General features: G+C 40.2%; 2 protein-coding genes across 6 annotated transcripts in view; one reads left to right on the forward strand and one right to left on the reverse strand.

Annotated features, from left to right (window-relative positions):
* Nucleotides 1-10714: 10714 nt before the first annotated feature.
* On the reverse strand, nucleotides 10715-50329 carry LOC135090820 (rRNA methyltransferase 2, mitochondrial-like). Its single transcript, XM_063987897.1, has 4 exons — nucleotides 50308-50329; nucleotides 41888-42030; nucleotides 41473-41613; nucleotides 10715-11767 (listed from the first exon to the last, which is right to left on the reverse strand). The coding sequence occupies exons 2-4, from the start codon at nucleotides 42008-42010 to the stop codon at nucleotides 11618-11620; spliced, it is 414 nt and encodes a 137-aa protein (XP_063843967.1). The 5' UTR covers nucleotides 42011-42030; nucleotides 50308-50329; the 3' UTR covers nucleotides 10715-11617.
* Nucleotides 50330-65019: 14690 nt separating this feature from the next.
* The window catches only part of LOC135090819 (uncharacterized), a 7473-nt gene continuing 403 nt past the window's right edge, over nucleotides 65020-72089 (forward strand). For 2 of the 5 annotated variants that reach the window (XR_010262129.1, XR_010262131.1), the window contains exons 1-2: nucleotides 65020-71836; nucleotides 72031-72089. The exon at nucleotides 72031-72089 is cut by the window's right edge. Coding sequence is in view for 2 of the 5 variants with exons in the window: in XM_063987895.1 (XP_063843965.1) it covers nucleotides 66104-71425 (5322 nt within the window). In the remaining 3 variants the exon portion in view is untranslated. The other 3 variants (XM_063987895.1, XM_063987894.1, XR_010262130.1) reach the window with 3 other exon arrangements.

Here is a 72089-nt window from a genome sequence, read left to right on the forward strand (position 1 = left end):
TGTAGCCTGGATGTGAAATAAAACTAATCATTATTATTATTATTATTTTTACTATTATTATTATTTTTATTATTATTTTGATATAGTTATGATTGCTACGCAGTGTTCTTCTTTATCATTAATATCATAGTTTTTTTTTTATTATTATTGTTATTAGTAGAAGCAGTATTACCTTATTTACTTTTATTATTATTATATTTATTATTATTATTATTATTATTATTATTATTATTATTATTATTATCATTATGATTATTATTGTTGTTGTTGTTGTTATTAATATTATTACTACTACTATTATTATTATTATTATTATTATTATTATTATTATTATTATTATTATTATTATTATTATTATTATTTTTATAGTCGTAGCTGACGTTTTTGCTACTATCAATATTCTTTCTTTTTTTTTTTTAGTAATATTAATGTATTTATTAACGGCAATACTATAACTACTTATTCTTCAGCTAATAGTATTTTTTATATAATTATTAGTAATATTATTAGTACTGATATTATCATTATTATTATTATTATTATTATTAGTAGTAGTAGTAGTAGTAGTAGTAGCAGTAATAGTAGTATTAGTTGTAGTAGTAGTGATAGTAGTATTATTAATATATAAATAATAATAATAATGATAATAATAATAATAATAATAATAATAATAATAATAATAATAATAATAATAATAATAATAATAATAATAATAAAAATAATAATATAAATACTACTACTAGTAGTAGTAGTAGTAGTAGTACACAAAGAGATTACCTGAGGAGGGTGTGGAAGCTGAAGTCAACACTTACTGTATCCCAAGGATGTTAAGATACAGAGCATTCTGCACCACCACATCATGCTAAATGTGAGGACAAAATACACACACTCACACACACAGTTCTAGATGAGATGATGCTGCACTACCACTTTGTTACATGATGTCAGATGTGAGGACAAAACTCACACACACACAGTTTTAGATGTGATGGTATCACACTGCCATATCACACTGGATATGAGGGCAAAACACATATTCACACAGTTTTAGATGTAATGGAGCTGCACTGCTGTGCTGCTACGTCATGCTGAATGTGAGGACAAAACACACTCATACAGCCCTAGATGCTGTGATAATACATCATGCCAGAGGTGAGAACAAAACACACACACACACACACATTCTCACACAGGTCTAGCCCATGCATCTGGAATAAATAAGCATTTTTCCAGTGTTTTCAATACCCCAATTTTTGTTATCCTCAAGTTTAGCATTATGCCTTTGAAAGAAAGCAAGTGCAAAACTTGATAGGGTATTGTAATTTATTTGGCATAAGAATTACATATACAGTGGCACAATACAAATATTGAACAGAATAATTCCCAAGTACTTTCATAACAAACAACCTGTCTATTGTGCTTCCTGCAGAAGTGAGGCAAGTGATGCTAACAAGAAAACGATATTTGAAGTTCGAAATATCTCAGAATTTGGGGTCACTTGCCTCACTACTGCCTCAGATTCCTTTCACAAACACACCCATGAGACTGAGATGAGTGTGAGGCAGGGATGGTATATGGCATTGATTGGCTAATTATCAAAGATGGCCATTGGTATACTGTTTGTACTATCAAACAACACCCCTATAATTATCAGTCATCACCATTAATATTATCAATCTATACCAGTGACACTACCAAAATTCACCCCTGATACAGAGTTGTCATTGCTGCTTGAGCAGTCCGTGCCATCAGTCATCACTTGTAAACAGATTTGGTAGAACAAGCTGTGACATCAACAGAACTTACAACAGCACTCAGCTGCTGTGGACAGCTTATTATGTACTGAATAAATATATTTGTAATTTATTATAATAATTACATGTGTATAAGTATATTTGTTATTTATGATTTTTAATTGCTTCTCATTCTAAAGAAATTTGCAAAATATGTCTGTAAGATGTATGAAGTTCATATACAGTACAAATTCTTCTACTATAACACTGAAACTACCACTTGTCAGTAGCCCAAGCCTACCCAAAGCTTGACCTTCAGCATAGAAAGTGTAGAGTGATTTTCTGAGCAGAGGAAAAAAGTGAACCTGATACATCAGAGAATGTGGTAGTTAATCTTAGAATAAGCTAACAAGTCTCTTGGTTCACCTGCTTATACTAGCAAACACAAAATGCACAATGAATATTAATCACCCAACTCCCTTCTTGACCAGAGGAGAGGAGCAAGGAGATAAATAAATATATATTAATAATAAGCAAGTCACAACTTATGTGCCCTAACAGTTATGTCCTTGTTTGAGGCAATATCATTGGGAATGCCCTAGCTTGAGGTGATACATGTGAGCCAAGGAAACAGAGAGGAACTTATTTCTATTGTGGAGTAGAATTGTTTTTACCTTACTTTTGATGGGCCAGCAAGTAAGAGCCACCTATAAGTGTTATATTCATGGCCATGTGCCTCTATTATCAAACAAACATTATTGCAAAATAATAGACCATCCTTAAATAAGGAAAAAAATTCTTGGAAAACAATTGGAATCACAATAAAAATTTAAGAATCACTGCATTGCTTACTCAAACTTTCAACTGCAAGGGCCAGTATCTTCATGACTCTTTTATATACTCTAGCTATGGAAATACATTTATAACAGTGTTTGTTTCTGTTTTCAGGCACTTTTACCAATCCTGAAGATTGCAGCCACACAGGCAGAAGGTAGTGGGCTGTCTGTAAAGCGAGCAGCCATCATCAACATCTCCTCAGTGCTTGGCTCCATAGAGAAGAATGACAAAGGGGGTATCTATCCTTATAGAGCCAGCAAGGTATGTCTTTTAAAATACTTGTTACCTATTCTTTCATTATCCTATGCTCCTGTAACTGAGACTGTAATCCCATCTGGTAGTCAGCTGAGAATGCTATGAGTGATGAATATTATTGTCTTTACCAAACAGATTTAGACATAAATTCAAAACTTTTAGCTGAGCTACATAACAGAGATCACTCAGATCCTTACACTCTTAAGTAAATTTTTAACCAACTCAAACCTCCATCCTCATAGCTTTAACTTCCTCTTTACTTCAGTCCAGAGTGACATCCATTCAGTACTGGGGGCTTGCTTGAACAAGCCACCCACTCTTTCCACCATCAACCCTTGGATGAAAGTGAAAGGGAGTGTTGTAGGGGGAAAAGAGAGAAAGAGGAGTCCCAGGGTTAGTGGGGGAAAGAGTGGGTGGCCCAGTACTGACTGATTGTGGCTCCAGCTACAAGGAGCAGGAGGGGGAGGGAAGGGAAAGAAGTAGTAGGTGCAAATGTACAAGTAGCATTAATTACCAGTTCTTTTGATATGTGAAACTTATTTATAATTTATATATCATATTTATATATGTATAGTGAAACCTCATTTTCAAACTTAATTCATTCCTGAATGCCATCTAAAATCAAAAATATTCAGCAATTGAAACTTTTCCTCCCCATAGGAATCAATACAAAATAGATGAATCCTTTTTAAACTTTTACAACAGTAATTTGTGCATAAAATCATACAGGGAAGTCCCATTATTTTGTCATATTCACAAGATTGAAGTCTTAATTTTGGCAAGGCTGAGGAGAATCTCTACCTATCTCTTTCCCTTCTGTTGCCTACTAGGAGGTGGGGCTACCTGCCTCACTACCCTAAGGAACTCAGAGATCCTGTTCATGCTTATCTGATCAGTAACAATGGGGATGGATGAGCATGTCGCTTGCAAAGATGCAGCTGACAGCATTCCTCTAAGGCAGGTATAGGGTCTAGGGTGGGTGGCTGGTGTGTGGCCACCTGGCCTCATCAGAGATGTTGAGGGTGAAGGGGTAACCAATGCCACAAGTTTCCACTGGAGTCTGGGCATCCCTTGGGGTCCCTTGGCATCCCTTCAAGTCCCTACGCATCCCTTGGCAATACACTTACATGACACAGTTTCCTTCCAGAAAACATCTTTTCCTATTGTGCACTCTTGTACATACACACTGGCCATATTATGTACATGGTACATGAAACACAATTTTCTTTCTAAAACATCACACACTGTTCCATGTACCCCATTATTTATGAGTACCCTTTGAAGAATTCATGCACCCTTGGTTGAACCATGCACCCAGGTTGACTATCATTGCCATAACATTTACTCTCCATCCTTCCTCACTCCCTCACACCCTCTTGAATAATTCTATTCCTATTCTGTGTCATTCTGTTTATCAATCCACAAGATTGTTCTTATTCACCATTACATTTCCTTCATTTCCTTCACTCATGCTTTTTTCTCACTTACTTCTTCCTATCCACAGCTATTCTTACCCTAGCTATCCCTCAACTCACTCATGCTTACTTTCTGTTCAACTCATTCATGCTTACTCTCACTCTCACTTATTCAACTAATTAAAGTCACATGTTCATGACTCCCCCCCCCCCTCTCTCTCTCTCTCTCTTTTACATTTTTAGTGTTCTTCACACTCTCAATCAGTCTTTCACCTCATACTTACACACACACACACACACACAGGTCCACAATCTCCACATTTCTACATTACAGAGGTGGAGGTGGAGGCAGAGCTTTTTTTTTATCAGAAAATGTAGTTGGAGATATTGATGCAGATCTTTTGTTGTACTAAAATTCTGATGCAGATAGTAAAGCTAATAGTATCCTCACTGCAGATGCAGATATCTGATACATCAATATAACACAGATCAGAGTATTTATGTGAATTGTTGTTCAAAGTACCAATATCAGCAAACAAGTTGCTGCCAAGCTGCACCACTGAGCTGAGTGAATAGATTTTGCTGCTGCTTGATACAGTAAACTTATTATGAATGTAAGAGCTGCTTGAATTATCTTTGGTGTTGGATATAGATTGGCCGCATAGCTACATATGACCGAAATGACCACATTCTGGTTCACAGCTTCATTGTTTGCTGGCAACAAGGTGCAAGGTTCAACTTGCACTCAACATCCCCCTCTCACTATGATAACTTGGAAGTAAGTTTGAGCCTCAGCCTTTGCTGTGATAGACTTTAGCAACACACAGCAAAGGGTTTGGAGGCACATGATGGCAGGCATAAATATTTAGATATATTTCATTTTAATGAGGATCCAGTTTAACCCTTTCCTTCCGGCAATCGTATATATACGATTGCAAAAATGCGTCCGTAGCGACGGCGATCATACCGGTAATCAAGAATTTTCGCGCCTCAATTTTGAGGTCCAAGCGCGGTTTCTCGAGTCAGATGGTGTGAGTGGAAGTGTCTGGCATGTTTCCACATGTAGTGTTGTCACTAGCTCTGGAAATTTAGCGGTAACTAAGGTATTTTCCTTTTCTCCGGGCGACACTTGGCAACCCCAGCGACCCGCCGGGTGGAAAGCACTCGCCGGGTGGAAAGCACCATGATAAGTGTGAAGAGACATCCTGATAAGAGCCAAGGATCTCAGATCATAACTCACCATGGAGCAGGACACAACATATGTATTTAGCAATGCTTCTGAGTTTGAAGACAGTGACAGTGAATATTTAGAAGATGAAGAAAGCGAAGACATTAGTGAGGACTCGGAAAATGATTTACAGGATCCACCTGTTTTATCCGAACAGAGAGATGATACCTATCATTCTTTCATGGTAATTTTTTCATTATCTTCGATTTTATAATAAAATGGTAGAAGGTAACTTGTCAGAGAGAGAGAGAGAGAGAGAGAGAGAGAGAGAGAGAGAGAGAGAGAGAGAGAGATAGATAATGTTATTTGCCTGAAACTTGATATGAAAAGGGATGAAATCTCTCTCTCTCTCTCTCTCTCTCTCTCTCTCTCTCATTGGAAGTGTACAATTTCCCCTCCAAGATGAGAGAGAGAGAGAGAGAGAGAGAGAGAGAGAGAGAGAGAGAGAGAGAGAGAGAGAGAGAGAGAGAGAGAGAGAGAGAGAGAGAGAGAGAGAGAGAGAGTGTGTGTGCGTGCAGCGTCATCGCTCTCCGGGCTGTTTCTGGATGACGGATCACACAGCGGGAGGAGGAGGAATCTTTTATAAGGCATAAACTCAACTTTGAGAGGTCACATCGAGCTACAAAGTATATCATTGTATTCAGAATAACAAAGAGAAAATAATTATTAGTATTCAAACAATTTTCTGACAATTTCTAGGTTTACCATTTTTAGCCGTCATACAAAACGGTAAAATAATTTAAGCGCCAGAAGGAAAGGGTTAAAGAACCAATTTTGGAAACTTGGTACCACTGTATGTGTTACCAAGCCCAGGTTATATATGGTGTTTACCTTATAAACATGCAGACCTTTGATAATACTAAGCATTTAACAGTACAGAGGCCTGAGTAAGGATACTTAGCTGTAGTTGTCTGTGTGATAGTAGAGAGTTGGCTGATGTGTGGAGTGGTTGGTTGCTGTGCTGGTGCATAACTGATTTTGGGAAGTGCTGAAAGTGGGCTTATGAGCACTGGGATAAGGGTTTGGATTCTTGCCATTTAACCCATTCTTTGAGGTGGATTTTTAATTTTAATTTAATATTTAACATTAACAACATTAACATTAATATTTTGTCAGGAATTAATATCTTTCCAACAATGCTGACAGCACTAAATGTCCAATTGCTCATGCTTCAAAGACTTTCATACACGGCATCATTACAATCAAATACAAAATCAAATACAGAAGGAGGTATTATCAATAATCTACAGCCTAGACAAGTTTCACTTGTTCATATACAGCCAAAAGTTATCTCTGATCACATACTGATGGTGTCACTTTTTTTAGTCCCACTAGTGTGTCATCTGCTTTAGCTACCAAGTAACTTGCTTGATGGGCTCTCACACCAAGCCAGTATGACTACAGCAATGAATACAGGCAAACAGTGGATCTCAGTAATGTAGATATCCTCAGCTGACTACCAGCAGGAAAGGATGCTAAGTTCGATGAGAAGCAGGCAGCAGATGTGTCAGTGGTCTGCACTATACAAGTTATTAGCAGGCAGCCGAATTCTACAGACAGGAGTGTTGGCTAAGGAATCCAGCAGAGATCTACTCATTCCTACAATTATGTGGTACATTAAGGAAGAATGGCTACATAATATGAATTCCTAAGAGGTGCTTCAGTGAAAGCTGGTGGATTCTCTGATTACTGAGAATGGTTGTCTTCTTTTCAGACCAAAGGTCATCATTCCAGACAGACTGAGGAGTAGAGTAATATAACTAATACACCTGGGCCATTTTGGGATACAGAGAATGAAGCAACAAGCATGCATGGTGGTGTACATTGAGCCTATGCTAGACTGGAACAGCTTGTGCTACCCAAGTCAGCTAACCATCCATGGATGCTACTAGAGAAATCTTAGAGCAGACTACATGTGGATCATGTCATCAACTTCCTGGGTACAAACTAATTGATTCTCATAGAGACTCACTCTAAATATCCTGCATACAGCCAACACTTTCTGCATGGAACAGAGCCATAATGGATTTGTAAGAGGAGGATTTTGGCCACTGTGGATATCCTCACACAATAGTTACAGACAATGCTGCTACCTTCATGTCTGAGGAAATCTATGCTCGATACAGGGAATGAGGTAAGTATCGTGCACCTCACAGGAGCACTGTATCATTCAACTGCAGATAGCGCTGTTGAACATCTAATACAGCCATTCAAACAGTCTTTGTGTAAATTGTTACTCCTGCCCATGATTACACTAGAGGAATTGTTGTTACAATACAGATGTATGCCACTGGATTCTGTGCACTCATTCAGCAGTCTGCTCAACAGATACCAGATTTGATGCAAACTGGATGCTATTTTCCTTTTTCTCACACTTCTTAAGGAAAACAAGCAATGAGTGGGACACAGTCAACTAGTTTCCAAGAGGATTCATCTCTTCAAGATGGGATCACAGTGGTAGAAATTGTACTTTGGCCTGAAGCATAACACGCAACCACATGGATTCCAGTGCACATAGTGTTGACATTCTTGCTAAGAGACCAAATGAGGTATGGTGTCAACACATCAGTCAGTTATGCTCTCATCATGGCATAGAAGAGGATGCAAATCCAGGAGAGGTGCCAAAGTTCCTGTCTCAGCTGAAGAACAAAAAAAAAAAAAAAAAAGATAAAGATAAAAAGGGGAAAAAAAACAGAGAACCACTCTGATACTTGATGATGTGAGAAGAAATAGAACAGATGATTGCTATTAACTACAGATAATAAGAGATTCTGAATAGCTTCAGGCAAGTCTCAGCTGGCAGGGAGGTGTTATGATTATTATAGAAATGCCAGCTACCACTAGTAAAGTTCAACTAAGAGATTTCACCAACAATGGTTTGATAACCCCCTTGATTTAGGGCTCTGTGGTGTTGCAGGATTAGGAACGTGAAGCCAACTTGAGGTAATATCTAGGCAGCAGGGAGAGCAGGAGGCAGTCCACCTTCACATCCCAGGCTGTGTTGATGTCACATACAGACCACAAGAGTAGGGAAGCAGGCCAAGGGTTGTTTATCGAAGATCATAGGAATAGTCATAGATACAATGCTGATAACACTGGATGTAAATAATGTTGTGAAAACAAGTTACAATAAAGAAGACAGAAAAAAAAAAAGACTTCACATGACTAATATTGATCTATTTACTGCCTTCCACATGGGCCACAATATTTGCCTAGCTTGCTCTTTTTCCCTCCTTGTTCCATTGAACACTTGCTAGCTTCTGTACATAAGTGATATTGTTAAAATGATTAAATAATGTACCCACTAAGTGCTGTTTCAGCCTTTTATTTATTTATTCATTTATTTATTTTATTTTATTTATTTTTTTTATCAATGTAATTCCCATAACTCTCACCGAGTTAAACACAACTGGACCTTAAAATCATGTAGGTCTACAACTTCATTTACTATCTTTATGATGCTGTTAACTTCTGCAGAGCAATTTTTTGAAATATTATTATTGCATATCAAGTAGACAAAATTTGTAAGTCCAATTTAGGTCATCTGACAACCTATCTTAAAAAAATAAATATCTTCTTTCAAGGCGCTATAGATATCCTCACTTCAGCTCTAGGAACATTTAATTCTGAAGGGATTTCACTGTGCCTTAGTAATGACACCATATTATAAGTATCCTTCATTGATATTATTTTGATCAGTGGCAATTTAACTACACTACTACTAAGCCACTGGTGTGATTTTGCGATTGTATAAATGTGTTTTTGATTATATGGGCAGGAATTTTCTCAAGTACTGTGGTGATCATAAGATGGGGATAAAAATGATGAATATTTGGCCAGCAATTGTTGCTCATTATAGTAATCTGGCCATTATTTTTTTACCATTATAATAAGGTTAGGATGACAAGAAATATTATTGATTACCTGGTTAATTATTTTCTGCTGCTATAATGAGTTTAGGACTAAGGTAAGCTCTGTTTGGTTATCCATCAGAAGAGTTTCAGTGACAATTTTAGAACCATGATAAACATGATTTAGTAATTTCCAGTCACTTCGATAGTGGCATAACACAGTAGCATAACACACTTGTGATAACACAGAATTGAATATACTGAAACTCACACTGGAAAATTGTAATCTTCAGATTTTTCAAACAACCTCCCCTCTTTTTTAGTCCGAAGAATTTAAGAGTTTATTGTGTCATTAAATCTGACTGTTTTAGTTTAAATTAAGTTAACTTTTTCAATTAAGTTAAAGCCAAGATTTGAGTGTTACTGGAAAAAAAAAAAAAAAAAAAAAAAATATATATATATATATATATATATATATATATATATATATATATATATATATATATATATATATATATATATATATATATATATATATATATATATATATGGAAAGGCATGAGGTATAATTTTGAATGTACTCCACATTCATGTTTATTATGTTGATGTTTATTTATTTATTTATTTATTTTTATTTTATTATTTTTTTTCCAGGCTGCATTGAATGCCATCACCAAATCGTTAAGCACTGATCTCAGGAACTCAAACATCTTGGTGAGCAGCATATGTCCTGGATGGGCACAAACAGATATGGGTGGCAAGAATGCTTCTCTTACTCCAGAGCAAAGCATATCTAATGTTCTGCATCTTCTTAACACCATGAATGACACCCACCATGGGCAATTTTATCAACATGATGGTGTCAAACTGCCTTGGTGATAATATCACCATTACCATCATCATTATTAATTTAGTTTTCTTGGCAAGTTTCAGTTAAATAGCAAGTGTTAATTGCCATTAACTAGAATGTATTAATTGTATAAAGAACGGTGTATTGCATGTCATCTTAACACATCTTAATTTTAACAATGCAAATAACATCAGAATGTCAATTCTGTAAGTGCCAACCAACCAATGTATTGTGTACACCATTGGTTGACAGTCATTTAAAGCATGATGTCTATTAAAATACATGAACTTAAGAAGAATCATTATTACCTTACCAAGCAACTAGACTACGTAAATTTCAGCCATGTTTTTAAATATTTTAATCATGTAATCCAGGGAAACAATTAGCAGTAATGAAAACAGAAGTCACTTTTAGTGTAGCAATGGTATCTCATAATACTGAAATAAATATATATAATAGAAATTGTAACATTTAATTTAGTAACATCCATACACACAAAATATACTGTTAGATTCAGGAGATAAATTAGGTCAGATAAGTGAGTAAGAGAAAAGCATACTTTATTCAAATTGAATGACCTCTTGTTCCCATAGAATGAGAGCTGCCAATTTACATTTTCTTCAGTCAGTTTCTAGCATATAAGAAAACAAGGCATGTTTCATAAAATTAAAGGTATTCATCAGTGCAATACAAGTTGGCCATCAAAACTTAGTATCTTTGGCTCTAAGAGCCAAAGATACTTGTGAGCCATGATTATCACTAAAGCATGCTGCCTAATTTTCCTTGATAGGTATGTATTCTTAAGTTTGAGCCTTTTAGTAGACCCACACTACACTAACTACAGGGATGTCAAAATCCAAAATGTACCTTTAGTGCATCACTAAGTAAAAAAAGAAAAAAAGGAAAAAAAAAGTTTGAGGCTCTGTTCTAGAGCTGTCCCAAATTAGCTATTTTCCCAGACTAACCAAGGTTTACCCTTTACTTCTCTGCTACACCTCCCAATATAGGTATAAAAAAGGCAAATAGTGTGTCTGGTGTGCCAAACAATGTTTTTAAATTGAATGAAACAGCTGCTGTCCTAGATGTAAATTAAACACAAATATCATTAAATGGGAAACAAGCATGACTTTACCACGACCTTTGCAGACATGTTACCATACTCCATGGCTAACTAATATTAAGCAAAACACCAGTGACTTGCATCAAGCATTTTCATAGTGCATCATGTTTCTCTCATTAGTCATATTGTTTATATTAGTCATCAGTATTCAACAGGGTATCAAAACAAAAATTGTGGTCCTCTGGTGAAATCTACTATAGCATTAGAAGACTATGGATACCCTGTCAATTGTCAATAATGAGGACCATACCAGCGGTAATCCTGGGTCTGACTGAAGAATGGAAATTTTGCTGTGTGATAGGCCCTTTATGCACTGTCACATACTGTATCATGTGTCTGGCTCATAGAATAATTCTTTCCCAACCAAGAATTTTTCAGATGAATCTCCCCTACTTGCTGGTGGCTTCACAACCTTCACTGTCCTAAATGATTTCTTCATGTCACTGATCAGCTGCTGTATCAGGAACCCTTCCCACACCTGAGGAGTTAAGAAGATATGTTACTCGTATTTTCAAAGCTATGCAAAATCATTACATTGTATCTTATGTTTGCCTAATTCTTAAAATTAGTGATTACACTTTGAATTTTTGCTCTTCCAAAGATTCTCAAGTACAGTCAGTGACATTCATGATTACAACTCCTGCTGACATGAGTATCACATTGCTGAAACTGGCAACTTGCCAATTCTCAGTCTGAAAAAAAATCTGCCAGAAGAAAATAATTACATAGAAACTTAGGTTAGCCGCTCATATGTTTTTGAAATTAAGTGTTTGACATATTGACATAAGGGAAAGTTATCTTTTGTGACTGCTCCTTGCTTTGACTAACAAAATGGTTGTGTTTGTTTTTAACAAAGTGACAAACTGATCTGATGTGTGATGCCTGGAAAATATACATACCATGATTACATAGTATAAGTGTTAGTTTCACTAGAATGGTGAAACAAACTGAAAAATACACTGCATAACTATTGCCAATAAAAAGACTATGAGTGCATTGGTGAAGAAATGGAGTGATTAGAGATGTAAGGATGTGCCTCACCACAAACATGGTGGTGAGCTGCCCCAAAATGTTTGATCACTTTACACAAGACAGTTAAAAGTATATCCTCAGCTTACAGCAAAACAAGTAAAAAAACAAAGATTTTGGGATGGCCCACCACCATGCTTGTGGTGAAGCACATCCTCACATCACTCATCACCCCCTTTCTTTATCACTGCACTCAAAGTCATTTCACTGACAAAAGTTATGCGGAGTAATTTCACCATTCTAGTGAAACTCTAACATTTGTACTATGTAATTGTGGCCTGTATATTTTCCAGGCATCACACATCACCTCAGTATAACACTGTTTAAAAAAAAAACATGGCTGTTTTGTTAGCTGAAGCAAGGAGCAGTCACAAAAGATAACTTTCCCTTATGTCAATATGTCAAACACTGAATCTGTTATTCCATGTTTTCAAAAAGATATGAGTAGCTAAGCTAAGTTGCCATGTAGTTATTTTCTCCCAGCAGATTTTTTCAGACCAAGAAGTGAGTTGCCAGTTTGTGCAATGTGATGCTCACATTAGCAGGAGTTCTGTATGCATAAGTTGCTGAATGTAGAGTAGTTATGAATTCACAATCTTCAATGATACAATAATCACCAACTGCCTTAGATAATAAGTGCAGGAAAATATACTGGGATGATTGTCACCACATCAAGACAAGATAATGGATATTTACAATATGGTTATATTAGCAAAAAAGTGAAGTTCAGTGGCTGGATTGAGCTAAGACAATTTAGAGTTCCAGTCAAAGGCAAACATTTTTTCACAAAAGATGTTATCCCACATCACTGCTATCCACAGGCAGGTCCATAATGAGCCATAGTGAGGATTCCTTCATTGGCCACAACAGGCCTCACAGGTGCCCAGGCAACTTGTTGATTTATGTCAAGTGAGCACATCATGGGGACACAACATCCTTATGTGTCAATCATGACAGCCAGTGGCATACTCGTACCAAGGGGGGGCCATGCAGCCATGCCCACCCTCCCCCTTTTACAAGCTCAGTCACTGAGTGATTGTGACTGATTTATATATATATATATATATATATATATATATATATATATATATATATATATATATATATATATATATATATATATATATATATATATATATATATATATATATATATATATATATATATATATATATATATATATATATATATATATATATATATTTATATATATATATATATAAATGGCCCCTGCTCCCCCTTTTCAAATTTATGGGTACGCCACTGATGACAGGATTGTTATAGTCCCTATTTATTCATATTAAGCACTAAGTGACAGGTGATGCAGTGATGTGCATCTCAGGGCCACAACAGGTGATCCATTTATGTGCCAGACATAGAGAAATGCTTTAAACATTATTTGGCAACACTTTTAAAAGCTGCTCCCTACCACTTTTTCTTGACTTTCCATCTGGTAGTCCACACAAGGCAAGAATCATGAAGGGAGGTGATTTGCCCTTCTGTTGATGCATGGCTAAGTGCAAATGCAAGCCAATTTCATCCACTCCCAATAAGCACTGTTGTGAGTTTTATTATTGCTTTTTCTGTGGATTTATTTTTACAGAAGTGGAACTGATCTTTTGATAATAATCTAAAATTAAAAAATTCACTATTTTTTTTACAATATTTTTTTCAAGCACTTTTCTTAATGATGGTAAAATTGGTACTGGCTGATAATTGTTTTTATCTCCTGATTTATTGATGGAAATTACTTGGTAATTTTTAATTTATCTGGAAAACATCCTTCCCTAAAACTTTAACTGATTACATAGCTGAGTTGGACGTGGATGGGCAGTGTGTCACAGGAAGCTTGGGGGAATATCATGTTGGCCTGGTGCTGTGTTTTTCAGGGACTTGAGGTACTGTTGAACTTCTTGTGTGGTAATTGGATACAGGAATAATAATATTTCTGTAGAAATATTAGAATATTGCTTATGGGAATCTAACTGCAAGTCCCTGGAAGATATTTACAGCAGGACAATTATCCTTTAGTAATCTGATTTCATCACTTTGTCAACTGTTATTTCTGCCATTCAAATTGTTTATAACAGTCCAAGCTGACTTAATTACCTTATCTAGATTTAAGTTGATCTTTAAGATGATTATTTTTGGCAAAACAAAGAAGGGGGAAACAAGCTTGTTTCTGTACTTTCTATACTGATTTCCATATGTTAAAGGCCATTTGGCCACCAGCCTACTCAGTCTGTGCTTTTCAGTAATTTCATTTCTTAGGCCTGTTGCAATGTGAGGGCTTTTATGAAAATTTTCAATGTAAAGACTATAGAATTTTTATCAAATACCTCATTTGGGGCTTGAATATTAAAATTAGTATTTCTTATCATTATGAATTTGTTGATGTTTGTGCCAACCAGACACCTCTGGTTGGCACTTCAATGACTTTTTTTTCTTTTTTTTACAAATTGAGAAAACTGGAAAATGATCCATTAAATCAATGTAAAGGATCATTTTTACATTACTTTCTAGAATGGAGGCCCAAATGTGATCTCTCAAGGAAGGACTATTGTAAGTCACTCTTGTAGGTTTAGTTGTATGGGGATAACATCCATGTGAATTCATTAAATTAAAGAGATCTACAACTACTGGATCATCTAATCTAAGCAGATCTGGATTCCAGTCCCCAACAAAATAAACATAAGGATATATTTTTTTTTCATTTGAATGAAATCAAACAAAAGCTCAACTGCATAGTATAGTAGTAGTAGTAGTAGGGGCAAGTCTAGTGTAACTGATTGCCTCACATGTCTGAAAGGCTGAATGAGGCAAGTGGTTGTTAATTGTTATATGTTGTGTTTGCTGTATGGTGCAGAGTTACCAATTGTGTTGTGGAATAAGGAAGGCATTATTAGGGTGAAGTTTGGGGCACCAGGAATTAACAGACCTCATCATTCTCACCACCTTCCCTCAAGCTGCTATGGGTAGCCAGGAAACTTCTCTTACAAACTGAAAGGGCTGTCCTGGCATTGCACCTTTCTCATGCCTAAATATACTCTTACAAACTAGAAGGGCCACAATCTTCTCTGCTCCTCACCATGCTGCCGTTGCCTCCTTGAATCCACCACATACAAGTGAGCCAACCAGATCAGAAATGAGAGGGGTGATGTTAGAGATGTGTGTAGGAAGCAGTGCATGTTCACCACCTATGAGTGAAACAGCAGGATTTGGTAATAAGTGTTGTCTCCATAATGATGTAATTGTAATTTTGAAGTAAAGAGTACAAGAAAAATTATCAAATGATTTGTTTACAGGTATAATTCATTGCTTGATGCTGAGATCACAAATTTATTCTCTGAAAGTGAATACACTTTCATAATTCTACTTACTCACAAGTTCAAAATTTTACTTCGGCAAAATCACCTATCTGCTGGGCGGACATTTCCCATGAGAGAGAGAGTGCGTCACGCGCTGCCGGCAGTTGTTTGCTGATCGCCGCGTCGGGCAGACACGGTCATTCTGGGTCATACGGTCTCCCAAGTTTTTGCTGTTTTCTTTCAGATAAGGCCACGATACTTGTTACGCAGGTACAGTGCCTTCAACTTCGTTACCCGTTTTTGGGGCGAGTTGTATTATTGGTTTATCGGTCTCCACTGACGATGGAACTGTGTGGGAAGCTTACGGCTTTGTTCTCCTTATCGCAGTGCGGCAGCCTTGTCAGAGTCTGGTGAAGCGTCCTCTGCCTCTCGATCCCCTTCCCCTCCTGCCCCACGTGCCTTCTGTGGGCCTTCTCCTCTCCCTGGGTCCACTGTTCGCCCTCAAGATGACGACGACAGGCACAGGGATCATTCATCTCGTCGCTTGAGTGGGAGGCATGGTTGCGTGAGATTACGTAACAGTGCTGACGCACGTGGTTCCCGCGGCACTTCTCCTGCTCCTCCCCCTTGGTCAGTTGTGTTGGACGCCTTGGCTGATTTGCGGGGTGAAGTGGAGGCCTTGCAGGCAGACAGACGGCAACTACCACCCCCTACTGGGTCGGCGCAGGTGACTGTGGAGGACAGTACTCTGGGGGGCTGGGGTTTGTCGCCTCCTTGTTCTGCCACTTTTTCTGGTTTCTCGGCCAGGATGAGTGAGGATGAGGCAGTGTCGATGCCTGCCGCCCTTGCTGACAGCATCTTAATTCAGGGCACTAAGGCCTTTGGTCCTTCTGACACGGTGGTTGCTGACATTGACAATAGAGTGGCAGAGATGGTAAACTTTCTCTTTGATAATGGTATGAGAGAGGAGGACTACAAAGCCATGTGTGAGGACGATGTTGTCAAGAGGCCTAATAACTGCCATGCTCTTGCGCCAGTGGAATGCAACCCACAGGTGTTGGAGGCCCTGAAGCTGGATGCCAGGAAGACAGACTTCCGCTTGAAGGAGGTAAATAAGGACATCCTGCGGGCTTCAACCATTATCACCAAATCCTTAGTGGCACTGGATGATTTGGCTGAACAGGAAGGTAACCCCAAGTTGACACATGAGGTGAGCATGCTAAATGGTGCATTGGCATTGCTAGGCAATGCCAATCACAGGAACAATTTGGCCAGGCGTTTTGTCATGAAACGCGAGATAAACTATAAATATGCTCATCTTTGTTCAGATAAGGTGCCAATTACTCGCTTTCTGTTCGGTGACGATGTGTCCCAGTCTGCCAGACAAATTGAGGAAGCGGAGAAACTGCGGAGTAAGTTCGCGCAGAAAAAGCCTGCCTTTACTAGCAAGTTCGCAGGTAAACGCCCTGGTGGATATTGGAACAAGCCTGCTAGTAGGGGATATTACGCCAGGTTCCAACCCTACGGGCAACAGAGGTATGGCTCCAGGGCTGCCCCACGACTGCCTTTCACTCGTCAGGATGTGGAGCCAAAAAACTCCAAGGGCCGGGGCGGCCGCAGCAGGCAGCCCCAGTAAACTTACAGGCAAGTGCATGTTTTGAAGCTGGCAGACTACACTCTTTCCTGCATGAGTGGCGTAAAATTACCAGTGACCCTGTCATTTTGGATATTGTTCAGCATTGCCACCTTGATATTGATGTCGATAGTGTTCATCCTTTATTTTTTAATGATTTGGAATACAGGTTCAACACTGTGCAACAGGGGATAATTTCTGGAGAGATCAAAACACTTTTACAGCTTAAAGTCATTAAAGTCACACACAAACAAACTCAGCAGGTTATCTCTCCTATTTTTTTGCGAGAAAAGAAAAACGGGGAATTTCGCCTGGTTCTTAACTTGGAGAGGTTAAACAAATACATACCATATAAACATTTTAAAATGGAAAATTTTGAACAGGCCATCAGGCTCATCAACCAGGGTGATTTTTTGGCTTCTGTCGATCTCAGGCATGCTTATTATTCTGTTAGGGTTGCAGATGAGCAACAACGATTTTTATGTTTTACATGGCAAGGTGTTATCTATCAATTCACCTGCCTCCCTAATGGCATTTCTGAGGGACCTCGGCTTTTCACCAAACTGATGAAGCCAGTATTTGCTACTTTAAGGCAGGAAGGATACACTATCACCAGCTTTATAGATGACACATTAATTTGCAGTAACTCTTACTCAGGATGTCTTCAGGCGATTCAGGCCACCATTTCTCTGTTGCAGAGGTTAGGCTTTTGTATCAATATGGAGAAGTCTGCTCTCACCCCCACACAATGTATTGAATACCTAGGCAATGTTATTAACACCAAGTTCATGACTGCCTCTTTACCTGAGCGTAGACTAATCAAAATTCGCCAAGGATGTGCAGAACTTTTGTGTAAAGATGTTGCACCCATTCGAGAGGTGGCCAGGGTGATCGGCCTCATGGTGGCTACGATCCCAGCTGTGGAGTTAGGTAAACTTCACTACAGGAAGTTGGAGGGGGGAAAAATTGCCGCTTTGAAACAGGAGTATGGTAATTTTGACAGGCCTTTGAATATTACTGCAGACATGAAACTAGACCTTTCCTGGTGGTTAGACAATGTGGACAGACACCACAGACACATTTTTAGGCCAGGTACTGACATCAATTTATTTACTGATGCCTCCAGCCTTGGTTGGGGGGGTCATTTGGGGTGTCAGATTACAAGTGGTACTTGGTCCCTGGATGAAAAGGAGCTTCACATTAACATCCTGGAGATGAAAGCCATTCTATTCTCTTTGCAAGCATTTGAACATGAGCTGGAAGGTAGACATGTTAGAGTTTTTTGTGATAATACCACTGCCATAAACTATGTCAATGAAATGGGAGGCACAAAGTCCAAGTCCTGTAATGATGTTGCTACCCAGATTTGGGATTGTTGTCTGGAACATGACTCATGGGTTACATGCTCGCACATACCGGGGAAGGACAAGACCTTGGCTGATGTAGCCTCTCGCAAGATTAATGACAGACATGAGTGGAAACTCGACTCACACATTTTTACTACCTTGTGTAATGTTTTTGGGACACCGTCCATTGATTTATTTGCCTCAAGGCTTAACAAACAGGTTAATACATTCTGTTCGTGATTGCCAGATCCGGAGGCTAAATATTTTGATGCTTTTTCCTTGGACTGGTCAAACTTTGATTTGTCTTACATTTTCCCCCCATTCTCATTAATTGCTAGGTGCCTTCAGAAGTTACGTGCGGAGCAAGCACGAGGCTGGATGGTGGTTCCTCTGTGGCCGTCCCAGTTTTGGATGGGCATGCTGCTCCAGTTGCTAATAGACTTCCCACGTTTGATACGAACAGGAGGAATGTTCTAACACACCCGTCCACAACAGATCCACACCCCATCATGTCCCACACGAGGCTCATGGCATGCCTTCTGTCAGGGAAAACTTGCAGAAACGAGGAGTTTCGCCGGCGGCTGCGGACATCATACTTGCCTCCTGGAAACCAGGTACTGAGAGGCAATACCGCCCACATGTCCAGAGGTGGTCGTTGTTTTGTGGTAGACGGAATGTCGATCCCACTTCTCCAACTGTAGGTCACATTGTAAATTTTTTGACGGAAACCTTTGACAGGGGTGTGGGTTATGAGTGTGTGAACACTGCGAGGGGTGCCCTGTCTTCTCTCGGCATTGTGGTGGACGGATGCAGGGCAGGAAATCACCCTTTGGTCATCCGATTCATGAGAGGGGTTTTCAATCTTAGAACTCCTCAGCCCAGGTACACTGACACTTGGGACGTCCAACCTGTCTTAGAGCAACTAAGGTCCATGTTCCCCTTACATGCATTAACCCTTAAAGAATTAACGCTAAAATTGGTTATGATGATGGCCTTAACTCAAGCTGCCAGAATTCAAACTTTACAACTACTGTTAATCAGAGACATGCTCATTAATGAACACTCCATTTCAGTACAGTTGGGGGGCACTCTTAAACAATCCAGACCAAATTTTAACATCAACAGGGTCACATTCCATTGTTACCCTAAGGATCCACGATTATGTGTCTGTAGCACTCTCCTGAGGTACATTGATGTGACTAAAGAGCTTAGACAGGATGAGATGCACACTGATGCCAGGCTCCTCATTAGCTTCATAAAACCCCACAAATCAGTTTCCAAAGACACTATTGCCCGTTGGGTCAGGACCATTCTCCGCATGTCCGGCATAGACATCTCAAAGTTTTCCGCTGGTAGTGTGCGGCCAGCAGCAGCTTCAAAAGCTGGAGTGGCGGCTGTCCCTGTCGCATGCATTATGGCTAAGGCGGGCTGGTCTAGGGAATCTACCTTTGCAAAATATTATAATAAGAACATTGTGGCTGCTTCTGACCTCTTTCAGGATGCAGTGCTAGAATAAGATATGATTTGGGTTTGTTGCTGCACTCCAGTGTTGCAGTACACGGATATTTTAAGTATTTAGTATCTAGTACCTTAGGTTTACCTTATGATGTGAACTGTTACCATATTTCAACATTGTTTGTAAATTGGATTAAGTTGGATGCAATGTACCTTATTTTATACACCAATTGTATGATTGTCTCATGTACAAGATCCTTCCATGGAATAATAGTTATAGTACTGTTTCTTGTGGGGCATTTCCTTTTTCCTCTCTACTATTGCATCCTCCCTCGTCATCCACATGGCTTCAAAGCCTCATGGGAAATGTCCGCCCAGCAGATAGGTGATTTTCCCGAAGTAAAATTAACAAAGTACACGAGACTTACCGTAGGTCAGTTGAAGTGTACTTCTAATTTTTCGAGGCAAATCACCTATGCTGGTGTGGAGATTTCACATGCCCTCCTCTCCCTCCCTACCTTAAGCTCTACAGGTTACTTAATTTCCTAATTGGTTCATCATGTGGATGTCGAGTCCTTGCTTTAAAGTCTGCCGGCAGCGCGTGACGCACTCTCTCTCTCTCATGTGAAATCTCCGCACCAGCAGAGGTGATTTGCCTCGAAAAATTAGAAGTACACTTCAACTGACCTACGGTAAGTCTCGTGTACTTTGTTAATTGTTGTGTAGGTTACCAACAACCAAGTACTATTTACATGACCACTTTTTCTTTTTTTTGTTTAAACCCAAATGATTATGAATAATTCTTGTGAAAATACCCAATTTTTCATCACTGAACTACCATAATTATTTGTGATGCAAATGCACGTTACATGCTTAAAAATGAGTCCCTTTAAAACTTTGCAGTGTCATGATGTCCAGAGGCTCATCATGACCATGGGAACAGCAAGCATTATCATCACATTTGAGTAAAGTACAGAACCCATTGATAATGCAAATACAGTATCATTGACTAGTTTTTATGGTGATTTGGGCTCAAGGTTCTGGTTTGGATTCATATTTTTTATGTTCATTTAATGAAGATTTAAATGTTTGCATGAATATTATGCAGTTGTCATGCTCCACATTCCATGGTGAGAGCTAGTTACTTAAAGACTCTAAGCTTGATGGTCAGTTAGGGACCATTCACCAGTTGCACCACACACTGCTTGGTGTGTTTGTAGTGACTCCTGGATTTTGAACTGAAAATAAGAAACAGGTATTTCTTATCCTGTGGACCTTAAAGATTCTATAAAGGGTCACAATGTTAACAGTGCCTGGTACGCTGTTTAGTGAATTTACTGCACACATTGCACCACTGTGCATGTGATATCCATGGGACAACAGAACAGTAGAGAAAAATCCAACAACCAGCCTGCCTCAATTTGGGCAGCCCAGCTGTCATTCAGTAGTGAGCACTAACTCTCATCAGACTCCACATGCTGCCCTGACAGCCTGTGAGCCAGAACTGTATATATCTATCCAGGAACAAAACTCACATCAGACTCCATGTGCTGCCCTGACAGTCTGCGAACCTGAACTGTACACATCTATTGAGGAACAAAGCTCTATTCCTCCACAGCTGTGCTGTCTAGCAGTGTAATGCATAACTGACGGTGCGACGATCTCAGTATTCACTATTTGGTGTGCATTTCTAGTATTCAGATGTGGCCTTTTCCTGCTGGCCACCAGATTGCATTGCAATTTGTTATTACATATGGTGGTTTTCTTGAGTGTCTCATGCTACACAGTTGCCTATTACTGGGCTGTGCAGGACATAGCATTGGTGTGTCATTATAAGCTCTATGAAACACATACAGAGTGTAATTGTGCAGTGTGCAAGAACAATAACAGGGGAAGGTATCAGGGCTGTTTCACCTTCAAGGTATTTCCTCAAGGTGACTGTGCAGCTGCCTGTGATTTGTAAACTTCACAAAATCCCTATTCATGGTGGTATGTATAATTACTACTATTATTTTATCCTCAATTTCTAATATCTTGTCCCATAATACTTTGTCTTACATAATATGTGCTGTCAAAAACCTTGCAGTTTTGTCATGCTGGTTATCGTCTCTTCCCCAGAGAACGATTTCTTAAACCCAGAGATTAAATTAAGTTGTCGAGTGCTTGTAGGCAATCCTTCTCTGGGTCTGGCGACAGTGAGGCCTTGACAGTGGCTACCTTGATCGAGTCATGCTTTGTTCGACCGCCGTTTACCGGCGCTTGGTGACCAAGCAGCCGATACCGGCGGCCAGGACAACCCCTTTGGGGAGACGACAGGGTAGTGGGCAGAGCCAGCACTACTCACACCTACCGTCTTCAACGGCACAGGTGATGCGAAACCTACCTGCCAAGGTCGCCCCCGACAGGATTCTGGTTCTGAGGACGCCACCCTCAGCCAGGCGGTTGGCTACCTGAGCTACTAGGCCCGCCATAGCACGAAACATCAGTTCGCAGGCTACGAGCTCTGCTAGGACGCCCTGGGTCCTAAAGACGTGCACAGAGGCTCTATGCATGCCCCTCGGACCCGGGGGGACTGGGACCCCATCCACCCCATGTACCCCATTATCAAAGCCATGAACCCGCTGGTATTTGAGGGCAGGAAGAGCGCTACCCCCCCCCACCAGCGGGCCGTCATCCCGGAAACGCCAGTGACTACCACTGTCGAGGATAAGTGGGTTTGACCCACCGACTCGGCAAATCACCCTGACGGCCCACCACCCCAGCGAGGTAGAGAACTCGAAGGAGCAGAAGGACTCCGGATCAGTGAAGCTGTTCTGGGCTCCGAAGCCTGGCGGAACCCCATTACTCTATGAACGTTCATTGAGAAGGGAGGATGGAATATTTGTCCAACTCCCCACCTCACATTCATCTCGCGGGGAAGCACTTTAGCCGTAGGCCCAATCCTGCCTCGGCAGGCTTGTGCCTACATTTCCAGCGGGCGCCACTAGGAGGTAGGCTTCCCCAGTAGCTAAGTCTCAAGGAGGCTTTTCACGTCACTTGGGGAGTCACGGCATGACACCATCCCAGGACCTCCAGGAGTCATAGTTACTCCCGCCAATGGCTTATTCATCACATGACATTAGTGATGTTTAGCATGACTGCAGTACCTCTTGCACTTCTCAGGGAGGCAGTAAAACTGTGCATGACATGCTGGCCTTTTCCCCTGTGCCAGCCAATCCATGATACTTTCTGCAATTAAGTAGTCAAGAAAATTCTAACAGCTTTAGTGGAAGCTTTCAGAAATGACAAGGTCAGCTCAGAATTAGAGGAATTAGTTGAGAGTGACAACAGTTGTCAAGGAGATAATGTGGACAATGTCATTGGTGTTACACAAATAGTCAATCCGGCTGTTCTGTCTCAGGATTTAGTTCATGGTTTGGATAATGTGGTATTATGTCAAAATATAATAAATCCTTCTCAAATTGCTTCTCAAATGAATTTGTGGTCACTGACTATTACTTACACAGGTTATTTTTATTTTACTCCTGATGATAAAAAAAAAAAAAAAAAAGGATCACTAACTGAACAATAGGGTATTCCATCAAATATTAAAGAACTGGAGATCCCAGAATCAGATGCTAATGCCCTTTCAACTCTTCACTATCAAAGCCAGAGGATGGAGAGCAAGTCATCCCAAACCAACTCCTTATTAGGGAAGGCACTAATTCCACTAATTAGGTTTGTTGACCAACATGCAAATTCACAAAAACATGTCAATGACATCCTTTACAAGTTATTGCCAGTTTTTAATTATCTAAATTGATGAGGCAACATCTTATTACTGACAAACTCGAAGCAAAGATGCTTCAGAAGTTAATTAAGAATAAAAACATGATGGTTGATAAGTTATTTGGGACTAATACCATTGATATCATCAAACAGCTTAAGAACAAGAAACATATCAAATCAAAATGGTTCAAGGTTAACTCGTACAAAGTTAGTACATATATGAGGGGATCAGGGCCATAGGGGCTCAAGTGCTATTTTTTTAAATTGAGAAAACTGCATCTAAAGTTTATCAACAAGACCATTTTTTAAGAAGATATCAATTTCAGCTGAGTTTCAGATGAAAGCCCTGCTCTTCAGATAAAAAAAAAAAAATGTAGGGTGCGTATGTGCGCTAGCATGTAAAATCTAAGCCTCCTTTGTGTACAATTTTTTGCATGACCTGGGATTTAAACCTTAATAAAGTGTTTTACCTGAAGTAAATAATGAAGTTTTTAACACCTTCCTGATATCACAACAAAATGAACATAGTATAATAAAAAAATATAAATAAATAAATAAAAATAATAATAATAATAATAATAATAATAATAATAATAATAATAATAATAATAATAATAATAATAATATTGTAGGAGTTTGTATTTACCCAAGCACAGTACGATATATTTGTGTATATATATATACAGGCGCCATGGGAACCAGGAGTCAGTCCGGACCTCTCTCTCTGTCATGGCGTGCCTTGTACACTCTCGCTCCACAAATAAACACAACCAAGATTCTGGTGTCTCTGCTACCCTTCACACCCCAACATGGCGCAGTATCGTTTAAACTGGGGTGAGGCACCAGGATGTGTCAGAGGAAATCCAGGAATGGAGCAAGCAACCCTGAAAGAAGTAGTCACCGGCACACCGGCAAGAGACCACGTGGAGTTTCATCCGCCATTACCAAGCCCTCCCGCCACAGCTCCCAGGTCCGGGCCCTTCAGCGCACCCCTCGCCCCACCTGCATCAACACGACCACCTAGCGCACAAGGAACTTCACCATCACATCGTCCGTCGGCTCTCCCGTCTGGTCCAGGGACAGCAACTCAAGGCATGTCACTGGCGGCGTTCGAGGCATGGGCCATTAGCGTCGAAGACTACGGCCTGATCTGCGGGTGGTTCCCACCCCTCACCGCCCCATACGTGGGTCTCCTGTGCAACAGCAGTCTCCAGCAGCGCATTGACGCACGCTTTGACAGGCAGGACTTCCGGCAGCTCTCAACCAGTGCAGCGGTAGAGGTGGTGAGAAGTGTGGTGGTTGGACAGCGGTGCGAGGTAGGTGCATGGTCCGATCTCTTTCAGAACTCCCAGGAGCCGGGAGATAGTGTCGACGCATACATGTCGAGGTGCCGTGCCCTGGCAGCCGATTGCAATTTTCGCTGCCCAGAGTGTGATAACTCACTGACCGAGTACATCATGAGCAGAAAAGTGGTCATGGGGCTCAGTGATCGCAACATGAAAGCTGAGGTGTTATGGTGCTTCCCTCGCCTGGTATCCGTGAGTGATGTAGTGAATCAGTGCGAGATCATAGAGGTCGCAGACAAAGTGGCGAGGCGGCGGGTCACAGGGAACGTGGCAGCCCTGGCGGACACATGAACGTCCACCCCCCACCCACCGCAACCCCCCAACCCCCCGCCACCGAGGTGTCAGCTGTGAACCACCAGCGCCGTGCCTGGAGCCGCAGCGCCCCCGGTCGTGCTGGCCCAGAGCGCAGCCGGAAGCGGTGCAAGGGCTGCGGGGACAGTGGGTGCGGTGGTACTGATAAGTGCCCCGTCCGCGACGCCACATGCCACAATTGTAAGCGCAAAGGGCACTTCTGGCGTGTGTGCCGCGCTCTCACACCAGGCAGGGGCCCCGCCACCTCCAATGCAGTGATTGTAGGAGGCGTGGTGGCGACGGCAGACCTTTCAGTGCGGATCGTCTGCCCCTGGCCGCAGGCGGAGTGCTGCACCACGGCCGTAGCCAACACAGGGGCTCAGATGTGCATCGCTGGCCGGCCCCTGCTGGAAAGTCTGGGTATCCCCCCAGGGCAACTTCACGCCTCACCCAGGACAGTCAGCCACATCGCCGGTGGAGGGGTGAAGCTTCTGGGAAGCCTCACGTGCGAGGTGACAGTGGGGGCCATCATCACATCTCAGTGCGTATACATAGCTGAAGGGGTGCAGCGGCTGTACCTGTCACTCGGAGCTTGCAGAGCCCTTCAGTTGGTGCCGCAAGATTTTCCCCGCCCTGCAATCAGAATCAGCGCGTTGACGGCCCCTGCGTCCCTCAAGACCTCGGCCCACCCATTGTCACCACCCTACGAGTTGGTAGAAGAGAACGTGGGGCATCTAGAAAAATGGCTCCTGGAGGAGTTTGGCCACACGGTGTTCGCAACAGAGCGCACGCCTCTACCAGAACTGCGTAGCCCGCCACACCACATCCACCTCTGCCCCGGCGCACACCCCCACGCAGTGCACGTCCCCACCACAGTCCCACACCACTTCTACAACGAGGTACGGCGCCAGCTCGACAACGACATCGCCAGAGGTATCATAGAGGAAGTGCCTGCCGGAGAGCCGACCGAGTGGTGCGTGCGCATGGTGGTGGTGCCAAAGAAAAACAGGAAGCCGTGCAGAACCGTGGACTTCCAGAAGCTCAACCAAGCTTGCCTGCGCGAGACTCACCACACTAGGACTCCCTTTGATCACATCTCCAGCGTGCCCAAGCACACCTTCAAGACGGTCACCGACGCGTACTCCGGGTACCACCTGGACAGTGAAAGCCGCAAGTTAACGACAGTTATCACCCCTTGGGGAAGATTCCGCTACCGCAGGACTCCCATAGGGCACTGTGCGGCACAGGACGCCTTCACGAAGTGCCTCGACGACATCATGAGCGACGTGCCCAGGAAAATCAAGTGTGTTGACGACACGCTTCTGCACGACGAATGTGTGGCAGAAGCCTTCTGGCACACGCATGGATTTCTGCAGAAGTGCCACGACAACGGGGTAACACTGAGGCCAGATAAATTCAGGTTTTTGCAAGAGAAACGTCACGTTCGCCGGGTATCTCCTCGGCTAGGAAGACTACCAGCCCAGTCACGACCTCATCAAGAGCATCACAGAATTCACGATGCCTGCAAGCCCATCACTGACGGATATCCGGTCGTGGTTCGGCCTGGTGAATCAGGTGGCTCCCTTCTTAGCAGTTGCCCCCATCATGGAGCCTTTCAGTGAGCTCATGAAGAAGCCAGCCAGGAAGACAGTCTATTGGGACAACACACTCGATGCCGTCTTCACGTCAGCGAAGGACACCATCAAGAATCTCGCAGCAGAAGGTCTCAAGTTCTACGATACCTCACGCCCAACAGCCGTCCTGACTGACTACAGCCGGCAAGGTATAGGATTCATCGTGTCGCAGCAGTACTGCCAGTGCGTGTCCCTGGAGGCACCAATGTGCTGCCCAAACGGATGGAAGCTAGTCCTCTGCGGCGGCTGGCACCTGACCGCGGCCGAAAAGAACTACAGCACACTGGAGGGAGAGGCACTCGCGATAGCCTGGTGTCTCAAAAAGGCCCGCTTGTTCCTCTTAGGCTGCAAAAACCTAACCTTCATCACCGATCATAAAGCGCTCACCAAAATCTTCGGTGACAAGGAGCTGAAGGACATTCAGAACCCCCGCATCCTCAACATAAAAGAAAGGACCCTGATGTATAACTTCCGTGTCAAGTATATCAGTATATCACGCCGCGGACGCTCTCTCGCGCTACCCAGCATTAGCAAGCTTACCAGAGGACTCAGACGAGGCTGACGATGAAGCAGTGTGCGCTGTCATGGTCGCCGCGGCAGCAGAAGCCACTACAGACGACGTGGGTCATGTGGTAGACCTACGTCATGTGGAGGAGGAGGCAGTCAAAGATGACGAATATCGGCTCCTCCATGAGTGCGTGGCCAATGATGGTTGGGGCGAGCGGAAGGACGCCGAGCCGGCCGTGCTACGCCTGTACTTCGGGATGCGGCGTCACTTTTCATGTCAAGGCGACATTGTGCTTTACACCAGCGATGAGAGATTCCCCCGCCTTGTCATCCCAACCTCCCTCAGACGCACCGTGCTCGCCAATCTCCACGCTGGTCATCAGGGCAGAGACTCAATGCTTCACAGAGCCAGGCAGTCTGTATACTGGCCCGGCATCGATGCAGAAGTGGAGCAAAAACGACGCCAGTGCCAGGTGTGCGAGACGCACACGCGCTCTCAACCAGCCGAGCCGCTCCTGCCCACCCCACCACCACAGTTCCCATTTCAACAAGCTGTGGCCGACCTGTTTCACCTACAAGGCAATGTGTACATTGCATACGCCGACAGGCTGACAGGCTGGCTAGAAGTGGAACACCAGTGTCTGGGGAAGCCACCAGCTCCCGCCTCATCACATTGTTCCGGCAGTGGTTCACATGCTTCGGCATCCCTGAAGAGCTCTCATGTGACGGGGGCACCAACCTCACCAGCCACGAATCGAGGAGGTTCTTGGAGGACTGGCACGTCACCCTACGAATCTCATCATCCCACTACGCCCAATCTAATGGGCGTGCAGAAGCAGCTGTCAAGTCGGCCAAGAGGCTGTTAAGAGGCAACACAACTCGCGGGGGCTCCTTAGACACCGACAGCGCTGCCAGAGCGATCCTTCAGTACCTGAACACACCCCTGCACGGCCTCGACGCATCCCCATCACAGTTGCTGACAGGCAGACGGCTGCGAGACGCTATACCCGTAGAGAGCTTCCGCTACCTCATCAATGAGCAGTGGGGCAGGACACTGCGCGACCAGGAACGTGCCATGATCCAAACATCAGTCAACTCATCAATACGGCACGACCAGCAAGCCCACAGTCTGACACCCTTGAGGCCAGGGCAGAGAGCGCGCATCCAAAACCCATCTAGCAGACGGTGGGATCGGGTGGGAACCGTGCTCGAGCTATCCACACCCCGTCAGTATCTTCTACAACTAGACGGCAGTGGGAGAGCATCCATATGGAATAGACGTCATCTTCGTCCTCTTACCGGTGAACCACAGCTGTCGGATGACTCAACTGAATCCCCTACACCTGTGCGCGTCACAACACCACGGCCCCGTCGCACCCAGCGAGCACCAAGGCACCTTGATGATTATTTCTTAAACTCTCCTGTGTAGGTTCACTCACTGTGTCACTCAAGGATATGTATTATGTTTACTTTTCCTTTGCTCCCCACAGCGCATATTATATTTTAAGTTATATTATTACACCATCCTGTGTAATTCCGGGGAGAGTGTAGGAGTTTGTATTTACCCAAGCGCGGTACGATATGTTTGTGTATATATATTATATACAGGCGCCATGGGAACAAGGAGTCAGAAGACGAGACGAGAGCGGGCAGGAGACAGACGAGGAGACAGACGAGTACGGCGACGAACGAACGGACAACCTCTCTCTCCTCAACACGAACAGACGAGCAGCAGACATTGTAGACCACGTTCTCTCGAAGCACTCGCCTGGTTCGCCCCGTGCTTGGTTGCTCTGGCCCCAGGGTTGAGTAACCTTGCTGGATAGCGAGCCCCCAGTGCAGGAGGTGACTGATCTTCCAACGCAGTCTACGTGTCTACCAGCCATACTCGTGCCAGCTTTGCACACCAGGGAAACTTCCACCTTGGCAAGTCTCCCAAGATCTGTGTATCGGGGATTCTTTATTGAGTCCCGCCCAGGCATCTTTTTCTCTCGTACTGTATTTCATTTTCGCCCTTAGCGTCCGTCCAGAAGGTCAAAGTGAACCCTGCGGCTTGCACAAGGGGGCCCTCAGAGGGCTGCCTTAAGCCTTTTGGATTGGTCGGGCAAACACTCTTGTTAGGGATAGGTTGTGCTTCAGGACAGTTACGTCGGTTGTTAGCAGCTGGACCGTCAAACTGGGGCGCATAGGCAGGCTTCTTCCATAAACTATTTTTAGCTGTGTTTGTGTGTCGGCCTTTGGCCCTTTGTAGGTCTTAGAAGGTTTTTACTTTTATTACTTTTACTGTGCATCACCACCACTCGATGCTCTCAGCATAAGACTCCTGAAGAAGAAAAATGCCAAGAGTAAAGATCAAACACCCAGACCCCTCTGCAAAGAACAAGCTAAAACTACTAAGGCTACTCTCAGAGAAACTGATCTATGCCACACGGATCATACCAACCACAGACTCCTTCGCCGTCATTACTAGAACGGATGAAGACACAGACAACATCTTCTCGCCAAACACCATCAGTCTCTTGAAGGAGGAAGAATTTTCGCCTGTTCTACCACCAGAAATCAAGGCAAAAAGAACCATTCTCTTGTTCAACACTGACGACCACATCTACTCAAAATCCGAAAAAGACATTACTGCTGAGCTCTTGAACGAAAACAACTTCCTTAACGAAGGAATTGACAATGTATTTAAAATCCCCAGAACAAAGATGATAAAAACTACTCTGATCAGCTCCACCTCAGCAAGAAAAGCAACTGAAACAGGGCTGCTAGCATTTAATATGAGCATTCCTCACTATAACATAAAAATAGAAGAATTTATTCCCATCCTCACCTGCATGAGATGTTACGCTATTGAGAATCATCCTACCAACAAATGTGATAAACCAAAAACATGAAATATGTTCAGAATGTGCTGAGACAGGGCACACATGGAGAACATGCCACAACACCACAAAAAAATGCATCAATTGCAACGAACCTCACAGAACTCTGGCCTTCAAGTGTAAGAAAAGGAAGGAAGTCATAGAACAAAAAAGAAAGCAAACACCAACTAACTCAAACAAAACATACAGCCAGACAGTTAATGCTAACACCTACAGCGCACCCACACAGCAACCATTCGACAGGGACACATGTGCCAAGATTACCTCATGTATACTTCACGCACATATGATAAATGCTGTAAACCCAGGGACTTACAATGATGAGTACAACAGAGCACTAACACTTAACAACCTCCCAAAAATAAATCTTCCACCAAACCCGCCATCTAAGCAGATTCTCACAATGATGACCAACAGCAACAACTCAAACACACAACTGCAAACACAACAACAGCAAGGAAACACACAAAACACAAGCACCAAACAGGCAAGCACGTCCCCACACATCCAAAACACAAACATCACACAAGCAAACACGCTCCCGCAGACTAAAGACATACACAACACAGACACAAACATTACAATGGAAGACACACAAGAATTCGTAGATCCTGAAGAACAAATGCCAGAACTCGAAAAATAAAAGGAACAGATCTGGGATTGATAATAATTGCAAAGAAAAGCAGGGGCTGGCCAATGGGAAAAGAATTAAGCCTGAAGGAAATAGAAGAAGGAATAGAAGCAGGAACATATAAATGGAGATTTACAGCTAAAAACATATCAGAGGAAGAGGTATGGAAAAGCCTCATAAACAAAAGAAATAAACCTTGACAACTACTTCAGGGTCACAGATGACCAAAAATATAATAAAATACGAAATGGCTTGCCCAGTGAGTTGACCCCACCAAAACATAAAGTAGCAAGAAAAAATAGCCAATAGGCACACCATCATATACATTCAACATACACAAAACTTTAGAAAACATTAACATAGTACAGCACAACGTCGCTCACTGGAACACCAACAAACAAACACTAATAGCAACTTACTCTCAAATTGATCCACACATTATTCTAATTAATAGCCACGGCTTAAAAACAACAGAAAACATAAAACTACACAATTACACCACCTACCTCATCAACTCCAGTGAAGAAATGCATGACGGATCGGCAATCTTAATAAAACAAAATATCAAACACAAAGTAACAGACGATTTCGATACTGATATCTTACAAATTACAATAGAAACAAACACAGGACCCATCAACATAGCAACCACATATTTACCCCCAAGAAGACCTTACCTCCCTATCACAGATTTTCACAGAATTGCTTCACAAAACTACCCTACTTACATAATAGGAGATTTAAATGCACACCATCCACAAATAGATAATAAAAAGGAAAACACAGTAGGAAAAGCCCTGATGATGCTCATAAACATCAACAAACTCACTCATATAGGACCAGATTTCCCCACGTTTATATCTCACAACTCCAGATCAACACCAGACATAATACTAACTAACAACAAAACATACCATAACATAGACATACAAACTGGACCTACAACCTCATCTGATCACTTACCCATTATAATAAAAATCACTGCAAAGCCGGTAAAGATAGAAACGTCACCCACATATTCACTCAAAAAGACAAACTGGGAAGAATTCAAGATCACAACACAACACAAAACAAGAAATATCAATGTAGACCCTTATATGGACTAACAAACACTTGAAAACTCATTAAAAGAATGGACAACAGCAATAACATCAACCATGGAAGAACACATACCAATTACAAAACATAAAACAGTACAAAAATCATTAGTTACCCCTAAAACTAAAGAGTTACAGTGGTGGGCTCAGCAACTTATAGAAAACAGCATGATAGCAGGCTGGACCTACACTAAATACATCACATACAAAACTATTAGGCAAGCAATAGTAACAGAATGCAAGCAACAAAGTAACAAAAACTGGGAAAATAAAATAAAGAAACTAAATCATCTACATAAAAACCCACAGAAATTCTGGCAAAATATAAAGCAGCTAAAAGGCAACAAAACAAGACAAACACCATACTTAATACATGAAAACACCAAAATCTACGAAGAAAACCAAAAAGAAACTATTTTTAGAGAAATATGGAGCAATGTTTTTAAAATAAGTCCAGAAGAGAACTTGACTTTTGATCAAGAGAACGACCAAACAGTAAACGAATATATAAACAACAATAGAATACTTACACTTCCTTACCAACATGCAGACCCAGCCAATCTTAATATAAATAATGAATACATATCTCCCATCACACTACAAGACATTAAAAATACAATAAAACAGCTAAAAAACAACACCCCAGGACACACTAAAATAAACAAAACTATATTAGCAAATCTCCCAAACGAAGTACTAGATATATACACAAAGCTACTTAACGTCTCTCTCTCCATGGGATACTTCCCAAAAACCTTCAAACACGCACAAATAAAATTAATTCCTAAGCCAGACAAACCAACCACTGACCCTAACAACTTTCGCCCCATATCGTTACAAGAGGTACCAAGCAAAATATATGAAAAAATAATAAACACTAGACTCCGTACTTTTCTAGAATCCAACAATATTCTTCCATCAACACAGCACGGCTTTCGCAAAAACAGATCTACAGATACAGCCCTTGCAACAATAACAGAAACAATATCAAAAGCAATAGCAGACAAAAAACAATGCTGTGTAGTCCTTAGAGACGTTTCAAAAGCGTTTGATAAAGTATGGTTAAACGGCTTAAAATACAAAATACTACAAATACAAACACCTACTATACTTGCAAAACTCCTCAATAGTTTCCTCGACAACAGAACTGCCTCCATCTCTCTCAAAAATTACGATGGCCCGAGATTCCAGCTCCATAGTGGTGTCCCTCAAGGAAGCAGCCTCTCCCCCACACTTTATACAATATATACACATGACATTCCCCCTCCACTAACAAACGGAATCAACATACAGTATGCGGATGATATAACACAAATAATCATCCAACCAGGTAAATCAAGACACATGTTAGCAAGAAAGATTGAAAGAGAAATAAAACACATAAGCAATTACGAAAACAAATGGAAGATAAAAACTAATACATCAAAATTCACTCTCCTCCCCATTGCCATAAAAAAGACAACACCTGTCACCATAGATGGAGAAAATATTCCATATGCAAACAAAGCCTCCATACTAGGACTGAAAATAGGAACACAAGGCTATACAAAACACATCTCAAACATCTCCAAAAAAGCTACTCTTGCACTTAAAATAACTAAACGCTTTGACAAACTAGACAGCAACATAAAACTACACTTGATAAAAGCATGTGTCCTCCCCATCCTAACTTACCCCACATACACACTCAATGCAATATCAAACTCACAAATGCTATCCCTACAAAGAATCCAAAACAAGGCCCTAAGATTCACATACAATGAAAAATACCCATATACAAAAACAACAGAGGAATTACACTCACAAGCAAACTTATTACCTATCAACCTCACACTACATAAACGAGGCAACCAAATCAAACACAAACTAGAAGAAATACTAGATGACACACACTACAAAAACGCAACTACAGATCACGAGCAAACAAGAGACCACAACTGGTTTAAAAGGCCAATCACATATCTTAATAAAATCAATCCACTCCCAATATACACAGCATATACATAAAACATAAAACAAAAACATAAAAACTATATACTCGTAATTCACACTAGAAACATACAAAATCACTTCCATGACACAAATCGAGGCCAATCGATGTTTAAAAGTCTCTTCCCTGTACTCCTCTACCTCTGCTCCGCGCCCTGAGTTGTCGGGGTGGGGGTGTTGACTCGTGCGGTTAGGAAGAGCAGGAGGCTCACCGTAGAACAACCCCCACCCCGGTAAGGGATGGTGGTCACCGGCTCTGTTTGCAAACACCCAGCAGCGGAGAGAGGTCGAGAGTTAGCGGCTGCACCCTGAGTCACAGTGTCAGATGGAAGCACTTCCATAACCATACTGGTATAGAGGCACTGTGAGGGGTCTATCTGAGACGGAGACTCTGGCTGAGTCACGCCCGGCGGCGCCAATAGGAGAAAATTAACTAAGTAGCAAGACGGACTGCCCGTCATCTATCATCTCAAACTGTACTTCCACTTCCAACTTTAACACACTTCTCTCTCTCAAATTCTTCTTTCATCCAACTTTCCTATCCCCAATTCGTTCGTTCGTTCGTTCGAACAAGGAGTCAGTCCGGACCTCTTTCTCTGTTACGGCGTGCCTTGTACTCTCTCGCTCCACAAATAAACGAAACCAAGATTCTGGTGTCTCTGCTACCCTTCACACCTCAACAAATATTATTATTATTATTATTATTATTATTATTATTATTATTATTATTATTATAGAAATGATAGCAATAATACAATAAACTACATGAAGGAAAAGTATCATAGGCTCAGAGTATTGAAAAAAAATAGGAGAAAATACTAGTATTGATACTACAATACATTATTTACTTAAAGCAAAAAATTAAAGGGCAAATAAATATTATGTTAATGGGAGTCATTGAAATAATGAGTTAGTAATGATGGTAAGACAAATGATTAACAGGTGGCACTGGTTAGTCAGAGGAAAAGACTGAGTATGAAGGAGGTTTGGGCAGGACTGGGGAAGGAAGCGTGAGGAAGGCTAGTAAGTAGCGTGGTGATGGGCTCCAGGTGACATGTTTCTTAGGGAGGAAAAAGCTGATAAGGCGAGAGATGGTTATGCACTATGTCGCAGGCTCTCACTGGCTGGCTCCCTTTCACTGGACTTGAGCCCAGCTGGTCCTGAATGAACGTGCCCCTTGGCTCAATCACCGCACACAGCATGTGAATATCAAGTCAATAAGTCGTGACTCCACTTGCTACTACAGGACTTTCAACCATATGGAAGCTGGAAAACAGTGTTGCAAATGTCACAGCTGGAAAGAAGAGTTGCCAATTCTTTTGATATGTGTAACTCCATATTTGGGGAGGTGGCATTTCAGCCCCTATGGTCCTGATGCCCTCATATATATGTACCTCTTAGGGAGGTGTTTAGCATTGTTACACCAGGGGTATGGGTGCGGGTGACAGTACTGTTGGAGGTGGCAGAACTGGGAGAGGCGGGAAGGCAGAGAGAGCGGAGATGCGTGGCCCGAGAGGAAGCGAGCGTGTGCCTGCCTGCTCTGGAAGTGTTTTCCTGCCTGTTGAGTGCCTGTCGTGCCCTGGGAGACTTGTGGTGCCCCTGTGAACTTGTAAAGCAGTGTACTTGCGGAGGATTTGTCAATAAACCTAGGAAATAGTGCCCGTGTTTTCCCTTGTGCCTGCTCGTGTGTGTGTGTGCCTTGTCCCGGCATTCAGTGTGACTTATTTGAGGCCCCACTGCTCCTGTTTCTTGAACCTTCCCCGTGTGGATAACACGCCCGCCCGGAGTGAGGGGTGGGCGCAACACTATGTATATATATGATTTGCTTTTCAAGCAATTTTACATCCTTCAATTTTGTTTGTATATATATGACTTGTCACTAACAGTAACAAAAAATATTCTGACAAGTTGGGAGTGAGTGTTTTCATATATATATATATATATATATATATATATATATATATATATATATATATATATATATATATATATATATATATATATATATATATATATATATATATACACACACCTCAGAGTTATTATGGACTGATTACTTCTGTAGGAAATGAAACATATTTGGGGGTTATTTTATTTTTGTGATGCATACTTCAACTTGCATTAATATCAAAGCAATGAAATTAAGTTGAAAGCTATGGTAATAGAGAGGAATAATATTTTTATAAATGTTTTGGCGCACTTTCATTGTTGTGTGGTGTTAGCTACACAGGACGGGCTGCTGTTTCCCCAAAAATCATCAGACAAAAAGCTAAGTTACTTTCTCCCAGAAAGTTATTTTTCAAATATATAATCAATAAAGCATAAATAGGAAATGAGACTTTGGAGTAACTGGAAAGGAAAACTGAAAGTAAAAAAATTATGTTTGTTTGTTTCTTTGAGAACTGCAGGTTTAGTAACCAGAACCTTGAGAGGTAGGGTGTTGCCAGATGCACATCCAACCATTTTGTTGATTTTCTTGTTTATTTATTTGTAATGTAAAAAAATACTTATTTATTGCACACACTATAGGGTTATGGAAAGTGTATGTAAAGAAGAGATTAAAAGTCATAAGAATATATAAACATAAAATTCTGCATTCCCAGACTGATATCAAAAGGTTTGAGAAGGGAAAAATCCAAGAATCAAAATCGTATGGTAGCCACACTTCCATTCATGAAATTGGAATATATATATATATATATATATATATATATATATATATATATATATATATATATATATATATATATATATATATATATATATATATATATATATATATATATATATATATATATATATATATATATATATATATATATATATATATATATATATATATATATATATATATATATATATATATATATATATATATATATATATATATATATATATATATATATAAAACTTATTTTTTTCCTCATTTTATGGGGTAAATGAGAAAAAAAAAAATGCAATTAACTATGACACAGCACAGCAGTGTACAGGTTAAGGGAAACAAGAATTTTTGGAGAGGAGGCAAGGGTCTTGGGAATACCAACAATAAAAGATAATTTAGAAGGGAGAGGTGGCAGGGGACGAGGTCAATATGAGGTGCCTGATGGGCAGGGTGTTCATAGAGACTGTCCAGTACCAAAGGTTAAGTTGATATTTGTCCAGAGCGATTTACTTTAGATTAACATTCCTGAGGATTTTCAGGGAGAGAAAATTAAGTATTCTCTTCAACTTTGGGAAAAAAATTTTCCAGTGATCCTTGAAAAAAGAGATACAGTTCAGGGAAAAATTTGTTTTCATTTAATGACCTGTGTTTCTCTTCCATTACCTTTTTCTAATGATAATACACAAGCCATAGATGTAACCATGACTGGCTTTATTCATGAACATATTGTTGAGGAAACAAGATGTTTCCTCAGATTTTTGCTCACATATTTTTCCTAAGCGGAAGAAGGATGGCAGTGTTTGGATGTTTGGAGTTTGAATGAGTATATAGAATACATTCATTTCAAGATAGAATCTCTTAAGGACATTTTACCTTTGGTTAGAAAAGATTGCTTCTTCCAGTTTAGATTATAAGTAAAGGACAGACCAAGTATGTTCAGTGTACAAGAAGGGGACAGTTAAGTGTCATTGAAGAAGAGGAGATAGTTATTTCAAAGTTTGTGCTGAGTTCATAGATGGAGTAATTGAGTTTTTGAGGCAATGAACAATACCAAGTTTACTCTGCCCCAATCAAAAAAAAAAAAAAAAAAAGTGCAGGGTGGTATCATTAGTGTCGGAGTGAATAGGACAAGAAGTTTAGAAGATTACTGATGAATAATAGGAAGAGAGTGGGTGACAGGACAGAACCCTGAGGAACACCAGTGTTTATAGATTTAGGAGAACAGTGACCATCTATCACAGCAGCAACAGAATAGTCAGAAAGGAAACCTGTGATAAAGTTACAAAGAGAAGGGCAGAAGCCATATGAGGGTAGTTTGGAAATTGAAATTTTGTGCCAGACTCTATCATAAGCTTTTGATATGCTTAAGGCATCAGTGAAAATTTCACCAAAAATCCCTAAAACAGGATGACCAAGACTTAGAAAGGAAAACCAGATCACCAGTAGAGCAGCATCAGTGGAACCAAAACAGGCGATCAGATATAAGGTTGTGAAGTGATAGATGTTTAAAAATCTTCTGTTGAGGATAGATTCAAAAACTTTAGAGGGGGTAGGAAATTAAAGCAATAGGATGGCAGTCTGAAAGAGCAGTCACCATTTTTATGAACAGGCTGAATATAGGCAAACTTCCAGCAAAAAGGAACAGTTGGATGAGTCTGTTCAGGCGAGGTGCAAGTACAGAGGCACAGTTTCATAGGACAATAGGAGGGACCCTATCAGGTCCATGAACCTTCTGAGGGTTAAGGCCAGCAAGGGCATAGAAAACATCACTGCGAAGGATCTTGATAGGCAGCATGAAGCAGTTGGCGGGTGGAGGAGAGGGAGGAACAAGCTGTGAATCATCCAAGGCAGAGTATTTAAGAAAGGTTTAAGCAGAGTTCAGCTTTAGAGACAGATGAGATGACAGCGGTGCCATCAGGTTGAAATAAAGGAGGGAAAGATGAAAAAGTAAAGTTATTTGAGATGTTTTAGGCTAGGTGCCAGAAGTCACAAGGGGAATTAGATCTTGAAAGATTTTAACACTTCCTATCAATGAAGGAATTTTTGGCTACTTGGAGAAAAGACTTGGCATGATTCCAGGCAGAAATATAAAGTGCATGAGATTCAGGTGATGGAAGGCTCAAGTGCCTTTTGTGGGCCACTCTCTATCATGTATAGGGTGAGAACAGGCTGTGTTAAACCAAGGCTTGGCATGTAGTACTCATTCCAAGAAAATCAGAATACCTCCTCAGGTCTCCCCAACTTGCAGAGACAAAACACCAGAGGCACCTCTCCTTTGATGGATCCTGAGGAAGGACTGGAGCAATAGGACAAAATACAGATATAAGGTTGTGATCGGAGGAGCCCAATGGAGAAAACAGAGTGACAGCATAAGCAGGACTGGAGGTTAGGAAAAGGTCAAGAATATTGGGTGTATCTCCAAGCCAGTCAGAAATATGAATAGAGTGATGCAATAATTGCTTTAGATCATGAAGGGTAGTAAAGTTAAAAGCTAGTTCATCAGGATAATCAGTGAAAGGAGAGGAAAGCCAAAGCTGGTAGTGAACATTGAAATTTCCAAGAATGGAGATCTCTGCAGAAGGGAAGAAAGTCAGATTAAGCTCCACTTTGGAAGTTAAGTAGTCAAAAAATGTTTTTTATAGTCAGAGGAGTTAGGTGAGAGGTATACAGCACAGATAAATTTAGTCTGAGTGACTCTGTAGTCATAGCCAGATGTTAGAAAATTTGGAAGATTCAAAAGCATAGGCATGAGAGAAGGTTAAGTCATTGCACACATAGATGCAACATCCACCTTTGGATTGAAAATTAGGGTTGATACCAGTCCAACTTGTAGACATTTCTGGTCCATTCCCCAGATGGGAACTTCGAGGCTTGTGTTGGAGTCACCATGTTTAATTTTGAATTTTGAGTGAAGGAGGTGCATGTAATTAGGTGCATGTGAAAGAAGAGTTGTCTTTAGAGGGCAGGCTGTGACTGCCCCTTTATGTTGTGAGACAGTGAGGTCACAGCTGGGTTATTGATAATTTCACAGCACCTCCTGATCCAGTGCTTCACACCTCACTGGGAGTAATTATGATTTCAGTAGGTGTCTATTACCTCCTTCTGAACATATACAGTACAGAACTAAAGGACAAGAAGTGACATCTTGGGAGGATGCAAACCAAAACAACAATGCTGTCAAGTCAGCACAAGGCAGCACATAATTCCCACACTACCACACCAGGAGAATTGCCACATGTCACCACCCAACCCAACCTCAAGCAGTAGGATGTGTGGTAAACTTAAAGATGTAAAAATAGATAAAAAGAAAAATACTAACTTAGAAGATATAAGAACAAAAAGTCATTGGAAAAAAAAAAAAAAACAGAAAACAGCAAGAGACAAAGATGAATGAACAAAGATACAAAAACCAGTTATTAAGAGTATGAGAAGCTATCACCAGCTGATAGAGAAGGGACAATAGAAGATTACCAAGGTTGACAACAAGATCCACAAGGTTATCACATGACTAATAGATACCAGAGCCAAAGATTATCAGCAGATCATCGACAACAATAACTAGGTTATCACACAATTAATAGATACCAGATGAGAGATCCAGGTGGGTATCACAAAATTAATAGATAAGGGAACTGAAAGTTTACCAGGCCAATGGAAACATGCATGTGAGAGAAAGCAGCCTTAACAAATGTCAAAATGCCACCTCCTTACTACTGATTATATGAATATGTGGCTGGCTGCATCTATGTGGGTAGATAACTTATATGGGTCATCAGAAAAGACCATAAGGAAAATAGTAATATATGAGGGTATAATGAAAACAAATCATAAAGGTAGTAACAACTTTCTTAGAGAAAAGTTGCTAATAAACTATGTCTCAAATGTGATAATTTCAAGTATAATGTTCTTGTTTGAAGTTTATCACAAGCATCATCTCTGCAAACAATCAAAGATATAATGACTGCCTGAGTACTTTACCTGTACCTCATGTTATCTCTGGTATGTTACAAGGGGGCTTAATCTTGCTACACTTCCCAGTTGTGCATTCTCTTGTAGAGTTTTCCCAAAAGTTAAACTTTTGTGCTCCACACTTCTCCATGACTTCCCTTATTTTGTTCTATTTTCTTACAAAAAGTAGAAATTACCTACTGTCATAGTTCACAAATTAAAAATGGCCAAGGTAATGGAGGAAGCTACTGTAAGTAACAACCAGAGCTGCTGTACAATAAGCTACAAGCTGATGTTATCATCATGTTATCTCTAGCATGTTACAAGGGGTTTAATCTTGCTACACTTCCCAATTGTGTACTCTCTTGTAGAGTTTCCCCAAAAGTTAAACTTTTGTGCTCCACACTTCCCCATGACTTGTGCACTCTCTTGTAGAGTTTTCCCAAAAGTAAGTAAATTAAGAATTAAGAATATAGCAAACAAGGCAAGATATCTACACCTTTGGAAAATAATGAAAAAAAAAGGTGGAAAAGAAGATTCAACAAGTAAAAGTTATGTTACAGAATGAGCATAGTTGATAAAAGTAAGTAAACCATGAAAATAAGTAAAGGTAATGCAAATTAACACATACTTGAAACCAGCCCCTATGAGTCTCACCTTGCACAAGAAGCTGCCTCCCTCTGCTGTGTTCTGAATAGCAAACCCAAGAGCAGCATAGGCCAGTCTGATGATGTTCTCATGGTCCAAGTCTTTTATGCCTGAAGCTTTTGGTGCCATATCTGACAGCACAACATCAATCTGCAGATAATAGATGAAGTGAGCAATACATCTGGGGCACTCATTATTTATCCTTGTCTGGGTGCAGTATGGTGGTTCACAAGACTGTCCCTGGGAGGGAGTGTGAATGATATGTGTGTGAGTGAATAGGGTCTTGTCTGGGCCACCCCATGTGGGATTGCTGGCCTGATATATAGATCAATAGATAATTATTTTCATACAATCCTTAATTTTCATGATAATGATGATGATGATGATGATGATGGTGATGATGATATGAATGCAACAGCCTCACCTTTCTGCTGCTGAGGAGTTCCAGTATTTGCTGCTGTGTCTGTGGTGAGGTGAAGTCTCTCCCACCTAGCAGAGTGGCACCAGGCAGTGGATGGATGGTCTGCAAGTCAATTCCTATCACCATACCCTGACCCTTGTTCTTGGCTATGTGAAGGAAAACCTTATCAATCATTATTACTCACATCTATGTTTCACTAGCTCTGCTCTTATTCTAAAGAATACTTAAGAGGAAAAAATGCAAGAACAAGAGGACCAGGTGTTTAAGGATAGTGTGTATGAACAGTAGGAACCTGTCATGAGGGAGGTTTCAAGACACTTATCCACCAATTTTTGACCACTGCTTTGACCCTTTTAGGGACTGGCATTTCAGTGGGCATTTTTTTTATTAGATTTTTGTTGCCCTTGGCCAGTATCCTTCCTACATAAAAAAAAAAAAAAAAAAAAAAAAAAAAATGGCCAGCCTATTAAGGGAGGGAGGGAGGGAGGGAGGGAGGGAGGGAAGAGAGAGAGAGAGAGAGAGAGAGAGAGAGAGAGAGAGAGAGAGAGAGAGAGAGAGAGAGAGAGAGAGAGAGAGAGAGAGAGAGAGAGAGAGAGAGAGAGAGAGAGAGAGAGAGAGAGAGAGAGAGAATCAAAACTGAGAGAAAGATCAATACAATGACATAAGGAAAGCTATGCATCCACAGAGAACAAATTACAATGTTCTACTATCAAAACTGAGAGAAAGATCAATACAATGACATAAGGAAAGCTATGCATCCACGGAGAACAAATTACAATGCTCTACTAACTCCTTAACTCTTTTTGCTGCTCAAGTTTGCATAACCTTTTTTTCTGCATCTTAGGCATTACAAGCCCTGTATCTTAATTTCATTTACCAGTCAACCAACTAGGCAAAAATTAAACAATTCACTCACAGAAACTACAGAACATCTGACATATTTTTATGATCTCTGAATGGGACAGGCCAAATTTTGTGCTGTTCAATGCATCTCAAGAAGTCAATGCCTTCACTTATACAAAAACTATAACATTCCAGACAACTATTGCTGCCTTTTCAAAGACACTCAATAGTTCTCCTCTACAATGAACATACTTTACTAAAAAATCTAAACTGGAAATCTTACATCTCATCTCTTACTAAAAATAGGTTGCATGAAGTTATGTGTTCTGTGTCATATCTACCAATGTTATCCTCCTCAAATATGCTAACACTATACAGAGACCTTTTCCATCTTTATACTATCTTTCTATGGTTACTGTTCTTCTAAATCTATTAACAGTGGTGTTCCTTAGGATTCTGTCCTGTCACCTACTCTCTTCCTGTTATTCATCAATGACCTTCTAAACCAAACTTCTTGTCCTATCCACTCCTACGCTGATGATACCACCCTGCACTTTTCCACGTCTTTTCATAAATGTCCAACCCTTCAGTAAGTAAACATTTCATGGTGGGAAGCCACAGAACACCTGACTTCTGATCTCTCAGAAATTTCTGATTGGAGCAGAGCAAACTTGGTATTGTTCAATGCCTCAAAAAACTCAATTATTCCATCTATCAACTCAACACAACTTTCCAGACATCTATCCTGTCTTCTTCAGTGACACTGGCCCTCTCTTCTAAACTGAACATCCTTGGTCTGTCCTTTTCTTATAATCTAAACAGGAAACTTCACATCTCATCTCTAGCTAAAACAGCTTCTATGAAATTAGGCATTCTGAGATGTCTCTGCTAGTTTTTCTCACCTCCCCAGCTGCTAACTCTGTACAAGGGCCTTATCCATACATGTATGGAGTATGCTTCACATGTCTCAGGGGTTTCCACTCATACTGCTCTTCTAGACAGGGTGGAATCAAAAGCTTTTCATCTTATCACTCCTCTCCTCTAACTGTCTTCAGCCTCTCTCTCTCATCACCACAGTGCTGGGTCTCAAGCTATCTTTTTCAGCTATTTTCATGCTAACTGCTCTTCTGATCTTGTTAACTGTATGTCTCCCCTCCTCCCATGGCCTCACTGCACAAGACTCTCTTCTTTCTCTCACCCCTATTCTGTCCACCTCTCTAATGCAAGAGTTAACCAGTATTCTCAATCATTCATCCCTTTCTCTGGTAAACTCTGAAAATCCCTGCCTACTTCTGTATTTCCACCTTCCTATGACTTGAATTCCTTCAAGGAGGAGATTTCAAGACACTTATCCTTCAATTTTTTACTACTGCTTTGGACCCTGTTTGGAGACCGGCATCTTAGTGGGCTTTTGTTTTTTTATTTGTTGCCCTTGGCTGGTGCCCCTCCTACATAAAAATAAGTAAATAAATAAATAAATAAAACAAAATAAAATCTGTTTCTCTTGATACCTCACTTCCTACTGGGTGGCCAGGACAGAAGTCCCCACCTCTACCTAAGCAGACATTCCTTTCTTGGTTGTTCAAGCATCTGGCCTCTAATAATATCTCTCGCTCATGTACTCCTTTACCTTATTTTTCCATCTCCCAAGAGTGGACTTCTTCTACTAGCAGTACCTTCAACTTTGTTCACATACACCTTCTTTACAGACTCTTCATCCTCTCAATATGGACACACCATCTCAGTGCATTAATTTTTACTCATTCATCCAGTTCAAATTTTATCACCTACACAAAATTAATGCTCATACCACATTTCTTATACACACTTTCATTGCTCTCACCCTCACATCTTTTCACTCCATATACCTGAGTCTGATGACTCATTTCCACAGCAAACACTTTTGATTCTTGTGTCCTATACCACATCTAGGTCTCTGATCCATGTGTGAATGCTGGCAGGGCAATACCATTCTTTAAACCTATCTTTATATCCATAGGTACATTTCACCCTTTCATGACCAATGCAAGTGATCCTATGGCCTACAAGTATGTATCTTTCACTATACTCTCTCTTATCTTTCTTACCATCTCACCTTGTTTATTACTGTTCTCAGATACTTAAACTCACTCACCTCCTCCATTCTCTCTCTTCCCATGGGCACTTAACAGCTGACACATTCCCCTAAAATCCTAAAATCTAAAATAACACACCTCTGTTTCCCTCAAACACCATCACTTTACTTTTCTTAGCATTCAAATTCATTACCTATCTCATGCACACCCTATGAAAATACTCCACCATTCTCTGAAGCTTCCTTTCCCTCTGCTAGTAAGACAGTGTTGTCTGCAAACAGAAATGCCACCATTGCTCATCCCACTTCATTCTGCTGCAACCTTGAACCAACCTTTACTAATTCAGCTTTCTTCTTCCCCATACAACCATCCATGAATATATTAAATAGCCATGGGGGTATCACACATCCTTGCTTCACTTCTGTTCCTAAAAAAACTCTCTCCAAGCTCTTCCTCCATTCTCACACCTGTATCTGCATCATTATTTCCTTGCAACAACTGCCCTCATTCACTATGAACCTTAAAAGCATCTCAAAGGCCTTCTCTATCCATCCTATGATATGCTTTCTCTAGGTTTATAAGTCCTGCATACAAATTTTCATCCTTTCCTAAATACTCTGTTAATGTTTTAATTGCAAAAATCTCACCTTCTCTCCTCAAACCTCACTGTTTCTGAATGACCTCAGTCATTTCCATCAGTCTCTCAGAGTGGAATAAGTCTGGCTCACTGTTACATGGGCACATATATTTTTTACTGTAATTTCCTTGTAGCCTACTTAGTGGTAATCTTTTAAAATCTTTGCTTATTTCCCAAAGCAGAAGCAAGCTGAAACTAAAACTCTTGAAAGAATAGAAATCATAGTCCATAAAATTTTAGCCAGCCCCTATACAGTGGTTCCCAACTTTTTTTTCACTACATTACATCTTTACTGACTTCTTCAAGTTTGTGTTACCTACATCAAGTACAAGTACAGTAGTAATATATATATATGTGTATATACTCGTATATATATATATATATATATATATATATATATATATATATATATATATACGAGGTGTGTCATTAAAGTTCCAGGACTGGTGCCACACAAGTTTTATTTCACATCCAGGCTACAAACTATAGGTTATCTCCTTCGAAGTAATCCCCCTGGCACCGCATGCACTTGTCCATCCTTCTCTGCCAGGCTTGCATGCACTGCTGGAAGGATTCTTGCGGGATGCTCCTCAGCTCCGTCGTCACGGCCTTTTTGATGTCGTCCGCATCATCAAAACGGGTCCCCTTCATGACCTCCTTGAGCTTGGGGAAGAGGAAGAAGTCGCACGGAGCGAGGTCAGGTGAGTAGGGCGGTTGCTCCAGCACGGCGATGTTCTTCTTGGCCAAGAACTCTCTGATGCTCAGGGCATTGTGAGCAGGCGCATTGTCGTGGTGAAGCAGCCACGAGTTGCCCTGCCACAACTCCCGCCTCTTCTCGCGCACTGCACGAAGCAGACGCCGCAGTACTTCTTTGTACACATGTTGGTTGACTGTCTGGCCCTGTGGCAAGAACTCGCAGTGGACGATGCCCCTCACATCGAAGAAAGCGATCAACATGACCTTGAAGCTGGACCTGGACTGCCTTGCTTTCTTCGGCCGTGGCGACGCCGGACTCTTCCATTGAAGGCTCTGGCGTTTGGTCTCCGGGTCGTACTCAAATACTCGTACCCAGGACTCATCGCCGGTGATGACTCTCCTGAGCAAGTCTGGTTCAGTTTCCAGACGCTCGAGGATGTCCTGACACACCTGCATGCGTCGTCCCTTCTGGTCATCGTTCAGGAGTCTCGGCACCATCTTCGCACAGACTTTCCGCATGCCCAGATCTTCAGTGATAATCTTCCACACGCTGTTGTGGTTCATGCCAAGCTCATCTGCGATCTTTCGAACAGTCAACCGACGATCGTCACGCACCATCTGCTTGACACGCTCAACATTGGCCTCATTCCTGCTCGTTGAGGGTCTTCCACTCCTGGGGTCATCTTCCACGTCCTCCCGGCCCTCTTTGAACCTCTTGCACCACTCAAAAACACGTGAGCGTGACATTGTCTCATCCCCGTACACTTTTTGCAGCATACCCAGTGCTTCTGACGGCGTTTTCCCCAACTGCACCAAAAACTTCAAGTTTGTTCGCTGTTCAGCGCTCATTGTTAAACGACCTGCAACAGAGGACATGATTTTAAAAGCACGTAAGAAAAAGATTAGTGACTGTAGAGGGTTGGGAGCGCAGTTGTATACTCCAGAAGGATTACTTTGAAGGGGAAATATGGTGGTTTGTGGCTTGGGTTTGAAATTCATCTTTTAGGACACCAGTCCTGGAACTTTAATGACACACCTCGTATATATATATATATATATATATATATATATATATATATATATATATATATATATATATATATATATATATATATATATATATATATATATATATATATATATATATATATATATATATATATATATATATATATATATATATATATATATATATATATAATATATATATATATATATATAGTTGTGTGCAGTGAGATAATACAATATAAAATGAAGTAGTAAGAACTAATGAGAAAAGAATTATGAGAGAGAGAGAGAGAGAGAGAGAGAGAGAGAGAGAGAGAGAGAGAGAGAGAGAGAGAGAGAGAGAGAGAGAGAGAGAGAGAGAGAGAGAGAGAGAGAGAGAGAGAGAGAGAGAGAGAGAGAGAGAGAGAGAGAGAGAGAGGTTGGACAAGAGGCTTTGACACATCCTGGACACATAGCTGCCCAGCCTGATGCTTCTAGTGTAATATTTATATGTGCAATTACTCATTCCCCATATAAATTTCCTTACTGTCCCTTTTCCATTCAATCTGAGTCTTACCCAGTATTTACTAGAAGAGTTGCTCTTGACAATGAAATAATCAGTATTAATTTAGCCTCCCTAGTTTGATCATTAGAGTTTTCAGAAGAAAAGTGTTTTGTTTGTGTTAGACAGTGCAGAGAGTGCAGCGGAGAGTGCATTTGGGTGTATGTGTGTATGTATGTCACCACCCCATCCCCTCCTTCCTTGTACACCCCTCACCCCCTTGTAGCAGAATGGGAGGGAGTGTGCCACAGTAAGTCACTAACCAGCACTTAGGTGGAGCAGAAGTATTGAGATGAGCACTAATATCTGACGGAGACTGAAGCAGAATAAGAGTTAGTCGGGTCAGTTGCCTTAAGGCAGTAGTTCTTAACCAGGGGTGCTCACTCCTATGGGGTGCAAAGCCAGTTCCTAAGGAGTATGAGGATGGATAATTAAAGCAAAATATAGTTTTATATATGTGATATTCTTTTCAGCAAAAAATAATAATAATAATAATTCTTTTTGCTACAGCAGTGTTCTGTAAGCTTTGTGAATGAAGATTAAAAAAGAAAAAAAAGTGGCTTTGTAATTAATAAACAGCACATCAACTTTGTATCTTAGCTTTTTTTTTTTTTTTTTTTTCACCAATTCAGGGGGTGCAAGAAGTGACTGCTGATCTAAAAGGGGTGCTTATATTGAAAAAGTTTAAGAACCACTGCCTTAAGGGGATGAGTGAGTCACTACTGAGCATATGCCCCAGCCTCCATATATAGAATAGGAGTCTCTACAGTATCCTGTCAGAGAGTAGCTGTGTATAACACACTCCAGACCCAGGGAAATGACTCCTTGGCTACATGTGTGTGCAGGCCGAGCTCTTGTACAATGAGTGGCAAATGACTCTCCAGTGTGTTAGTGGGCACTCATTTGTAGTTGTGTCTCTTGTTAGTGAGCTTGTTTAGTGTTAAATGCTACTGCATCAACTCCTGGAGGGTGCTTGACTTGCAGAGGACTTAAGTAATTGGCTGTGTAGTGAACTTTACTCCCTCTTCAGGTCCTGACAAGGTCTGCTGTCCACGAGGCAGTAAACGACACTATTTGACTTGAGGCTATAACATACTCTTGGACAGTGGGAGGATTTGTTACTGAGGCTGGTTGTCAAGTGAGGTGTTATACCTTGACCATATATGTGTTATTGCATATTGTAACTGTTTTTTCCTAGACATGGTTGTCGATCCTTTCCCAGCGGTGGGAGTTAATTTTTATTAGAGTATTTCCCTTGTCTATAGGTTACAGGTAAAACAGACACATGACCTCAATTAGTGTGACCTGGCATTACGACCATTGTGAAAAGAGTGCATGAGTCACAAGGGACCCTGTACACCCATATTAAAGCCCTGCACTGAGTCCATATAGGATGTTGTTCAGTGAAGCTAGTTGAGGTGTGGCATCTTTGTGAATTCGATGGGAAGTGTAGTCGTAACATTATATATATATATATATATATATATATATATATATATATATATATATATATATATATATATATATATATATATATATATATATATATATATATATATATAAAATAAAGAAATGGTGGTAAACTTTTTAAAGCAATCATTCGATTGAGATATTCTAATATGAATACCAAAGTCTCAATTTTCTATAAGTTACAATTGGATTAGTCCTGAATAATAAAATACTACGCTGCACCCTCAGGACATCCAGCAGCTAGAAACACCTGTGTCAGTAGGTCCGACATGGCTGTGCCAAGTAGGGTGGTGGATAATATGATGCCATCCGGCCAAGGACGGGACAGCCTGACAAAGATGAAACCAAAGACTGTATTTTGTGAAAATGGGCACTTTAATGAGTACTTAATAATACAGCACAGTACCAAGGCTAATAAAATGGTAGATAGGTCAACTCATCTTGGCCCACGTGCTCACCAGAATCTCAGAGCACGTGATCAGAGACCTGGGACTGACGCCATAGGGTAAAAAATTGGAGAGGTCAGGAGTAGTATGCCAGTTCACAGTGGTCATGTGAGAAAGACAGGTCTCTCCTCAAGAAGTCAGAACTGACTTAGAATACGGGCTGTTGTTAACCAGTATTCCAAACTGTTGTACTGTATCCAGTTGCAAGTCTTTATTCCAGAAACAGAGAAACACATGTTTTTATAGCTTTCCAAAAGATGAAGATGAATTTTTTCATGTCATGAGGCTGTCATGCAAATTACACTGTTTACATTAAAACCTGATGTAATGTAAGAAATCATCAACTAAAGTAGGGTTAAGTAAGAACATATCAGAGCTAGTAAAATAAATGAGTTAAACTGATACTTTCTCTTTTATTTGTCATACTTGTATTCCCAGGTGCTGTTATATGAATAAGTATTAAGTTATCACGTCATAAGGTTGTCATGAAAATTTCACCATCTTCATAAATAATTAACTGATATGGTGTAAGATCATTACATTAGCTACACTTCTGAAATAAGCTCATTGCATTAAGTCTTCCATTTTCACACACCATTTTCTATCACGACATCTCAAGACCTCTTGTGGCCACAGTATTAATATCCCCCTTCCCTGTCCTGTCTCCGTCCTCACCCACAAGGCTGGAATAGTTGAGAACCACATACCCTTCCTGTGCCTAGGGTTCACACTGGTGGCCAAGAATGATGTTGGTACCCCCTTTCAAACCAATAATTCTGAGAAATGAGACAATGAATCCATTCTTTACTTACATTTTCACTAATATACATTATATAATGTAAAATAATGCAAAGTTGATGATCTACAGGTAAACAGCAAATGAAAAATTCAGAGATATGTTGGTGACCATGAAGATCATCCATGGGGGTCATAGGCTGGCTAGATCTGCTGGTATGAGTTCCTAGTTATGCCACACTGGAAGGATTATGCATTTATATACACCGTCGTCTAATGTTTCCCAGTCATGTTCTCTAACGCACTTTGTCACACATTACAGGCAAAAGATGATCACTTTTATTTATGAGCAATCTGTGTGTGTGTGTGTGTGTGTGTGTTCTTTGAGGAGCTGCACACCATTTTCTGATATGATGCTCCCCACAGTCAGTCAGTCTCTCTCTCTCTCTCTCTCTCTCTCTCTCTCTCTCTCTCTCTCTCTCTCTCTCTCTCCAGGCAAAAGATATGATCATGTTTATTTTGCAAGAGTGTGTGTATGTGTGTATTTACCTAATTGTATTTACCTAGTTAAGAAATACAAGACAAGAGCCACACTAGGCTTGTGCTGTCCTGTCTCCATATTGATTTTTATCCATTTTTTTTTTTTATTTATTGACTGTCTTGGCACACACAGTCTCATCATTAAGCTCATTCCACACTGCTATGCTCCTGTGGGGAGAGCTATGTTTCTTGATGTCTCTTCTGCAAACACTCCTTATCAGTTTCCTTCCATGTCCTCTGGTACCTCTTGTGCCTGATATCACAAGATCTTCCCTATCCAACTTTTCCATTGCTTCCAATATTCTATATAGTGCTATTAAATCACCTCTTTCCCTCCTTTTTTCCAGTGTAGTCAAGCCCAATCTCATAAACGTCTCTTCATAACTATACCCTCTTAGGCTTGCAGGGACTTTAGTTGCAGCTCTATGAATTTTTTCTAGCTTTCTGATGTCCTTCAAACTTGGTGACCACACTAATGTTGTGTACTCCAGTCTTGGACGTGTCATTGTTGTTATCAGTTTTTTCATTGTATCTTCGTCGATGTAGGAGAACGCTATCTTGATGTTTCTCAGCAGATTATATGTTTCTCCAGTGATCTTGTTTACATGCTTCACAAACAACAGTTTATTAGAAATGGTTACTCCCAGATCTTTTAATTCTGATCTTACAGTAATTTTCTCATTTCCCAAATAGTAGGTGCCTTCTGTTCTTCTCACACTTTTTCCAACCTTCACCGCACTACATTTCTTGGCATTAAACCCCATGTTCCTCTTCAATGACTATCCATTTACCTTAATTAGGTCTTGATTCAGAGTTTTGCAGTCTTCTTCATTTATTACTTTTCTCATTATTTTAGTATCATCATCTTGTAGCTGATGATACTAAAATTGAGCTCATCAACTCATGTAGCTTGTCACCCCATCCATCATGTCATTTACCTATATTACAAACATAACTGGTGCTAGTATCGATCCTTGCGGAACTCCACTTATTACTGATCTCCATTTTGACTTATTGCCTCTGATTACTGTCCTCATTTCTCTGTCCATCAAGAAGTTGGTCATCCATTTTAATAATGATCCTCCCAGTCTTCCTATATTTTTCAATTTTCATATTAACCTTCTGTATGGTACTTTATCAAATGCTTTTTTCAGGTCTAAGTATATGCAGTCAGCCCATCCTTGCACTGTATCCATTAATCTTAAGTAGAAGCTCATCACATTTGTTACACAAGATCGTCCTTCTCTGAATCCAAATTGTCTTTCTGTTATCACGTTGTTGTCTTCCAGGTATTTCACCCATCTGTTCTTGATAATCTTTTCACAAATCTTTGCTATTACACTTGTCAGTGATAATGGTCTATAGTTTAATGAGTCTTCTTTACTTCTGGCCTTGTGAATTGGGATAATATCTGCCAATTTCCAATCTGTAGGCACTCTTCCTTCCAACAGAGTGGTGCTGATTATATTGCATATCACTTTGGCTAGTTGTGGACTGCACTCCTTTAGAATCCACTTTTGACACACTATCAGGTCCCATTGCTTTCTTTACATTCAGCTCTTCCAATATATTCTTTACTTCTTCTGTTGATGTTACTACCTCTTTTAGACCAGTCCCATTTTCCATTGCTATCCTTTCTTCCCTAAATTAATTTTCCTTAGTAAACATTGAGTGGATGTATCTGTTGAACACTTCAGCCGAGATATCTCTTTGGGGTCTTCGACCATTTCTTCTCTGACTTTTATTCTGCTAATGTCTTCTTTACTCTTCAATTTTCCATTGATAAATCTATAAAACAGTTTTGGTTCGTCTATACATTTATTATCCACAATATTCTTTTTATAATTCTTCTGCTTATCTCTACATATTTTGATGTATTTCTTCCTCTTTCTAATTGGCCACAAGTCATGTCTCTTATTCTTCTTCCACTTATTCCATGTTTTTCTCTCTCCAGTCTAGCTATAGCACATCTCTTGTTATACCAATCCTTCTTAAACAGGTTTTCTGTTGATTTCTTAGATACCCAGTTCTCCACTCCTGTATTATAAATGTCCAGGAAGGTGGTCCACTTTTCTTCTATGTCACTCGTTTGAAATACTTTGTTCCAATCCACTTTATTGAAATACTCCCTAAGCTGTCCAAAATTTGTCTTACTACAGTTCAACCATTCTCTCCTGTGATCTTCTTTTCTTGTACTGAAGTTTTTATCTATAACTAAGAAGTGAATCAATGCATGGTCATTTTTAACTATTGGGTTTTTGTTTTAAAATCCTCTACTATGGCTTGTTCCTTCGTAAAAATTAGATCCAGCCTTGACGGTATTTTATTTCTTCTGAATCTTATGTTTTCTTTAACGCACTGCGTAAGAATATTCTTAACAGCCAACTCCAGTAGTTTGTTTCCCCATGATGACTCGCTACCTTCTGTGGTCCAACTTTCCCAAGATAACTCTTTACAATTAAAGTCTCCCATCACTAGTACATCCTCATTTTCCTCCAGCAACTTGGATAAACATGCCCTTGTGTCTTCCAGTATTCTCTTGTATTCTTCCTCATCCCATGAGTTGGAATATGAGGGAACACTATATTTTGGCATCTTCCCAGATTTCTTTTTAAGTTTACTTTCAGTAGTTATGCCTACTGTTCCCCACATGCAGTAGATTCCACCATCAATTCCTTTCTAATTAGGAGCATCACACCTCCACCCTGCTCCACCCTGTGTGTCTGTGTGATATCTAAGGGAATGCATACCATCTCCCCCTCCCCCCCCCTCTCTCTCTCTCTCTCTCTCTCTCTCTCTCTCTCTCTCTCTCTCTCTCTCTCTCTCTCTCTCTCTCTCTCTCTCTCTCTGGCAACTCATACCGGGTCCAACAGTGTGAGGCCACACTGCTGCAGGGTAAGTTTACAATTTATTATTATTATTATTAAACATAACGGAGAAGGCAGAGTGGGACGAGCGCAAGCGCTATAAGTTGCCAGATGACAACCCCCACCCACCTTGACACAATCACACTCCTCAGTAACACAATGAGGAATGGGCCAACTAGTGTTGCCAAAACAAAGGTAAAAAAAAAATGAGATGCCACAGAATTCCAGAAAAGTCAATCTGCATGGACTGTGGTGAACAGCACAAGAACCTTCTTCTAAAATAATGAATAATCATGATTAGATTCCTTCAAAATAATCCATAAGAAATAACTCTACCAAACCTATCCCATTCCTCTGTTTCAACCCTTAAACTGTCAACAAATATGTAGAAAGTCAAAGTACATTTCTTTTACCATGTGGAAGACTGTTGACACCCATCACAGCCACTTGTGTCCAGGCCCCTGGCGAGGCACCACACTCCACCACCACCTGCCCAGGCTGCAGCAGATGGCACTGCTTGTCAATCTCTAGCAGCTTGAATGCACTGCGTGCTCTGCAAGAATATGGATTATTCAAATGCAACAATCCTTGAGCTCTACCAAGCTTCTAGTGTTAAATACAGATATCAAAGCAAAATCATGGAAAGTCCCATTCATGGATGCCCCATCCTGCCCTGCATCATGCCTATCATTCCTGTCCTACTATACCTGACCAACACTGTAAACAGGAAGCAGTAGATACATGTTGTTGCAGCTCCATTACTCACAGGGAGGTAGGCTACATATGGGAGGTAAAGTGATGTATACCTACTCTTTCTCCTCTCTGTGTTCTCTCTGACCATTTTCTCTCAACAATGTAGGGTACAAATGCAGCCTATGTTCTAGAGACACACTCTATTACTATTAACATTACATTACGTACATTGCAAAAATCTACAGAATCACATCAAAATTATTCTCATGAAAAAAAAATAAATAAATAAATAAAATAAAATAAAAATAAGATACATAAATGAATAGTTAAATCAACAATAATAAATAAATTAATAAACCTTTAACCTATCAATGTTTCTGTGAGTGTGGGTGTAGGGTCCTGCACCATGCAATAGTTTTCCAGTGTTGGTCTGACAAGATAATTGTATGCTATGTGTTTTATGTCCCATTAGCTGTACAAGTTTCTCAAGAACTTTAGTGTTCTGTTGGCTTTGGAGAGCACAAGTCTATGTAGGTATTGAATTTTAGGTTGGCAGAGATAGATGCCAGGATATTTATGAGTCTGAACTGATTATAGTTGTGTACTGAAGGGTGTATGTGTGGTGGATGAGATTGTGTACTTGAGTGAAGCAAAACAGTTTACATTTGTCTGGATGAAAATCAATTTGCCACTGCTCCCAATGCTGGAGGGCATCCAAGTACTGCTCAAGAAGTCAACAGCTGTAGAGCAACAGCTGATGCAGGCTGTGTGGATGTTAGTAACTACGGACCTGGTGTTTACAAGGAGGAGGCAGTAGGCAACTGCCAAAATGATAATTGTTCCCAGTGAGGTCTAAAGCACTGGATGAGAGGGTGCTGTGAACTTATCATTAAACCCAGTTGTGACCTCACTGAACATTTCCCTTTGTGTCTCACAACACAAGGGGGCAGTCGCAGCCTGCCCTCTACAGACAACTCTCTTCCTTCACACAAAACTATAAGCACCTAATTACACACACACCTTTCTCTCAAAATTGAAAATTATCCTGGCAACTCATACACCAGCCTGAGTCCCCATCTGGGGAGGGGACCACAAATGTACCCAGGTCACACTGCTCTTCTGGTATCAACCATCTTGACCGCCTTGACACCCCCCTTCAACTTTTTCTTCATTAACTTCTTAAACATTCATGGTCTTTGATCTAATTTTAAATCTGTAGAACACCACCTCTCCTCCACTAAACTTTATCTTTTCCTCACTGAAACACAAGTGTCTGAGACAACTGACAGAAACCCCCTTTTCTGTTCCCTCCTACTTTCTCTATCTTCATTTTCAATCCAAAGCTGGATGTTGCATTTATGTGCACAACAACTTAACCTTCTCTCGTGCCCATACTCTTGAATCTTCCAAGTTTCCCACCATCTAGCTATGACCACAGAGTCACTTTCAAACTAAAATTTATCTGTGCTGTATACCTTTCACCTAACTCCTCTGATTATAAGAAATTCTTTGACTACTTAACTTCCAAAGTGGAAGTGGAGATCTCCATTCTTGGAGACTTCAATGTTCACCACCAGCTTTGGCTTTCCTCTCCCTTCACTGACCATCCTGATCAACTAATCTTCAACTTTCCTATCCTCCACAGCCTAGAGCAATTGGTGGAACACCCTCCTCATAATAATAATAATAATAATAATAATAATAATAATAATAATAATAATAATAATAATAAAAACAATATTATTATTATTATTATTATTATTATTATTATTATTTAGCTCTTACTATTTCTATCATTATTGTTATTATTATTATTATTATTTTTATTATTATTATTATTATTACTATATGTTTCTTCTACTCTTCTAAAATGTTGTTAGGAAACTTTTCAAATGTCAAATCCATCGCTGATAGCTGAATTCGCACCATGATGACACACACACACACACACACACACACACACACACACACACTATTGTTGTGATTGTTGTTCTTATTGTTACTATGGAATGACCATTTTGGATTGAGCGTTTAGGTGTTGTCCTTTCCAGGGATTCTCCCAGCCTGTGGTGCTGCCACAGGCCAGGCAATTATCAGATTGGAAACTATGTGTCACTGATAACCTCGCTCCCCACACACCACCTTTCTTTCTCTCTCTTTGCATATGCAAGCTACATTTCATGCAAATCCATTTCTATCAGAGATCTATACTTGCCTATGAATCATTAGAATTTGAGAAAAATTTGCCTGTCAGTCAGTTAAGCTGCCTCTCTCTCTCTCTCTCTCTCTCTCTCTCTCTCTCTCTCTCTCTCTCTCTCCAATGTGAAGTTCATTTAAATGTGATAGGTTTCCTTTTAGACATGAAATTTCCTGTAAAATATGACTTTATATCTTTATTCTTTAGTTACAATTTTTTTTCCACACCACCATTGAGGTAAAAGTCAAGGCACGTTGGTGGCTTTCATTGTTCAGGCAACAATTCTTGAGGGGTCAAGTAAGGATCACCTTTTCTTCTAAAAATACTTATTTACTGAGTAAATAAGCTCTCTTTCTCAGCTGTAGAGGTGAAGAGAGCAAGTGGAATAGGTAGTTTCCTGGCTGACGGCATGAGAGGAAGTGACCATGGATTAACACGGTCACTTTGACCATGTGACCTCACTCGGTCACCCATGGAGACATGACAACGCCTGGAGGAAACAATGCTAAGTATTGTGATATTTTGCAAAAAACAATGCAAGTATCATAAAAAAAAAAAAAAAAGGTATATTACACCAACTTGCCTTTTTTAGAGCGTCACAGTGTATATATACTACAACACTATTTAATTTTGAGGTAGGAAGTACATAACATGAGGTGTGTCTTGGTATAAGTGTAGCAACCCTGCAGGCTGGGGAATCCCCAGAAAGGACAATGCCTAAACGCTCAATTCAAAATGGTCAGACCATTGTACATATTGTCGTTGTTATAGTTAGTTGTTGGTCATTATTATTATCTACATTTATCTATATTCCTTAAGTTTTGTTGTTTTCATTATTATCATTATTATTATTATTATTATTATTATTATTATTATTATTATTATTATCATTATTATTATCATCATCTAAGCATTGTCTTCTATCCTTCTAATTATTATTACTTTATTTTTATAAGTTTTATTATTTTATTCTGCTTCTTATGTATTATATATGACTATCATTACTGTGTCTAAATCTTCATGTTCTTGGTAATATTGTTGTTATTGTTTGCATTGTTAGTTATTATTATAATTTTCACGTATCTATATTAATATTCTTCATATTAGTTACTATATTCTCATAGTTATTTTATGTTGATTAACATTTCCATCATATTATTATTATTATTTGTGTTCTCCTTTTCTTATCATTATTATCAATATTCTATTTATTTTCTACCATCTATAATAATAATAATATTTTTATTATTAGTCATTATTATTATTATTATTATTATTATTATTACTATTACTACAATAAATATAATAATTTTTATAATCAGTATAATTGTTGTAACTTTTTTTGTCTTTTTTTTTTTGTTTTTTTGTTGATGTGCTGTAGTAGGAGTTATGATGTTATACCTGATTCAACGTGCCATGAAGGCAGAAGCTCCACCTCTGGTACCTACCATAAAATAGGTTCCACCTACAGTCCACTGTGATTGGCTGATGAGGTGGTGACAAAACACACACACACACACACACACATTGTCTTATTCTGATAAATAGCTGTATATTTTAATACAAAACTTATTTATCTTTTACATATGTAGTGTCTTGCAAATAAGGATTTTTCTTGGTTTTTACTATGAAAAGAATAACCACTGCCACTTGAATAAACATTCTCTCTCTCTCTCTCTCTCTCTCTCTCTCTCTCTCTCTCTCTCTCTCTCTCTCTCTTTCTCTCCCCCTGTTTCCAACCCAATACTGGGTAAATAATGAGGTCACAGGGTGATCCCAAACCGCATCTTCCTTGCCACCCTCCCCGTCCACTTTACTGCCATTTCTCAATTCATATTTTTTCATCATTATTATTGTCAGTAGGGTTACAGATAAAAAATACTATTTATTAATACCATAATTTATTCACTGAAATAAACAAAAAATCGTATAGTAGATTGTTCTCTCTCTCCACCCACTCTCCTATTCACTCATCTTCTTCACTGCTTGTGTCTTTCAAACTGATGGTGAAATTCTCCAGACTGTGATTCACCAGTATGTCACTGTCTATAAAGTTTTCCTCCATTTTCATTGTATGTGCAATACATTTTCACCAATTGTTATTAGTCATGTTTTCTATTATGGCTCAGGTCAGTTTCTCTACCTTGTGCAGTGTCTGATCGCTGTTTGAGTTATTTAGTCTTACATAATTTATCTGTGCCCATATCAGCTCAATAGGGTTCAGCTCATAGTGGTATGACAGTAACCTTAGCACCTGGTGACCTTGTTGATGGGCAATTTTATCTGTCACATATACTTGCCTATTGACATTGTTCTTTATAATCTCCTGCAACTCTGGTTTTGTTAGTGCTGGATTGTGAGGGATAGCGTTTTCAAGTACGAACAGCTGAAAGATGAATGCACAGAACAGACGGCAGAACAAAAATGGAATAATTTAGAAAAAGCTATCAAAGAAGGAAACAATTTAATCCCAGAGAAAGAGAGAAGAGCAAGGAAACCTTCGATGACAGTGATTTTGCACATGATGGATGAAAGAAGAGAGCTTAAAGGACGAAATGAGGAACAGTATTATGTACTAAACAGACAAATTCATTGAAAATGTATTGAGACAAAGGAAATATGGATGAACGACAACTGTGAAGAGATAGAAGAACTGGGTAAAAGGGACCAACAGCTGATGTATGAAAAAGTGAAGGAGATAACATACAAAAAGAAAACAACAACAACTAGCACTGAAATAAAAGAGGGATGGAACAGTAGTGATGGAAGCAGATGCAATTTTGGAAAGGTGGACAGAGTATATTGGTGAATTATTCAATGACAATAGGGCAGAAACCCTTGATGTGAACAACAATGGGGAGGGCCCACCGATAATGAAAGCAGAAGTGCAGAAAACTTTAAAGAAAATGAAAAAAAGGAAAGGCAACAGGAGATGATGGGACAGCGAGGGAGATGTTGGAAGCATTGGATGAATATGGTGTAGACCTGTTAACAGAGATTGCTAGGCAAATATATGAGAATGGGGAGAGAGTAGCACAGATGTATAAATCAACTTTTATTACTTTGCCCAAGATACCGGGAACTCTTGAGTGCAATAAACATCGCACAATTAGTATCATGAGTCAGGTAACAAAAATAATTTTATGAGTGGTTCTAGATAGAATGAGGAATAAAATACTTCCTGAGATTGGAAATGAACATTGTGGTTTCATCAAGGAGAAAGGTACGAGGAATGCAATCTTCATTCTGAGGATGTTGATAGAAAGATTAATAGAAGTGAAGAAAGATCTTTATGTTTGTTTTGTAGATTATGAGAAAGCATGTTAAACATGTAGACCTTATGAGAATGCTGGAAGGGTTGGAAATAGATGGTAAAGATCTTTGACTAATACATAACTTATATTGGAACCAAGAAGCAGCAGTGCGAGTAGGGGATAAGGAGTCGGAGACGCAGAGCATACAGAGAGGCGTGAGACAGGTATGTGTGATGTCCCCTGATCTCTTCAACTACTACAGTGAAATTATAATGAGGGATTTAAGAGATATGGAAGGAGTAAAAGTGGGAGGCACCAACATCAACAACATAAGATATGCAGACGATACGGTGCTGCTGGCAAGACAAACTGCAAGACCTGGTTAACACACTAAATAGATCAAGAAGACAGAGAGGCCTAACAATTAACAAAAATAAAATGGAAGTGATGGTAGTATCGAAAGAGGAGCAACCGTCACAAATAAATATATTACTTGATGCAGAACCCCTCAAACAAACAAACAACTTTAATTATTTGGAAAGCACAATCACATGTGATGGAAAATGTGAGATGGATATAAAGAAGAGAATAGTACTTGCAAAGAATGCATATGGCGAGATTAAAAACTTGGTGACGAATGTTAAAGTATCAATGGATACAAGAAGAAGGTTTGTGAAATGTCTTATATGGTCGGTTTTGTTGTATGGCTGTGAGTCCTGGACAATGGGAAAGGCAGATGAGCAAAGACTTCAAGCAGCTGAGATGTGGTTCTGGAGGAGGATGCTTAAGATATCTTGGACAGAAAGAAGAACAAATGAAGTGTTGCAAAGGGTGGGTGTTAGAAGAGAGTTGATGAGTATGGTTAGTAGACAGATGCGCTTCCTGGGCCATGTTATGAGAAGAGAGGGACTGGAACATCTATCTCAACCTGTAAAATAGAAGGCAAGAGACCATAAGGAAGACCAAGACAGAAGTACATGGATGGACTGGTGCAAGTAACTGGAGGAGGAATGTCTGCAGCTCAGTTGATACAAGCAACTAGAGACAGGGAGCGGTGGCAAACCATGGTTGCCGACATCCTACGGGATATGGCACATCAATAATAATAAGTGTTGTCTTAGAGACACTGAAGTATATCACATTTTCTCGTTGCTTTATTAGGTGCTTTGTTTATCATGTTATTATGGCATGAGGCATTATCTATAATTATTAATGATCGAGGGGGAATATTCTCAAGCAGTTGTTCCTTGAACCATGCTGTGAATGTATCATGATTCATTGAATCATGAACTTGAACATCAATAAGACTCCACCACTTTGTAAAATTATGAAGTGGGCACCTCTTCTTGTTTTCACCTTAGGGACCAAAACTCCCTCTAAGGTCATCTGGCACTTTGCCACACATTCATTTTGATTTATTCAGGTTTCATCCAGATATATTTCTGGTCATGGATTATCTAATTGCCTGTTTTCTTGGAGATTTCACAAGTATTTGCACTGTGCCAGCACAATATCATCTCTCTCCATAAGGATTTTCTGCCCACTGTTTACTTTTTTGTAGCAGAAGCCCATCTTCTTTATAATTTTGTGGAATGAGTCCTCGACCCCTGAAAGCTCACCAGGGCTTCCTTCACCTTTTCAAAAATAGTCATAAGCAACGGGATCTCACCTCTCATAAAATAATTAAATTATTCAGCAAACACTGGTTTCATCAAAGTTGTCGATGCTGTTCATAATGGGTGCAGTTTTCCGCCTCTTTGGAAGGGGTGAGTCAAGTCTTCCCTTCTTTAATTCCCTCTTAAAATGCTGGACAAAACTGTTTGTATCTCAAGCTCTGTCTCATTCATAGTTGTATGTACTATTCATAGGTAATCCAAGAAACAAAGCACCATGGTCCTACACTGGCTGTTGTAAAGACGTCTGCTCCTTCCACAATCTTCATTCTCAGCCATTACTGGGGGTATGAATCACCAACCTTGCAAAAATATAAATTAATAAATAATTAATTGTATCAAACAGATTAGTTATTTATGTTATTTTTACCATCAATAATATAGACTTTATTTATATTGTAATAAAATTGTTTTTGCTATAAATGCATCCTTGTATACATACCAGACATTGTCTATGAAGGAATCAGGGCGGGCAATGGAGCTCTGCTCTTTGCTGAAGTGAATGCTACTGCTAACTGACACATCTCCCCTCGTGCCAGCTTTTATACACAGCTTTTATATACATACCTGACTCACCTGGCATTCATGGAAAAAGACCCATCAAAATGCATGTGTGACCACAACCTGAGCACACAACTGTATGTATGAAGGGGAGGGGTGTTATTTCTCACAATGCCATAAATGGCTCACTCTTTCCTCACCAATAATTTCTATGTGGAAGAGAGAGAGAGAGAGAGAGAGAGAGAGAGAGAGAGAGAGAGAGAGAGAGAGAGAGAGAGAGAGAGAGAGAGAGAGAGAGAGAGAGAGAGAGAGAGAGAGAGAGAGACTTTAAGGATGGAGCAGAATATTCATAATCATTGGTGCTACAAAACAAAGTATGAATGAGGGAATGACAGCATAAAACACTAAGAGACAATATATGCAGGTGTGCGCATGTTTGATGATATAAATGAAAGTGAAAAGAGATGAAGAAGGAAATAACAGAATGAAGACAGGCAAAATGACTCCAGACCCTTCACTGCCTCACCTCATTCACCACACATCCAACCACTCTCTTGCCACCTGTCTATTCCTCTCACAGGTGTGAAAGAGTTTTAAGGTCATGCCCCCTCACCTCATTTTCCAACCCCTCTTCCAGCCACCTTCACATGGCACCCTCTGAGTGTCCAGTAAAGCATCAAGCCTCATCCTATTTTAATAAAGTATACCAACTTACATAATGTTCCTCAAACACATGTGCACACACACGCACACACACACACACACACACACACACACACACACACACAAAGATAATTAAGAAATAAAAAAAAATCAGGATAAAATAAAATAATACACAAACAAATAAATTAAAATAATGAAAGACAAGAAGGCAGAAGTGAGGGAGGCAAGGCAAGGCTTGGTGAGATACACACACACACACACACACACTCTTCTTAATCCTCTCCTGGGATAAGACTCCCAGCATCTGAGGTCTTCACCACCACCAACACCACACCTTTCTTCACAAGGGAAGAAGCGAGGAGGAGGAGGAGGAGGTAGTAGGCACCTGCCGAAATGATAATTACTCCCAGTGAAGTCTAAAGCACTGGATCAGGGGGTGCTGTGAACTTATCATTAAACCCATCTGTGACCTCATTGAACATTTCCCTTTATGTCTCACAACACAAGTCACAACCTACCCTCTAAAGACAACTCTACCTCCACACAAAACAACAAGCACCTAATAACACACACACCCTTCACTCAAAATTTCAAAATTATCATGGCGACTCCTACACCAGCCTCAGAGTCCCCATCTGGGGACGGGACCACAAGTGTCCCCATGTCAAACTGCCCTTCTGATAACGACCCTAAGTGCCTCAACTTTTTCTTCATTAACTTCTGCAACATTCACAGTTTAAGATCTAATTTTCAATCTGTAGAACACCACCTCTCCTCTTCTAAACCTCATCTTCTTTTCCTCACTGAAACTCAGGTGTCTGAGGCAACTGACTGTAGCCACTTTTCTGTTCCCTCCTACTTTCTCTATCCTCATTTTCAATCCAAAGCTGGATGTTGTGTTTATGTATGCAACGACTTAACCTGCTCTCATACCCACACTCTTGAATCTTCTGAGTTTTCCACCATCTGGCTATGACTACAGAGTCACTCTCAAAAACTAAATTTATCTGTGCTGTATACCTCTCACCTAACTCCTCTAACTATAAGAAATTCTTTGACTACTTAACTTTCAAAGTGGAGCACATTCTGACTCTCTTCTCTTTTGCAGAGATCTCCATTCTTGGAGACTTATATGTTCACCACCAGCTTTGGCTTTCCTCTCCCTTCACTGACCACTGGTGAACTTGCCTTCAACTTTGCTATCCTCCATGATCTAGAGCAACTGGTGCAACACCCTACTCGTATTCCTGACCATCTTGGAGATTAGCCCAACATTCTTGAACTTTTCCTGACCTCTAATCCTTCTGCTTATGCTGTCACCCTCTCTTTTCCATTGGCCTCCTCCCATCACAATCTCATATCTGTATCTTGTCCTATCGCTCCAATCCCTCCTCAGGATAACCCCTAAGCAAAGGTGCCTCTGGCATTTTGCCTCTGCTAGCTGGGGAGACCTGAGGAGGTATTTTGCTGATTTTCCTTGGAATGACTACTGCTTCCATGTCAGAGATCCATCTTTGTGTGCCGAGCGCATAACAGAGGTGATAGTGTCTTGCATGGAGGTGTTCATTCCTCACTCTTATTCTCGACCTAAAACTTCCAAATCTTGGTTTAACACTGCTTGTTCTCATGCTATATATGATAGACAGGTGGCCCACAAACCAACCCTCTTTTGAGAGTTGGCAAGGGATCCGGGAGGGGGGCGCAAACTTGGAGTAGATGTCTGTATACGGATAACAGACTACACACAGAAATTGAAAAGACAGTGTTTATTTAATTGGCCAGGCGGGGAATAAAGGGTGGCAGGCGGAAAAGGGCAAGGTCACCGGGAGCGAGGCTAGATGGCAAGGTGATTCATGCAGAGAAAGAGGTGAGTTACGGGTCACTTTGCCACTGGAGATAGGACCGTCACCACCGTGCACACACGACAAACTGGGCTGACCAGGTTACCAAGGGTCAGGGAGCAACGAGACCAAGGACAATGGTTGGGTTGGCCAGGGTACCAAGGGCCAGAGAGAAACGAGACCGAGAACAAAGGTGGGTTTCATTACAGTTGCATCTCTAGCTGTCTTCTACCACTATTTTCATACTAACTGCTCTTTTGATCTTGCTAACTGCATGCCTCCCCTCCTTGTGTCTTGTGCAGCCTCACTGCACAAGACTTTCTTCTTTCTCTCACCTCTATTCTGTCCACCTTTCTAATGCAAGAGTTAACCAGTATTCTCAATCATTCATCCCTTTCTCTGGCAAACTCCAGAACTCCCTGCCTGCTTCTGTATTTACACCTCCCTATTGTAACATGATTATGCGCATGTTAAGTTAAGTTTATTTTACGTTCGTGCTACCCGTCAGTGGTATGGTTCCAATATTATTTGTTTTATTTCTCTTAATATACTTCTTATTGTATGCTGAACGAGTTTACACCAACTATGTATGTATTTGTCCGTAAATTGTGTATTTGATATTTGATGTGATAAAAATACTGTATAAGTAGACTACAATGGATTTGTTAAAGAGTATAGTTTATGCGGAGTGGCACACGGTTGTTGTGGAGGCCCGCGCGGCCTGATATAGACACTGACAGACAGGAGAGTGAGACAAGTGGAGACGGTTTGCTAGCTACGGGTCTCCCTCGTAGGACTCGGGAATAAGGTCGCCCCTCCTGTTCTATAGACTGTAAGTGTTATAACCTTTACATGATTATTGTTCAGGGTTATCTTCATAGTAGTTACAATTTGCTTCATGTGCTCAACATTATTTCTGTACCACTTGTTATCAATCCTGGGTTATTAGTGCCTATGATTGTGTTTATTAAATTATACTAATCATATGATCAGGGAATGAGATATTGACATGTCTGTGGTTTGTAGGGTTATGAAAGTGAGACGTCAGTGGATTACCTATCAATTATCAAAGCACCAGTGACGTATCCGGCTGTTGGGGATTCCACGCCATAGTATTTTCAACACAACTGACGCTGGCAATGTTGTGAGTGTTATGGTTATTGTGTATTTGTGTGATTTTTGTCATGCTATGATTTACAGTGATATGTATGAGGATTTTCTGAGCTTTATAATGATGTGAGTCACACAGGGTATTTATCCATTGTTTGGGAGGTTTATCATATTGTGAACTGCAGAGATATTTTTGTGATTTCTGTACTTATTATACTATGAGGTACATGGGAACTATTCAAGGTCTGATCATGTTATGTAGTGATTATTTTTGTATTTTTAGTGTTTCTACGCTCATATGATTTTACCATGATTTGGTATCGGGCTGATTTATCCTGGACCCACAGGTTGGAACGCTACAATAAATGTTGCAACACATTGCTCGCCTGTGGATTGCCCTAACGCTACATTCCAACAACACCCACAACCATGCCCAAGACGGAGGACCTTGAGCGCCGACGGAGACTACGAGGGACAGCCCGTGGAAAGCTAACTAGGAAGTGTAACCTACTCTCTGAGCAAGTGAAGCAGGGTAAGCCATCTAGCATTATTGAGGATTATTATGAGGAAGTAAAGGACGCTTTTCGGGAACTCGAGAGACGACACGAGGATGTGATGGACGCATTATGTGAGAGTGATCAAGAGGAGGAGGACTTTAATGGAAAACTTAAGAATGAAGAACAGTATATAGTTCAGGCAGAATTGTTGAAGACAGGTGCTTGTGAGACTTTATTACAGCTATGTAAAAAGGAAAAGGAGACAGCCTTAACAGATAGTGCAACTAAGGTTAAGGTGAAGCCAATAGAACCTCCTAAATTTGAAGGTGACATACGCCAATACCAGACATTTCGCAGCAACTATGATAAAATAATGACTGTCAATTATGGGGAAAATGCCTTTGCCTTAAAACAGTGCTTATCAGGTGAAGCGCTAAGTGTAGTACATGGAGTAGATGATGATTACAAGGAAATGTTCCGTCGTCTTGACCAAAGGTATGCTGATCCAGTTAGATTGACAGATACTGTTATCAACCAACTGCAAGAATTAAAGCCAATTGCTGAAGGCAATACTGGTAAATTTGTAGAAACCGTGGAAGTCATAGAAAAGTGCTGGACTGACATGAGTAAAAATAATTTAGAAGTACAGATGTCCACTGTAATTGTGATAAGCTTAATTGAGAAAATACTTCCACCCCAACAAAAAAGAGAGTGGACTAAGATCTACCAAAATCTGTCAAATAAAGTAAATGCTTTTCCTGAGTTGTTAAAGTATTTGAAGGAAGAAAAGAATGTCCTTGATTATATAGACAAAGATGTTCGTAAGAGGTCACATAATTCCAAGGCTACTGTTCATAGTGTAGAGGTAAAAGAGGATGACAGTCAAATTATGAGAACATTGCAAAAGTTGCAACTTCAACAAGCAGAACATCAGGCTAACATGGAAAGTATAATGCAGAAGTTCACTCAAACACTATCTAGTGGGGGTTCACAGGTTGGACGTCATAGACAAAACTACGGAAACCCCAACTTTTGTTGGTATCACAATTCTGATTCGCACACTATCAGTCGCTGTAACACATTTCATAATTTGGAACCCTCAAACAAGATGGAGGTTTTACGGAAGAACCATGTTTGTTTTCACTGTTTGGCAATGGGACACAGTTCTAAGGATTGTCAGGAAAAACGCAGTTGCTACATGAAGTTAGGAAATGGTAATGTTTGTGGTAAGCCACATCATCCGAGACTTCACTATTTGCTTTATCAAAATGATATTAATATTCACACCAACAAGTCAGATGGTTGTACTTTGCTGATGATTGGTCAAGTTAACTGTAAAGATGACTCATTAGTAACTCTTTTTGATCCCGGCAGTACAAGTAGCTTGGTGACTCATCGCAAAGCACGGGACTTAGGATTATGTGGCACACCATATAACATCACTATGACAACAGTTGGAAATGTAAGTGATACTGTATTCACTAAAATGTATAAAATGCCTCTTGTAGATGAGACAGGTAAACAATATTTAATACAATGTGTAGGAATGGATGAAATCACTTCAGAAGTTAATCCAGTCCCTATGGACATAATTCTTTCTCAGTTAGGAGTTTCTCAGTCAATGCATATTTTCCGTCCTCATGGGAGAGTTGATCTTTTGATTGGTGCTGACAGTTGTGACATCATTCCTACAACTGTTAAAACTGTAGGGAAATTGCAACTCATGAAAGGTCCCTTCGGCTATTGTGTCAGAGGATCGCACCCAGAACTCAAAAATGAATATACAGAGCACTATGTGGCTCAAGTAAACCACATGTCCTTAACATCTAACACTTTTGAAATTCAAGGGGAGATCTGTAGAACTTTTAAGGAGGATATAGATAATTTGTTTGCAATGGATCACCTAGGCACAAATTGTAGACCCAAATGTACCAATTGCATTAACTGTAAAGACTGCAATAGAGAGACGCACATAACTGTAAAGGAAGAAGAAGAAATGAAATTGATTCTCAGTGGACTTGAATATCAGGAGAAAGAGAAGACCTGGACTGTACATTACCCTTGGATTAAAGATCCACATCATTTGCCGAATAATTTTGGGGTAGCACTAATGAAACTTAAAGGTACGGAAAAGCGACTGAAGAAGTTGGGCAGTAGGTCAACAGAAAATTACAAGGTACAAATTGATGACATGTTAAAGAGAGGTGTTGCTAGAAAACTAAATAGGGAGGAGTTAAATTGGTACAAAGGTCCAGTGCACTATTTGTCTCATCATGAGGTGTTGAAACAAAGTTCAGCTTCCACCCCTACTCGCATTGTATTTAATGCTTCTGCCTCATATAATGGTCATGTGCTGAATAATTATTGGGCTAAGGGTCCCAATGTAATGAACAGTCTTTTTGGTCTTTTACTTAGATTCAGAGAAGGTTCCATAGCATTTGTTGGAGATATAGCCAAGATGTTTAATAGCATCAGGTTATCTGAATTTGACAGTCACGTACACAGGTTTCTTTGGCGAGACTTTGAGGATCGGGCCCCAGACCACTATGCCCTCACAGCAGTTCCCTTTGGAGACATTTGTAGTCCGGCTATTGCTATACTTGCTATGAGACAAACAGCTGAGAAATGCAAGGAGGAATTCCCTGAAGCAGCCAACGTAATTGTGCAAGATAGTTACATGGATGATATCATACATAGCATGAATGATACAGAGAAGGCTAGTCAGATCATAAAGGATGTTGAGCTTATTCTGAACCGTGGAAACTTTCACATGAAGGAGTGGATCATAAGTGGGAAGACCCAAGTTGGAAATGATGTGGACTTGTCAGGTATACCAGGAGAAAAGGTTCTGGGATTAGTATGGAACCCTGTAGAAGATGAAATAAGTTTCAAGATGAAAATGAAAAGTACGTGTAAACAGACTTGCAGTGTTGAAGTTAAGAGTAATTCCGATGAACCACAAAATCCACTAACTAAAAGAAAGGCTCTTAGTTACATATCAACAATATTTGATCCCATGGGGTTTGTTACACCAGTGACTTTACGTGGTAAACTGTTGATGAGACAAATCATTGAGTACATTGATGAGAATGGACGGAAATTAGACTGGGATGATCCTTTACCTGAGGAATTTATAGGGAAATGGTACAAATTCTGTCATGATATGCATGAATTGGGAACTATTAAATTGCCTAGATGCATTTGTAATGCTGAATTAGTTGAACCAACCCTGATACTGTTTAATGATGCGAGCACCCTAGCATATTCTGCGTGTGCTTATGCACGTTGGCGTGTTGGGAAAGATAAGTATCAATCAAAGCTACTTGCAGCCAAAAGCAGACTCGCACCAATTAAGACACAGACTATTCCCAGACTGGAGTTGTCCAGTGCAGTTCTTAGTGTTCGCCTCCGCAATACAATAATGAACGAAACTAACATCAGATTTGATCATGTTCACCACTTTACTGACTCTGAGATTGTGCTTTCACAAATAACAAAACACAATATTAAGGCTGGAACTTATGTTGCAAATAGAATTGTAGAAATAAAAGAAAGCTCCTTGAGTAATGAATGGCACTGGATCTCGACTGAAGTAAACATAGCTGACCTAATGACCCGTTCAAGTAAATTTGTTGATATGGGTCCAACGTCATGCTGGCAGTGTGGACCCACTTTCTTAGAATTACCATTTTCTCAATGGCCCATGAAGTCAATCTCTCCAACACCAGAGATAAAGTCCATCATTAACACAGCTGAAGTAAACAACTGGCATATTAATGACTGCAATATGTTTGACATAGACAGATTTAATTCATACCGCAAAATTATAGGAGTCACTGCAAGAGTTTTGAATGCCCTTCATGCGCGTTCTTTCAAGGGAATCCTGGCATCACCAACAGTAGATCAACTTAAACAAGCAGAAATATTATGGATCAAAAGAGCCCAGATTTCTTTAACAGACAACTGGGAAAAAAGGTTCAAGCGGTTAGGTCCATTTTGTAAGGATGGAATAATATATGTAGGATCAAGAATTGCTGCATGGCTGAAGAATAATTACAATAATGAAGCTTTCATTCTACTTCCCACTAAACATAGACTCACAGAGGTGTGCATTAAGGATATTCATGATAAAGACCATGGAGGGATTGAATCTACTCTATGTAAACTACAGGCTAAATTTTGGATTCCTCAAGCTAGAAAGTTAATCAAATCAGTTAAATCTCGCTGCGTGACATGCAGACGTTTAGAAAAACAAGTGATTGGACAAAGCATGGGACCAGTACCAGAAGAAAGGTTGAAACCTTCACCTCCCTTTTACCATTCTGCTCTTGATCTATTTGGCCCATTAATGATTAAGGATACAGTCAAAGGAAGATGTAAAAAAAAGGTGTATGGTGTTGTAGTAAATTGTCTCAGCACAAGAGCATCATATGTTGACTTAGTAGAAGGGTATGATACTGACAGTCTCATCACTACTCTTCGTAGGTTTACAGCCATCAGAGGCTTCCCTCACTCAATGTATTCCGACCATGGTTCACAACTCAAATTGGCAAGTAAAGAAGTTTGTTTCTTGACTCAAGACCAGGAAAAATTATCACAATTTAGCCGAGAAGGCGGTATGGAGTGGAAATTTACAAAATCTGCTGATGCTCCATGGGAGAATGGGTGCTCAGAAGCTATGGTAAAATTGGTGAAGAGAGTTATGACCAGAGTAATAGGTGACAGTACATTGACATTTGGTGAATTACAATCAGCAATGTTTGAGATTGCAAATATGTTGAACGAGAGACCAATAGGTATGAAAAATGGTTCAGACTGTACTAAGGGATCTTATCTTTGTCCAAATGATCTAATACTAGGGCGTGCAAGTGTACACACACCAGAAGGTGTATTTGACAGCAGTACAAACACAAGGACTCGCCAAAGGTTCATCAATGCAATTGTAAAATCCTTCTGGAAGAAATGGATGATGCATTATTTTTCAACATTAATTGTACAACAAAAATGGCATTGTGAGAAAAGAAATCTCCGAGTGGGAGATATTGTTTTGGTGCAGGATAGTAATAATTTGAAAGGGCATTGGAAACTTGCTGAAGTGTGTCAAGTTTTACCGAGTTCTGATGGTAAGGTTAGAGATGTACAAATTAGATACAAGTTACAAAGCGGAAATAGCATGTATAAGGGTCATCAAGATATAAAGGTTAACAGATCTGTCCACAAACTTGTGTTGATACTTCCGATCGAAGAACAATAATTTTAATTCTTTTTCTTGGGGTGGGGAGTGTAACATGATTATGCGCATGTTAAGTTAAGTTTATTTTACGTTCGTGCTACCCGTCAGTGGTATGGTTCCAATATTATTTGTTTTATTTCTCTTAATATACTTCTTATTGTATGCTGAACGAGTTTACACCAACTATGTATGTATTTGTCCGTAAATTGTGTATTTGATATTTGATGTGATAAAAATACTGTATAAGTAGACTACAATGGATTTGTTAAAGAGTATAGTTTATGCGGAGTGGCACACGGTTGTTGTGGAGGCCCGCGCGGCCTGATATAGACACTGACAGACAGGAGAGTGAGACAAGTGGAGACGGTTTGCTAGCTACGGGTCTCCCTCGTAGGACTCGGGAATAAGGTCGCCCCTCCTGTTCTATAGACTGTAAGTGTTATAACCTTTACATGATTATTGTTCAGGGTTATCTTCATAGTAGTTACAATTTGCTTCATGTGCTCAACATTATTTCTGTACCACTTGTTATCAATCCTGGGTTATTAGTGCCTATGATTGTGTTTATTAAATTATACTAATCATATGATCAGGGAATGAGATATTGACATGTCTGTGGTTTGTAGGGTTATGAAAGTGAGACGTCAGTGGATTACCTATCAATTATCAAAGCACCAGTGACGTA

This window comes from Scylla paramamosain, chromosome 36 (assembly GCF_035594125.1).
Source record: "Scylla paramamosain isolate STU-SP2022 chromosome 36, ASM3559412v1, whole genome shotgun sequence".
In the NCBI taxonomy this organism is placed as follows: domain Eukaryota; kingdom Metazoa; phylum Arthropoda; class Malacostraca; order Decapoda; family Portunidae; genus Scylla; species Scylla paramamosain.

Bases quoted from the DNA above. Each gene is read 5' to 3' on its own strand.
- LOC135090820 (XM_063987897.1), bottom strand. From the start codon at position 42,010: ATGGTGATAGGAATTGACTTGCAGACCATCCATCCACTGCCTGGTGCC. The intron at 41,614-41,887 runs GTGAGGCTGTTG...TATTATCTGCAG, and splicing joins AACTCCTCAGCAGCAGAAAG to ATTGATGTTGTGCTGTCAGA. The intron at 11,768-41,472 runs GTGAGACTCATA...TTAACTCCTCAG, and splicing joins GAGGCAGCTTCTTGTGCAAG to GTGTGGGAAGGGTTCCTGAT.